At 47.4% G+C, this 60,948-nt stretch overlaps 3 protein-coding genes and 1 pseudogene across 4 annotated transcripts; 3 read left to right on the top strand and 1 right to left on the bottom strand.

Moving 5' to 3' along the window:
- Positions 1–503: 503 nt before the first annotated feature.
- Positions 504–1,583, top strand: LOC123051105 (uncharacterized acetyltransferase At3g50280-like; annotated as a pseudogene).
- A 2,538-nt stretch (positions 1,584–4,121) lies between these two features.
- LOC123051104 (glyoxylate/hydroxypyruvate reductase HPR3) lies at positions 4,122–7,615 on the top strand. Its single transcript, XM_044473885.1, has 3 exons — positions 4,122–4,646; positions 5,737–6,305; positions 6,912–7,615. Exons 1-2 carry the CDS (start codon positions 4,179–4,181, stop codon positions 6,271–6,273), a joined length of 1,005 nt encoding a protein of 334 aa, XP_044329820.1. The 5' UTR covers positions 4,122–4,178; the 3' UTR covers positions 6,274–6,305; positions 6,912–7,615.
- Positions 7,616–8,718: 1,103 nt separating this feature from the next.
- On the top strand, positions 8,719–12,174 carry LOC123051103 (glyoxylate/hydroxypyruvate reductase HPR3). Of its 2 annotated transcripts, XR_006423944.1 has the most exons (3): positions 8,720–9,291; positions 10,119–10,863; positions 11,089–12,174. XR_006423944.1 is itself a non-coding variant. In XM_044473884.1 (2 exons), the coding sequence occupies exons 1-2, from the start codon at positions 8,836–8,838 to the stop codon at positions 10,653–10,655; spliced, it is 993 nt and encodes a 330-aa protein (XP_044329819.1). In that variant the 5' UTR covers positions 8,719–8,835; the 3' UTR covers positions 10,656–10,986. The 2 variants fall into 2 exon arrangements, 1 of the variants encoding a protein (XP_044329819.1); XM_044473884.1 differs by lacking the exon at positions 11,089–12,174 and having other exon boundaries at positions 8,719–9,291; positions 10,119–10,986.
- A 304-nt stretch (positions 12,175–12,478) lies between these two features.
- Positions 12,479–14,050, bottom strand: LOC123048273 (chalcone synthase 2). Its single transcript, XM_044471409.1, has 2 exons — positions 13,754–14,050; positions 12,479–13,645 (listed from the first exon to the last, which is right to left on the bottom strand). Exons 1-2 carry the CDS (start codon positions 13,941–13,943, stop codon positions 12,648–12,650), a joined length of 1,188 nt encoding a protein of 395 aa, XP_044327344.1. The 5' UTR covers positions 13,944–14,050; the 3' UTR covers positions 12,479–12,647.
- Positions 14,051–60,948: the final 46,898 nt, after the last annotated feature.

The raw sequence follows: 60,948 nt of genomic DNA, 5'->3' as shown, positions 1-60,948 counted from the left end.
ACAGCGGGGTTCAGCTCGCTTCAGTGCTTGTAATCGTCATTGGGTCGTCTATGGATCTGAATATAATTTTTATTATTTCTGGTGTTCGTCATACCGCTATGATTGAAGATGAATAAATTGCAAGTTTTTCAAAAGATAAAACTATAAAATGATACTATCATGTGCTTTGCCCGACACTTGTCTGATATGCTATAGTGCATATTCCTCCTCAATCTAAGCAGAAACTTTGCGGAGGCATCTCTGATATGAACGGCCGGACATGCCGGAGACCATGGCGCTTGTGCTGATGTGCTCCAGATCTGTGCTAGTAATTGCTTATTTTCTTCATGTGCTCCAGATCTCTGCCGTTGTGCTGCTCGTGCTAATTTTCTTGTATGGTTTACTGAAGCACGCTCGTGCTCCATGTTAGGCAATGGGTGTGACAAGTATATCCCCACCCGGAGACATCTCCACGGCGCCCCCACCACCCAAGAGGTGGTTCATCGAGGGCTGCCCCGTGCCGATCCCTCTCCCCATTGCCAAGGCGGAGGACATACCCAGGCGGTTTGAGTACCCGCCGCCGGTGCATGAATGCTCGATCCATTTCTCCCCGGAGAGCGTGAAGAAGCTGAAGGCGAAAGCGAACGCTGAGATGGCCGTCGGCACGGCAACCATCTCCTCGTTGCAGGCCGTGCTCGCGCACCTGTGGCGAGCTACGTGTCGGGCCCGGGGACACTTGCCGGACCAGGACACGACGTGCTTGCTCGCCATCGGATGCCGGACGCGCCTGAAGGGCATGCCGCCGGTGTACGTGGACCAGGGCCGCGGTCGGCGAGATTCTGGGAGACGACCGGCTGGGCTGGGTGGCGTCGCTTCTGAACCGGGCCGTGGCCGCGGCCGACGAGGCGCGCGTGAGGGAGAAGCTCGCGGCGTGGAATGCAACCCCAGCTTCAAGTGTTTGGCCGGCCGTTTTCCTCCCGAGGCGGTGGTGGTCACCGGCTCGCAGCGGTTCAACGCGTACGGCAACGACTTTGGGTGAGGCAGGCCGGTGGCCGTCCGGAGCGGCGCCGGGAACAAGCTGGACGGGATGGTCACGGTTTACGAGGGCGGCGGAGGGACAGGGAGCATGGAGCTGGAGGTGTGCCTCTCCCCGGATGTGCTCGCCAGGCTCGTCGCCGATGAAGAGCTGATGAATCCGCCGGTCTAGGAGGGCAGAGATGACGGTGGCGGACTTGTGCCTCCGCCGGTTTACGAGGGCGGCGGAGGGACAGGGAGCATGGAGCTGCAGGTGTGCCTCGCCCCTGATGTGCTCGATCGCCAGGCTCGTCGCCGACGAAGAGCTGATGAAGCCGTCGGTCTAGGTCTCTAGGACTAGGAGGGCAGAGATGACGGCGGCGGGAGAGGGCCCAAGGGCATGGAGCTGCAGGTGTGCCTCGGACCTGACGTGCTCGCCAGCTCGTCGCCGACGAAGAGCTGATGGGCCCGTGGGTCTAGAGACGGTGGCGGCGGACTTGTGCCTCCCTCAGTCCCTCCTGATGGCCTCGCGCGCGCCGATGGAGGTGTGTCGGTGTGCCGTTGGCTTGCACTTTTCAGTGTGTCACGTCTCCGGCTCGCATGTATCCAGTCAGTCAGTCAGTCAATATTGTTATTTCCACATCCAATCTTGGCTGGAGCTCATACCATGTACTCCAAGACAGCTAGAGTGGTTGCCTTTCCTTTTAAACTGCTTTGGAGGTTGAGAATGCCTCTAAAAAGTAAAAGCGTTTATATGGTTAGTGATCAAAGGGAGGATCCTAACCAAGGATAACTTATCTAGACGAGGGTGGAAAGGATTAAATTTTTGCGAGTTTTGCAGTGTCTCTGAGAGCATTGATCATATGTTCTTTTCGTGCTCTTTTGCTAGATTTTTATGAAATGTGATTTGTGGTTCGTTGGGTAACCCAAAATTACCTTTATCTTTCTTCAATCTCTGTCAAAACTGGATACCAGCCTATTCAGCCTATTCTGGTAAGGATAGGGCTGTGGTTTCTATTGGTGCTGCTGCTTTGATCTGGACAATTTGGAAAACAAGGAACAAATCCTGTTTTCAACGCGTTTTCCTTTCAAACCCCGTCAATGTAATATTTACCCTGTGTTCTCTATTGGATTCATGGGTGATTCTGCAGAAAAAAGGAGTGCAAAAAATGCTTAGGGAGGTTTCCAAGAGGCTATCTCGGGTAGCAAATGAAGTCTACAGAAGAGCATATGGGTGGAATCCTTCTGCTCAAAGACTGTGCTTTGTCTCTACCTGAAATCGGGCGGCTCTGTAGTGCGTTCAGATTATAGACTTGCTTTACTATTCTGGCTGATGTACAAAAATGTAATACGTAGATGTTAAAAGTCTATTTCTCTCCCAGTAGTGGGTGGTTTGGCATCCTATAGATGTGGTTATATGTCTAGGATGTAGGTTGTTCTTCAGTTTAGTGAGGTGATGCATCAGGTTCGAGAAAAATGTGTGGGATGTTGAATTTGTTGTATCCAGACTCCTATTTTCATTATGAAAAGGGGCCATGTGGCCCCTTTTATCGGGAAAAAAAAAAGTTCTCTCCTGAACTTGTGCGCCTGCACTTTCTGCATACAGGCCATCACACTTTTTATCTCTAGCACACTGCCCAAAATGCTTCATCCTCCAAAAGAAGTTCATTCTTTCTAGATAAGTCTCAGAAGATGCTAATGATAAGCAATAAGATTACGAAGCAGAACATGAGCCTTTTTACTCTGCGTATACATTTGACTTCCACCAAATCTTCTACGTGGAGTAAAAAAGACAAGAGGGAGTAATATTCTACTGCATAAGAGTTATATAGGAATCAAAATAGTATTTTATTTTCTTTAAAAATTTGATTTTATTGAATTATTAAAACCCTTTCAATTCGAATAAGATTATAAGAGTAGAGGAAGAATTGCAATGAGAGAGAGAGAGAGAGCATATCTGGCCTGGATGGGGCGCAGGCGGGCTGCTTGTGAGGGTCGGGGCTGGTCGCTCCCTTTCTCGCTGGTGGTCATATCCGATCAGATTGGCGAACGTCTTGGTCGCTGCACTGTATGGACTGTGGCTTGGCGCACAGGGGTTGGTGGTGCAGCGGTGTGGTGGGATTTCTAGCCTAACACACTTGTAATTGTTAGGATCATGGAAAAGTGGTGGAGACAACACATGATTGATTTCAATCGCAACCGCAACCCCCCACATCTCTGCCGCAACCGTTCCACTCATCTCCTGGGCCTCCTCCTATTGGAGTGACGGCTAGATGCCGAGGGTTCATGGTGGGAATGAGCGGTGCGCCTCCTAGATCCGCCGGACAACAAAGGGTGCCCCGTGACGGCGGATGAGCCGCGCGTGCAGGGCACCGGCGCAATCACCCAAAGAGGGATGTGCAGTGGCGAGATGTAGTGAGGACGTGTGATGGGGAATGGAGACGACAGACGAGGAGAGATCGTCGGCCAGTGGGTGGATGAAGTAGGCTGCGTACGGTTCGCTCGACCGGCACCTCAGTCATTTGCCTTCGACGGTGCCATGCACTCTATGGACTGTGGCTTGGCGCACATGGGTTGGTGATGCAGCGGTGTGGTGGGATTTCTAGCCTAACACACCTGTAATTGCTAGGATCAGGGAAAAGTGATGGAGACAACACATGATTGATTTCAATCGCAACCGCAGCCCCCCACATCTCTGCCGCAACCGTTCCACTCATCTCCTGGGCCTCCTCCTATTGAAGTGACGGCTAGATGCCGAGGGTTCATGGTGGAATGAGCGGTGCGCCTCCTAGATCCGCGGGACAACAAAGGGTGCCCCGTGACGGCGGATGAGCCGCGCGTGCAGGGCACCGGTGCAATCACCCAAAGAGGGATGTGCAGTGGCGAGATGTAGTGAGGACGTGTGATGGGGAATGGAGACGACAGACAAGGAGAGAGTGCCGGCCAGTAGGTGGAGGAAGTAGGCTGTGTTGCGGTTGGTTCAACCGGCACCTCCCCTCAGCGAATGCGTGCGTGCTGCCGATGTGGCGGGTGAACGTGCGCCAAGATTCGTGTTTTCGATCCATCGGCCATAGGTTAGTTCGTTGGGAATGTCAAAAAAAAAAATGACGTTCTGCAGATAACATTTTCGTTTCTTTTTTGTTACCTGCGGAACAGACCGAAGAGGAAGCTTCCAACTCTCAGCTATGGCGTCGGCCGGCGGCAACCCGCTGGTCCTCCCGGCCGTCCTCCACCTCCGCCGGTCAGACGCCGACTTCACCGCGGCGCTGAGCGAGCGGTTCCGCGTCCTCGACTTCTTCTCCTCCGGCGAGCCCCTCCCGGCGTTCCTCGCCGCGGCCGCGGCCGCGCCGGAGCCCCCGCGCGCCGCGGTCGTCGTGGGCGGCGGCTCCGTGCGCGTGGACGCCTCGTTCCTGGACGCCGTGCCCTCCCTCCGCTGCGTCCTCACCACGGGCGCCGGGATTGACCACATCGACCTCGCCGAGTGCGCGCGCCGCGGCGTCGCCGTCGCCAACTCCGGGGAGGTCTTCTCCACCGACGTCGCCGACTACGCCGTCGGCTTGCTGCTCGACGTGCTCCGGCGCGTGTCGGCGGCGGAGCGGTACGTCCGGCGCGGGTCCTGGCCGGTGCAGGGCGACTACCCCCTCGGATCCAAGGTCCAGTTCTTGACTTCTTGGCCTGTTGAGCTTAGGCATGCCTTGACACTATTTTGTTTCTGATTCTTCCAATGTTCTTAGGCAAAACTATCTTGGTAGAAATTAACCTGTCTGAGAGGAATTCAGAGACAAATTCTTTTTTGAATAGTTTGGATTGAATTCAGAGACAATATGGTGTCAATATGGTCCTTGTTAATAAGATTCTCAAATGCGGCAAATTAACTTCCTTTGCCAGTTGCTGAAGGAGAAGGATGAATAAAGCTTTAACTTTGTGGAGTTTACATCTGGGTGACCAAATTAAAACAAGCATTATTTTGTGGCTGAGCAGACCGTCCACAAACTGAATTAGTTGTTACTCCTCTCAGATCCAGTTCCATTTTGTCACTTTCTTGAAGGTTAACATCAACATCACAAACCCAACAGTTAGCTATCCTGTTGACATCCTAATATTTCCAATACGAAATCAACCCAAACCCATTGCATAGGTCTGTAACACATCATCATCAGTCCAAACCGCTGCAGACTCTGAACTGAATATTTCAGAGGGTGTCGGCAGCAGCACCCTTGCTGCTTAACCGCTTCTAGGACTCTACACATTAGGAAACTCAGGGTGGAAATCAAGGGCGATTACAATGTAATGCACGAGAGAAAGAGGGAATGTCTCTCCAGTCTTAATTAGCAATATAATGCTACAAGCATCATATGAGTATTATATCGATTAGACATTAGAGTATGAATTACACAAACTCCTTGTCATATATCCAGGCGCTGAATTAGCCAGCACATTCACCCTGTTATGAATTGAAGGTTGCATTCTTCTGTATGTTCTCTGCTCGGTTGATCTCATTTCCTTATTTTTTGTAGCCTAAGACCTATTAGTGTGCCACACTGCTACTGCTTCCGCCAGCTCCATATTGACTTATGTTTTAGTGATTGCATCCACAGTTCGTGCACTTCTTTGTACTCTCCTCATTCAGTAATTGGCACCATGTATGTCTATGGCTCGAAGGCATGTTTTTCCCTTTTTTAATTCCTTTTGGCACTAATAAAAACTAAAATAATATTTTTTGTGTTATTTTGATGATCTCAGCTTGGTGGCAAGCGTGTTGGCATCATCGGCTTGGGGAACATCGGCTCACGGATTGCAAGGAGGCTTGAAGCTTTTGGCTGCATCATCCACTACAACTCGAGAAAACCAAAGGATTCAATTTCTTACAAGTACTTCGGAAATGTTCACGATCTTGCTGCTGAATCCGACGTGCTCATTGTCGCATGTGCACTAAACAAGGCGACGCGGCACATCGTGGACAAGGATGTGCTGGAGGCCCTAGGAAAGGGTGGTGTGGTCATCAACATCGGCCGAGGAGCAAACATCGACGAGGCGGAACTGGTCGTTGCACTCAGGGAGGGAAAGATTGCAGGCGCGGGCCTTGACGTCTTCGAGCACGAGCCCAAGGTGCCAGCAGAGCTGTTCTCCATGGAGAATGTGGTTCTGTCGCGTCACGTGGCGGTCTTTACAGAGGAGTCCAGGTCGGACCTGCGCGCGCACACCGTGGGCAACCTTGAAGCCTTCTTCTCCGGTCAGCCGTTGCTCACTCCAGTGGATGCTGATTCTCTAGTGCAGTGAACGCAGATCACTCATATCAGATATATTCAAAGGTGATGTAGTACAGATTGCCAAAAGTCCCTGTATAAACAAACCACGTAAATCAGGGAGAAGATATTCCATGGAAAAGTACAAATGATTCAGCACCAGGAAACTACGCAAAGATCAGTATCCTTGCCTTTTAGTCTTTGAATTTGCTAATACTCCCTCTAGTCACCAATATAGAACGTTTTAGATTGACCATACAAATCTCTAAAACGTCTTATATTTATGAACAGAGGAAGTAGTATATATAAAGATTAATACCCCCCCCCCCCCCTCCACACACACAGATGCTACTACTTGTATATCTCATTTTTCTCTCTAGATCTCTTTTCTTGAATAGTAATAAAAATTATATATTGGGTTGCTAGTGTTGATTGCGGTGTCCCATTTCCTAAATAAAGTTTGCCATATCCTGTGTTTTATAACCAAAATCATATGTTGCATTTGGCTCATATTGTACTGTATTTTATTACCTTTATTTGTTTTTGTTAGTTTCTGAGTTGTGACTAAAATATGCCTAGCATAAATATATGATACATCCATAAAACATTTTATTAAAAATTATTTTTTAAATGTTAAAATCCTTGTTTCTAACAAAAGTATAACACTTTCAGCATTGTGGGGTGCTGCTGCTAGCGGACCAATATATAATTTTGTTAAAAATTGGGGTCCCGGTGCCCCTTGGATAATAAATCCGGCTCATCTGGTGGTGCTGCTAGCAGCGAGCATGGGCATTGCCAGTGGCGGGGACTCCTTCGACCAGCATCGGTGGCGATCAAGGCAGCATCGTGGTGTGCCCTTATGGGATTTCCATGTTCCTGTAAACTGGTACAAAACTCAACTGACAAAAGAGAGTTGTGACTCTCCAAGGGCGAGGATTTCTCGCTCAGAAATATGTACATGCCAATTGGGATGAATGGTGGACTTATGATCAGGCAAGGGATGAAGGTTAGGTGGTTGCTGCCCAAGCAGCAGATTCTGAACCCTGCCTGGTTCTGCCCCTTCCCGGCGAAACTGTGCCATTTCAGAAATAATTGTAGGATAAGTTTTGCAAATTGCTTCTGGTTCGTTGCTCAAGGAGAACAACGGTAGATTGATATGTTCCTAAATCCATGAAGGTACATTGTGCCTTTGCGCGTGGTCATCATTCACTCACTTCTCCTAAGTCCTGCCAATTTTTCTCCCTAGTTCGTGATGGTATTGCCCAAGACACGCGCCGGACCTTGAATCAAAAGAAGTGTTGTAACCATGTATCGCTATATCGGTGACGTGATTTCACGATGTTAGTCAGAGTGTGGTATGTTCTTGCTGTTTATAAGCCATCCAGCCTTAGTATTTGAATATATTTATGGTTGTGTGCATGATATAGAAGCCAGAAGAATGATATTTCATTGTCGAGAATGTTGTATCTAGCAAGGTGCCTTGAATCTTTTATTGCTACCGAAATGGAACGCAACTTTTGATGGTGAAACTGGCATTTTTGGGAGAGGGGGAAAGCCGCCCCCTTTTGCGGCAGAGTGGACAGCATCGCTTTCCCTCGTGTAGCTACGATGCCATTCGAAAAAAGAAACAACACAAGAAAAATAAAAAGCAGTTTCACAAGGATTCTTACCTTTGCTAAAAGCTAACTGAGCTGTAGGGCTTCAATGTAAGGGGTGGACCAAGATTATATACCCAACGGCTGCGTGAGATCGAAAGGGCTTGGTTGGAAGGTAAGGATAGGATGATTGGTGGTTAGTTAGGTGTCTTTCCCGGATGACAGGCTTGACTCTTCCCATCTGATAGATAACCACTTCTTGCCTACCCTCATTCTACACTTAAGCTGATTTCTGTATCTTTTTTTTTTCCGGTAGCTGACTGCCTTTGCCATAAGGTTCATGCTTGAAGACAAGCAATTGACATCTCAAATTTTGACATTACGGAGAGCATGGATGCCCAGAGTTATAAGCTTTAAGAAAAAGACAAAAGGACAAGTAAGCTTAAATTCAATTCGGCTCTTGCCATAAAAAATATTTTGTGCAAATGTCAATTTTTTTGTTGAAAAAGTGTTTCCGTTGTCACACCCAAATGATGCACACAATTCTTTAGAAAAAGCTCAAGCATTTTGACCCGTGTTTAAAAAGAAAACAAGTCGAACGCCAAATGTTACATTTATTCTTGGTTTTTTCACCGACGAAGCACTACTACCCCGTTTCGCATTAATATTGCCAACCATGCTTGTTGCAGTAACAAGAACATCTACAAGAAAAATATTTTTTTCAAAAGTCAGTTAGTATTTGTTTTACATTTACTGTTTATCAGGGAGCATATGCACCGGTGGGCCGAAACGGTCATCCGGTAAGTAAGCCGCACCACACACAGTTGCTTAAAGGATGTAAACAAAGCTTAGCATTTGTGGAGTGTAGTTAAAGTTTTTAACTCTCTTTTTTTTGTGAGAGAGAAATGAAAGTTCTGAAGTTTAGTAGGTGTTGAAAAAGAAAGATAAACAGAAAAGGAGTGGCTTTGTTAGCAGTGGTTGCAACTCTCAAGCTCGCGACCATGGCGGCAGCCGGCGGCAAGCCTGCCGTCCTGCTGCTCCGCCCCGTGGACGCGCCCTTCGCCGCCGCGCTGCGCGACCGCTTCCGCGTCCTCGACCTGTACGCGCCGGGGCAGGCCCTCCCGGCCCTGGCCTTCGTCGCCGCGGCCGCCGCCGTACCGGAGCCCCCGCGCGCCACGGTCATCTGGGGCGGCGTGCGCGTGGACGCCTCGTTCCTCGACGCCGCCCCCTCCCTCCGCTGCGTCGTCAGCACGGCCGCGGGGCTCGACCACATCGACCTGGCCGAGTGCGCGCGCCGCGGCGTCGCCGTCGCCAACTCCGGGGAGGTATACTCAACCGACGTGGCCGATTACGCCGTCGGCCTGCTGCTCGACGTGCTCCGGCGCGTGTCGGCGTCCGAGCGCTACGTCCGGCGCGGGTCCTGGGCGGCGCAGGGGGACTATCCCCTCGGATCCAAGGTCCGGTCCCTGCCTCCTTTTTGGCTTCCTGTAAACTGACATTATTATGTTTCTGATTCTTGAAGTTTGAGAGAAATTCAGGGCAGTTGTTTGTAGGTCTCTCAGATCCAGTACAATTTTGTCAATTTCTGAAGTCACAAACCTAACATTTCCAATACCAAGCAACCCAAATCCATCTTGTCGTGCAATCACATAGAGGGAAGTTAATTTTGTACAAGTGAGCAGCTTCTATCCAAATTTATTTATGGCAAATGCACTTGTTACAGACGCTGAGGTGAATTATTTCAGAAGGTGTTGGCAGCAACGTCTTTGCTGTTTAACCGCTTCTATGATTCTACCAATTAAGAAACTCAGGATGGAAAATGACGGCGATTACCTGCAGATAGAGGAAGGGGGTCAGGGGAGAGGAAATGTCTGTCCTGCTTCAGTTAGCAATTTAATGCTCCAAGTTTCATACGAGTATATCGATTAGTGTATAGATTACACATAATCCTTGTGAGATATGAACCGAAGATATGGCTTACGCAAGCATGGAATTAACCAGCACATTCATCCTGGTATGAACCGAAGGTTGTATTCTTCTATATGTCCTCTGCTTCATCGTCGGAGGTTCAGTTGGTCTCTTTTTTTGTGTGTGTTGCCTAAGACCTATCGGCGTGCTACACTGCTACTGCTACTTCTTCAGAAAGCCATGTATCGCGCACTTTTTTGTGCTCATCATTCAGTGATTGGCACCATGTATGTCTATGGTGCAAAGACATGTTTTTCTCTTATTCCTTTCACTCAAAACTAATACAATGTTGTTGGTGTTATTTTGATGGTCTCAGCTTGGTGGTAAGCGTGTTGGCATCATCGGCTTGGGGAACATCGGCTCACGGATTGCAAAGAGGCTTGAAGCTTTCGGCTGCATCATCCACTACAACTCGAGAAAACCAAAGGATTCAGTCTCTTACAAATACTTCCCAAATGTCCATGAGCTTGCTGCTGAATCTGACGTGCTCGTTGTCGCATGCGCACTGAACAAGGCGACACGGCACATCGTGAACAAGGATGTGCTGGAGGCCCTAGGAAAGGACGGTGTGGTCGTCAACATCGGCCGAGGAGCAAACATCGACGAGGCAGAACTGGTCATTGCACTCAGGGAGGGAAAGATTGCAGGCGCGGGCCTTGACGTCTTTGAGCATGAGCCAAAGGTGCCGGCAGAGCTGTTCTCCATGGAGAATGTGGTTCTGTCGCGCCACGTGGCGGTGTTGACGGAGGAGTCCAGGTCGGACCTGCGAGCGCACACCATTGGCAACCTTGAAGCCTTCTTCTCCGGTCAGCCATTGCTCACCCCAGTGCATGCTGATTCTCTAGCGCAGTGAGCGCAAGTTAGCAAAACTGCACCACAATGTTTTTCGGGTGCCGAGTATGTGCAGATGTGACACGGTGCCTGCTGCTCCATTTACACGGACTCGCATTGCAGGAGCTGATACCAGTGAGGTCCTGCTCACCATGAAAAAAGAGAAGTTCAGAACATAGATGAACATGCAAGGCAAACCACTGCAGAAATCAGAAATAGTGCCAACAAAAGTAATTGAGTTGCTTCTTCTAGTACTACTCTCTGTTTGGCCTTCTGTTGCCGTTGTACACTTTTTTTCACATGAACATTCAGAACACAAGAAGCAAATTTGTGCAGCATTCCGAACACATGAACATTCTGTTGTTCGTGAGCACATTATTTCTGCAGACTGAAGTTCATTCAGGCCGATCGCAGACCAATTTTATCCAGATAAATAAATGGTGCTCTTGTTTCAGAGCTGCACAGGGCTGAGCAGTGGCTTCCCTGCGAAGAAGGCGTCGAGGTTGGCGGCGCGGCGATGAGCTCGATCGTGCCGCGGATGGACTCCGGCGTGGCCACGGCCCTGTGGCCCGACAGCACCACGTTGTCCATGGAGAAGAGCTCAGGCGGCACGGACCACGCCGCAGGTGCCTGGCTTCCATCCCCAACCGTAAGCCTCCCGTTTCTCTACCTCTCCCGCGGACTGCTCGCCGGAGGTGAGTGGTCGCGCCGGCCATGCCTGCGCCCATGACTATCGACCTCAACGCCACACCTGTGGCCGGCGGGTTGTCCACGGGGGGCCAAAGGAAAAATAGATGAACATGCAAGGCAAACCGCTGCAGAAATCAGAAGCAGTGCCACCAAAAAAGCAGTGGGGTTTCCTTCTAGTACTACTCTCTGCCTGGCCTTCTGTTGCACAAGAAGCAAATTTGGGCAGCATTCCGCTTGCTGGTTGCAGATTGCAGTTCATTCAGGCCGCTTAATCACAAGAGCACAACAGTGGATGACCGCAGACCAATTTTATCCAATCAATCAATGGTGCTCTTGTTTCAGAGCTGCGTGGGGCTGAGCAATGGCTCCCCTGCGAAGAAGGCGTCGAGGTTTGCGGTGACAAGCTCGATCGTGTCGCGGATGGACTCCGGCGTGGCCACACCTTGGACGTTGATAGGCTCTCTCTCAAGGTGCGATTGCATGACAAAAGTGGAGTATATCCTATTGTTTCTTTTCCATAAAATATCTCACTATTTAGCCTATTTATTACTCCCTCTATAAACAAATATAAGAGCGTTTAGATCACTAAAGTAGTGATCTAAACGCTTTACGGAGGGAGTACTGATTCTTCGTCAAATGTGACAAAGAAATGCCATCAGGTGTGTTTTCACAGAGGTCGCCATCACATGACAACGCCAACACACGCGTAGCGCCGCCGCCAACACTTCTAGTACAAACCACATACGGTAGAATACAATGCAAACTTAACAGTGGTAGATTTTTTTCATGACCAAGATAAATGGAGAACGAGTGATCATGCGCTGGCCTATGAGCATGATCATTCTTTTTAATCGAAGAGCATGAGCTACTTATGAGCTCACCGTGTTCTCGACTGGCGAAATTGCAGGGTTGTATGGTGCCTGATTCTTTTGGGCCTCACCGTGGACTGTGATAGGCTCTCAAATTTGATTGCTTGACAAACGTGGAGCATATCTTATTATTTCCATTTGGTGCCGTTACTCAACGGTTTCCTTCTGAGGTCTATCCCATAGGGGTAGTCAAATTGGATCAATGCTTGATTCCTAGGTTTCATCATAAACGTAACTGGTTACTTTCAATCATGTAAATCAATAGTTCATCTATACCACAACGATCTCAACAATAAACAGGGTATATTTAGGACAGTGGAAAGAAACGTGCCTACTCTTCTACAGTACTTACAAACCTCATACAGTAGAATACAGTGCAAACTTGGGTGTAGCAGCAACAGTTGTAGATTATTTCATGACGAAGATGAATGGAGAATGAATGATCATTCACTGGCCTAGGCTGTGATGGGGACGCTATGGAGGACGACCGTCTCCACGGTGAGGCCGGGGCCGAAGCCGAAGAGAACGCCCCAGTCCATTCCCTCGCCGGTTGTGGTGTGGCCATCCTCGGCGGAGCGTTTGCGCATTTCGTCCATGATGAAGAGCACGCATGCGCTCGACATGTTGCCATATTCGGAGAGGACATGCCTGGTGGCGCGCATCCGTTCCTTGTTTAGGTTTACCTTGGCCTCGACCATGTCAAGGATTGCCGGCCCGCCGGGGTGCGCCATCCAGAAGACTGAGTTCCAGTCATCGATGCCCAATGGCTTGAAGGCGTCCTCCAGGGCGCGCTCGATGTTCTTGGAGATGAGCCCGGGCACATCCTTGAGGAGGTGGAAGGTGAGGCCGACCTCCCGAAGGTGGCCGTCGATGGCGCCCTCTGAGTCCGGCAGAATCGTCTGGCTCGCAGACACCAGCTGGAACAGGGGGCGCTCGACGGACTCGTCGGGGTCTGCGCCGACGATCACCGCGGCCGCACCGTCGCCGAAGAGCGCCTGACCCACCAGCGAGTCGAGGTGGGACTCGTGCGGGCCGCGGAAGGTGACCGCGGTGATCTCCGAGCAGACCACCAGCACACGCGCGCCGCGGTTGTTCTCGGCGAGGTCCTTGGCGAGGCGCAACACGGTGCCGCCGGCGAAGCAGCCCTGCTGGTACATCATGAGGCGCTTCACGGAGGGGCGCAGGCCGAGCATCTTGGTGAGCTGGTAGTCGGCGCCCGGCATGTCGACGCCGGAGGTGGTGCAGAAGACAAGGTGGGTGATCTTGGACCGCGGCTGGCCCCACTCCTTGATGGCCTTCTGCGCGGCCGCCTTCCCGAGCTTGGGGACCTCGACGACGACGATGTCCTGGCGCGCGTCCAGGGACGGCGCCATGTAGGCGCACATGTTGGGGTTGTCCTGCAGGATCTCCTCCGTCAGGTGCATGTACCTCTTCCTGATCTGCGACTTCTCGCCTGAGATGAAGCATTGCTTGTCTGTTAGGTCGCGTGTCCATCGTCCGAGAAAAGGCATAAAAGAGACGGCAAAGAATGATGGAATGGAATGGAATTGATTGAACTTACACATCCTCTTGAACTTGTCCTTGAGGTCGGCCATGTGGTCGCTCTTGGTGATCTTGAAGTAGTAGTCCGGGTAGTCGGCCTGGTACACGCAGTTTGCCGGCGTCGCCGTGCCGATGGCCAGCACCGTGGCCGGCCCCTCCGCCCGCTGCGCCTTCCTCACCTCCTCCACCGTCATCGTCGCCGCCGCCATCGATCTCTACCTCTAGGTACGAGTACGTACCAGCGGCCGATCGAGTAGCTAGCTAGCTCAACAGTGGCCGGCTGGAGGCGGAGATGAGTGTGACAGATCGATGCTGGCCGTACTGGTTTGGTGTGGTGGTACGAGTGTGGGGAAAGGGATATATACTAGGCGGGAAGGGTTGGTAGGGGAAATGGGGACAAGTGATGAGATTTGGTCAGTTGGACGGGAAGATGGAGGGACACGAATGCGGGGGAGGGAGAAGGGTGGTGCGTGCGACACGTCTACCGTCCGCCCAAGTGGGGGTTGTTGGGTCGCTTGGCTTTGCGCCTCCCTAGTTGCACGCACTCGTGTGCTTTCATCTGTCCAGACAGTTGCGCCGGCTCGTGCTTGACCGGCTCACCTACTATACCACAGCTATAGTAGTACTCGTGTGGCCGTCCGCATTGTTCCGCAACTCCGCCGGCGAGTCCGGTCTGAGGTTGCGGAGCGAGAGCGAGCGTCGTAGACGAAGTAGTTGAAGTATGCGAAAGTAAAATGACACAGAGAGATGGAGGAGACCAGCTTTATTAATCAATGATCAGGGATTACAATGATGGCTCGTTGCTTTATATAGGGGGTAGGGGTCAAGGGATAAGTACCCACTTAACGTAAAGTGGGGGAAACGGGAGGGGCTAGCCCGTGCGATACGCACGAGGCTGCCGCCACCCTCGGTGGCCCCGGTTTCCCAACACTCCCCCTTGGGTAATTATCCGTATATCCATGCCTCAAAACTCCGAAAAACCCAGTGGGAAAAATGTGGAGAAAGAGCACACAATATACGTTGTTGTATTGCACGAATTGCCTCGTCAAAAACCTCGTGTGAGAAACATCAGGAAAACTCACTCAAGAGAAAAAGAGTACAATCCACCCAACCATCAAGTTGAGTACTCGATCATCAGGATTGAGATTTTAGCGACGAGTTTGTGAAGTTTCTCCCCCTGAACCTTGCATCTCTCTAAGTCTCATCATACCGATTCCACGCACACACCTCTCTAAGGTTGATGCCGGTAATGATTTAGTGAACATATCAGCAAGATTGTCACAGGACTTAGTATGCAAAACTCTCACCTCGTTCAACTGTTGCAGCTCATGTGCATAGAAGAACTTGGGACTAATATGCTTTGTGAGGTTACTCTTCACATAACCCATCTGGACTTGTGCAACACAAGCAGCATTATCTTCATAGATAATGGTAGGGGTTTGTACGGTGTTCAGCCCACATGTCTGCTGAATGTGGCCGATCATCCGCCGAAGCGATACACACTCTTTTGACGCTTCGAATAGTGCCATGATTTCCGAGTGGTTCGTGGAAGTCGACACAAGTGTTTGCTTGGACGATTTCCAGGAAAACGCAGTTCCACCACAAAGGAAAACATATCCAGTCTGCGATTTGCAATCATGCGGGTCCGACAGGTACCCAGCATCGGCATAGCCTATAATAGATAGGTCTTGATTCCTCTTATAAAATAGACCAAGATCTTTGGTCCCTTGCAGGTAACGGAAGACGTCCTTGACACCTTTCCAATGTCTTTTGGTAGGTTCAGAACTGTACCGAGCAAGCAAACTGACGGCGAAAGCAATGTCTGGCCGTGTACAATTTGCGAGGTACATGAGTGCTCCAACTGCACTCAGGTAAGGAACCTCTGGTCCCAGAGTTTCCTCCCCTCTTCCTTTGGCCTGAACGGGTCCTTGTCTGGCTGTAAAGATCTTCCGACCATCGGGGTCTTAGAAGGATATGCCTTATCAAATCCAAATCTTTCCAACACCTTCTGGGTGTAGGCCGACTGGTGCACTAGAATCCCATCAGGGGAATGTTCAAGTTGCAGACCTAGACAGAACTTGGTTTTACCCAAATCCTTCATCTCGAATTCCGACATCAGGTAGGAACTCGCTTCCTCAATATCCTCAGGTGTACCGATTATGTTTAAATCGTCCACGTACACCGAGATTATACAGAATCCATCTTGGGATCGCCGTATAAAAACACATGGGCAATCTTTATTGCTCGTGTAGCCCTTCTCATGAAGGAAATCACTTAAGCGATTGTACCACATTCTACCGGACTGTCTGAGTCCGTACAGTGCCTTTTGAAGTTGAACACTGTATAGACCCCTATTTGCTCTATCATGGTTCGGAACAGGGATACCTTCTGGAACCTTCATGTATATGTTCGAATCCAAGTTACCATATAGGTAAGCAGTGACAACATCCATTAGTTTCATTTTCAAGCCCATGTTTACTGCCATCGAGATCAAGTATCTAAAGGTAACTCCATCCATGACTGGGGAATAAGTCTTCTCAAAATCGACACCTGGTCGTTGAGTGAACCCTTGAGCAACGAGCCTTGCTTTGTACCGTACTACATTATTATTTTCATCTCTCTTTCAAACAAAAACCCACCTATGGCCAACAGGGAGAATGTGGGGAGGAGTTCGACAAACTGGTCCGAACACCTTCCTTTTGTTGAGAGATAATAATTCGGCAGTAATTGCCTGCTGCCAATCTTTCCAATCCGACCTTTTCTTGCAATCAGCGAGCGTGTTAGGCTCAGGGTCAAGATCTATGATTGAGGCAATTTTCGTAGCAAAGTTGATGTCGACAATCACAGTTGCTCGGTTCAGGGACTCCCCCGTATAAATATAATTTATGGCCATTTCGTCATGGAGCGCATCAGGCGCAAACACTTGCTCTACCAAATTTCCCATTATGGGAGCAAGGTCCTTTAGATTTCCCGCGCCGATGTGTGCGCTCACATCTCCGCTGGGTGTTTCCCCTATGGGAAAGTTTAAGTCCGGAATTTCGTGCACTGAATTTTCCGTACTTGTGCCAGGTCTCGACTGGCTCCCTGTTTCAATTTGGGGTACTTTGGCGACAGGCTGTGATAAATCTCTCTTATCCTTTTTCGTCGGGCGTCCCCGAGTACTTGGGATTTGAGAAGCCGGATTTCTCGTCCTTTTAGGCCTTTGGACGGGAGCGGGCATACCATCATTTTTCTTCGGTATTTCAACCCTTTCCGGTGCATTGCGCGCGTGCACATGCGATTTTGTCACAGTCTTTAAGTCACTAAAGTGGTCGGGCAGTTGATTTGCTAAAGACTGCAAATCTATTATCTTTTGGACTTCTCTCTCAGTCTCAGCAGTGCGCGGGTCATGAGCGTGGATCCCCGTGGCTTGCCACGTGATTTCTCGACTTTTAGCATCAAGGGGTTGATTCTCTCCCCCTAAAGTCGGGAAAAGATCCTCGTCAAAAATGCAATCAGCAAAACGAGCCGTGTGACAGTCTCCTGTCATGGGGTCCAGATACCTGATTATGGACACAGTCTCATAACCAACGTATATCCCCGACTTACGGAGCGGGCCCATCGCCGATCGCTGAGGGGGTGGTATTGGTACATATACCTGGCAACCGAACCTACGAAGGTGGGAAATTTTCGGTGCCGACCCTTGCGCAAGTTGAACAGGAGAGTGGATGTTGTAGGCCGACGGTCGAAAGTTGATGAGATTAGCCGCGTGTAACACCGCGTGGCCCCAACATGTAGTTGGTAAATTACAACCCTGAAGGAGCGGTCGGGCAATGAATTTAATTCTTTTAATCAATGCCTCGGCAAGTCCATTTTGTGTATGAACATGTGGTACCGAGTGCTCAACTTTGATTCCCATTGCCATGCAATAATCATCGAACGCCTTTGAAGTAAATTCTCCGGCGTTGTCCATTCGAATAGACTTTATACGATAATCCGGGAAATTATTCCGCATTTGTATGATCTGTGAGATCAATTTTGCAAAGGCATGGTTCCTTGTTGACAGCAGGCAAACATTGGACCATTTAGAGGAAGCATCAATGAGCACCATGAAGTACCGAAACGGCCCCGTGAGGGGCTGAATTGGACCGCATATGTCCCCTTGGATACGTTCCAAGAACGCGGGGATTTCATCCCTCACCTTGAGGGGTGATGGCCTAATGACTAACTTCCCCTTAGCGCATGCGGAGCACACGAAATCATCAGGATTCGGGAAGTTCTTCACGTTAACATTATGGCCATGCGAGTTGTTAATTATATTTCTCATCATCCTAAGTCCGGGGTGGCCTAACCTATCGTGCCAGAGGCAGAAGAGTTCAGAGCTTCTAAAGACGGTCTTGAGGGTAGTGTACACGGGCGGTGCTACTATCTTAGTGTAGTATAGCCCTGTGTCAAACGAAGGAAGCCTTTCGATAACATGTTTACCACCTGCATCCCGCTTTGTGATGAGTAGGCACTCCTTGCCGTTTTCATCATCGGTCTCAACATGGAAACCATTAGCGCGGATGTCTCTAAAGCTCAATAGAGTACGAGTCGACTCCGGGTACAACAACGCATCATTAATGATCAAAGTTGTTCCCATGGGGAGTATAATAGTGGCTCGTCCGGAGCCAACTATGTGAGAACCGCAGCCGGCGATTGTCATAATACTTCCCGGAGATTTTTTAATGGACTCAAAATACTTAGTTTCTCGTAAAATGGTATGAGTGGTGGCGCTATCGGCAAGGCACGTTTCCTCCATTCGGGCGCCACACGCGTTCTAAAATATGACATCTAATTAATGTAATGAGGAAGAAAATACATTAAAAATAAATGCACACATCTCAGAACATAACATGCTATCATGTATAAATAATGGAATAAATGTCATCCAATCGCCAAAGTAAAGGATAAGTTTATGCTCTCATAGAGCTTACAACCAAATCGAATTTATTCAATTTTATTGTATCAAAGCACGGAATCGTGATAACCAAAGAGGTATGCTAAGTGGACTCGGTGAAGAAGCCATTCACTTCCGCCGCAATCTCCATACTAGTGAGCTGATCCTCCTCAGAAATTATCTTGGAGGCAGCATCAATGTCTAGTGGCGGCGCCGCCGAGGCGGCCATGTGGTCAACCTCCATGGCGACGTGGGCGTCGGTAGAGACCGCCAAAGCTGCCGCGATGGGCACCATGGGGGTCGCCTCTATAGGCGCAGCAGGGGGAGTAGCAATCATCACGGGTGCCGCCATGGGCGCCGGTGGAGCTCCCTCCTGAATCAAGGCGAGGTGCGTCTCACGTGCCTTCCGAGCCTTATATGCATCAACGACCTCCTGTGGTGCGCGGCACTGGCGGGAGAAATGCTCCACCGAGCCACAACGGAAGCAGTCCTGAGGCCTTTGCCCTCCCTTGCCCGGCTTGTTCTGCTTAGCCGGGGCGGGGGGGTGAGGGCCCTTCTTCTTGCCCTTCCGGCCCCTCTTCTTCTGTTGAGGCTTGCGGACTTTGAGAGCGTTCACCTCCTGGCGAGAACTCCCCCCAAGTGGTTGCGCGACAAAGTTCTTTTTGAGAACCTCGTCTTGCGCCTCCGCCACCTGGAGGACGTCAATCAACTCTGAATACCTCGTGTAGTTCCCCTGGCGGTAGTTCCGTGAGGACTGGACCGCGTCGGGGTGGAAAGTGGATAGGGTTTTCTCAATCTTCTGGGAGTCGGTAATCTCAGTACCACACAACCGAAGAGTCGTACAAATCCGGTGCAGAGCCGAATTGTACTCCCCAACCGTCTTGAAGTCCGCAAACCTCAGACGGATCCACTCTGCCTCTGCACGTGGCTTCACAGTGTACTTCAGCCGCTCAAACCGCTGCTTAAGAGCGGTCCAAAGGCCAGAAGCACTGCGCTCAGCCATATACTCATCTTTCAGAGTAGGTGACAGGTGATGACGGAGAAAGTACAGAGCCTGCGCATTCTCAGTCTCGAACTTGGGATCAGTGACGGCCAGCTGGGCCCCCTTACCGATCGCCCTCAGGAGGGTTTTGCCCTGGAGAAAGATCTCGCAGTCCGAGGACCATGACAGGTAGTTCAGCCCTGTCTGGACCAACTCAGGAAACTCCTTGTGGACAATTCCGGCCATCTGCGATTTATGCAAAAATCATGAGATTCCAGCAGGTAATCTTTTGCACAAAGCGATGTTGATAAACTTATTCAATAAAATGGCGTTCCAATATTTAAAACATGCTATCATATGACTTACTAAATGATTAAGAGTGCTAAACAATTAATCTACAACAGTAAAATCATACAATAATATCATGTTACAAAAGATAGCATGTTAAGCGCATCTAGTATGTGAAAACTAGCCCAAAAATTGAATTCCCGAGGCATTTATAAGCCTAAATACGCATTTTCAGCGAAAACAGACAGTTCCAGGGGTTTCTACGCGAAATATTACAGCAGGAATAAACTACGCGTAAAAACAGGAAACTCCAGGGGCTAAAACGCAATTCGCCGCGCTGCAGCCGGCGCCACCTTTTTTTTTGTTTGGATCCCCACGGCGCGCGGCCCATCTGGGCCCAGCAGTCAGCGCCTTCCCCTTTTTTTTAGGAAAAACCCACCAGGGGGCCGGTCCTGCCAGGCCCAGCAGGCCAGCCCAGGGCGTTGCACTGCCCACCAGGGGGGCGACGCTAGGGTTACCCTAGCGCCCGAGCAACGCCGTGGCGGCGGCAGCCGAGCCGGCCAGCGGGGCGCGACGACCGGGGGAAAGGGGCCAGCGGTCAACGGCGCGGCGGCGGGCCGCGACGCGAGGATACGGCGCGCGGCGACCGCGACCAGGCCAGCGCGCGCGAGGCGGCGGCAGGCCACGGTGCGCGGCGGCGGCGGCTGCGGCCCCCGGCACGCGGCGACGGCGGCCGGCACGGCACGCGGCTGCGGCGGCTGCGGCCACAGCACGCGGCGACGGCGGCCATCGGGGCGCGCGGCCTCGGCGCGGCCAACGGGGCGCGCGGCCATGGCGCGACGGCGCGGCTCGGCCCCGGCGCGGTGCGGCCAGAGGCAGGGCACGACGCGGCCAGCTCGAGCCCCGGTGACGGCAGCCGGCCGTGCACGGGCTCGGCCGGGGCGACGACCGGCGCGACTGCGGCGGCCACGCCACGCGACGGCGACGACCGCGACTACGGCGGCCACGCGACGCGACGGCGACGACCGCGACTACGGCGCGGCGTCGAGCCGGCCATCGAGACGGCGGCGGCGGCGTCAGCAGGACGCGGCGCGGCGTGCTTGGTATGGCGTCATCTGGACGCCGGCCTCGGGATGCGGATCTTCGTCGTGTTCGTCCGAAACTCCGACGGCGCATGGCACATCTGCTGCTTTGGCGGCGGTACCGCGACCATCTGGGTCGCGATCTGTACCGACTCCCTATAGTGCAGTCAACAAGTCCCTCGTAGTCCAAGAACATCGACATTGGTCGGCGACGTGTTCGTCCGCTCGGTTTTTGGGAGGAAAATCCGCACCATAGGTAGATCAAATCCGAATAATAATCTAATCGCAAAAACGGAATCGTAGTAACGAGAGGAATCCATTTTTGCAAAAAAAGTGGGGATAGGATCTTATACCTCCGCGGGATCGACGAAAGCCTGCGTGATGCAGGCTTGACGGAGAGTTGATGGAGCGAAGCGTGCTAATAACGTGTTCCGCAACTCCGCCGGCGAGTCCGGTCCGAGGTTGCGGAGCGAGAGCGAGCGTCGTAGACGAAGTAGTCGAAGTATGCGAAAGTAAAATGACACAGAGAGATGGAGGAGACCAGCTTTATTAATCAATGATCAGGGATTACAATGATGGCTCCTCGTTGCTTTATATAAGGGGTAAGGGTCAAGGGATAAGTACCCACTTAACGTAAAGTGGGGGAAACGGGAGGGGCTAGCCCGTGCGATACGCACGAGGCTGCCGCCACCCTCGATGGCCCCGGTTTCCCAACACGCATCACCAACAGAAACGACAATTGTATCTCTTGATGTGGCTCGACAGGATTCCAAGGTTCCTATGGGTGAGGCGATGAGCAAGCCAAGCGCGCGGCCCATCTTCTAGGTAAACATGGTGCTAGTCATGAGTTATGTATACTCCCTCCTTTTCATAATGCAGTGCATATAGATTTTTTTTTGAAAACTCAAACCTGCAATTTTTGACCAAGTTTGTGGAGAAAAGCATTTACATGTAGAATGCCAAACATATATCATTAGATCCATCATAAGATGTGGTTTGTATTTGTTATTTTTGTATTGAAGATATAAATAATTTTCTCGATAAACTTGGTCAACGTTTGCAAAGTTTGAATTTTAAAAAATCTATATACGCACTACATAGTGAAACGGAGGGAGTATAAGGTATATATGGTTCCATGTCCCTCCAGATTTTATTCTTGAGAGAATTCCTTATTTGGCCCTTTCTTAAAATTTGCTTCCCTATTTGGCCCAAAATAAATTTTTCTTCCCTATTTGACACCTAAAATAATTTTCATTCCTTATATGACACTTTTGTCCATTTTAGGCACTAATCGGGTTAAGTGTGACGTTGAAAGACCATTTTACCCCTAGTGCATTGTGTAAAATCTTGGATGTAGTTAAAAAGCAATCGGTTTACCCGTGTTTTAGGGATGTTCAACAGATGCTGCGCATGCATATGTATGCTCCAATATTTTGTTTCTTACTAGCCATACCCGCGCCGTGCCCCGTCGACACGGCACTTTTGTCTGTGCTATTTTTTGGCTCGGTTTTTGTATGTTTCTACTGTAGAATGTGCACACGTCTTTTGAAATATTCGGTGTTTATTTTTTCAAATGGGCCGAAAATAGGTTCAAGCCTAAAATATTACGTAGACTATAAATTTTAAGTAAAGATGTTGGCTAGAAAGGTTGAAATGTTTTAATAGTAATGGTATTGTGTAATTTGGGAAAAAATACAACCAAGTTTCCTGTTTTTTAGTGTGTCATAAGAACATAATGGAAGTAACAATTTTTTTAGGGAGTACCGAAAATGACTGTATTTTTTTAGAGAGTTAAACTTGCGAGCGGATTTTTTCTAGTATAGAAGATTGGTGTGATGTAAATACAAAAGTACTGTTCTTTGGAAGACAACAACGATGGAATGCATGATATGGAGATGTAAAAACTGCACTGATGAATAAATCATGTCTAGTGAAACAGAACATAGATTTATTCGGTGAACCGCGGCTGATTACTTTCCGGCCATCGGGAGACTCGCGTACTAGTACGTACAGCTGGATCGATTTGCACCAGATGCACTTGGACCGTTGCACGTACTAAGTACAAATCGCACACTCGATTTGGATGTTCTACACATTAACCAGGCCGAAAGGGAAGTAGGAAATTGGTACCAGACCGACTGTGAGCTTGTTGGCTTTGACTGGGGCCGTACGCACATCCTGCTGCATTTTAAGATCGAGCAAGCCAGCCAGTGAATTAAACGGAATGTTTGTTTCGTGATTTTTCTCCGATCGGGGCCCCTTTGCACAGCTCGCACACCCTCCTCGACGGGCCTGGCCACAGAATCATGTCGCTCTCATTAATCTCTTCATTGTCTTTTTCTCACGGTATACAAGTTATCATATCTATATACTAGCAGAATATAACTGCCCCCTAGTTATATAGGGGCTGGGTGTGTTTGGAACGTGTAACCAAATTCAGGACGAACGCACATACCAGATTACCTAAGACAAAATATTGGAGCATACATATACGTGTGCAGCATCCTTTGAACATCCCTAAAACATGGGTGAATTGATTGCTCTTTTACTTCATCCTGGACAGTTAAAAATGCATTAGGGGCAAAATGGTCTTTTCACCACACAGTTAACACTATTAGTGTCTAAAATGAACGAAAGTGTCATATAAGGAACAAAAATTAATTTAGGTGTCAAATAGGGAAGAAAATTTATTTTGGGCCAAATAGGGAAGCAAATTTTAAGAAAGGGCCAAATAAGGAATTCTCTCTTTATTCTTAGCATTGTATCCTCTCAGATTCCAAACTTGGTCCAATAAATGAAGTAGACGTTGATCCTCAAAAGAAAAATGACAATTGTTCGATATTTGCTCTAGCGCTTTCTAGACCCCGCTATGATTCTGAGTTAGGGCAACTTCAATGCGACTCACCAAATCGACCTCAAATGTTCGGACTGGGCGGTTTGAACACTTTCAGCAATCCAGCACAGCTTGCCTAAATTGTTCGGATCTTGGACATCCAAACTCGCGCAACTGACATCAAATTTAGGGGAGGTTTGGGAGAGTCTGAAAGTTCGTCACGTCGAACTCTGACAAAACAGTTTGCAGAACAAACCCTAAAGATGTGATTAGTGTGACTAGCTCGTAGAATGGAATTTAGATCCGTAAACTAGAAAAGAAAGTAGACATGTAGGGCTAGATTATGAAAAAACGGTTTTAGGTTTGTCATACCGAGTCGATCGCTGGGCTGCTCGCTATAGCAAATCTTAACAGATTCCCCTACTCTGAAATAGCAGCCCGGAGATGACCTCGGTGATGGAGATTGGCTGCATGGATTTGATAGAACTTTTAGGGAGAAGTTGATGGCATCCTATGAGTCAGATTAGAAAGGTTTCATGGTGCTAAAAAAATGTGAAATCAAGGGGTAGCAGTAGATTACAAACTAAAGGTTTGAAATCACAGGGAATCTTGCCGGAATAGGGTCTCCGTAGATTGGACGGCACGGGAGTTTGCACTGTTGGATCGCCCTCAAATTTACAGAAGCAATTTGATCGTTGGATCTTCAAGAAGATGTTCGAGTCGACGGGAATAGATGGACTACGGACAGTTTCCTGCCGTCTTGCAGATTCCGCACGAACAACTTTGTCGCGACTTTAGGTGGCTCGTGAGCTATAGTTTCGTTGGTGTTGAGACTTGGTGTGTAGGAGTAGTATTTATAAGGGTCCTAGGTCGGTTGGGGCTGCCATAGGTCGACTAGAATTGTACAGAGATCGAGTTTCTCTCTTGTATTCGAAACAATGCTGGAATCCGAGTTTGACACAAGTTGGTTTGTATTTGGTCACCCAAAGGAACCTCCCGGAGCCAAGAAAGCGTGTTGGAGCAGAGGTAAAAATATTTGGCTAGCCTTGGGTCATTGGGCTTGAGCCTGGATGAAACTTAAAGTGAGTTTGGATCGTCGGTTTAGAGAAAAAGATTGATAAGCGAGCTTGCTTTTGAGTAGAAGGTGGATAGGAGTCCAAGTAACCCCTAACTCAAATACTAGTGCACTTTAAATGAACTTGACCCAAGAGAAGGAAATGCAAAAGATAAAATAAATTGTTCAATCATTTTTTTAATCCACGTGAAAAAAATCCTAGCTAACAAGGCTAGGGTTTGAAAAAGTGGTATGTTACAGATTCTTTCCTTTGCCTTTGCTAACTCTTGCCCTTTCCTATCCATTTTCTGCCGGCAACCGTGACTACGGACCATTCACACCCCCCCCCCCCCTGCATGATGTCGGATACAGTTGAGGTCAGGCATAGTGAGAAGAGGGGGTAGACTATGGTTGGTCTGCTCATGATAGCCGGCGACGATGATGGGCATATGGCAAGAGACCTCATGTTTGACGCCATTACCGTCAACTAGATGACACCTCCAGAGGTTATGTGTACTTGGTCGCCAACCCACTCCGGCAAAGCATGGCATGCTCTGTTGATCAATTATCCTTTTCTTTTTATCTCCTCGGTCTTTTCAGTTGGTTTTCTTCCAATAAATTGGTTGTTTCAACTTTTTTCTAGGACTATAAGAACCTGCCAAAAAAACAAGTTTAAAAAATTAACATTTATTTAAAAACATGTTCGGAACATGTTTAAAAAGTGTTAAGTCTGTATTTCAAAATTTTCTTTCTGCATTAGAATTCTTTATAGTATATTAAGGAAACGTTCAATGTATATTACAAAAATAATCAATGTGTATTAAAATGTTCAACGTGTATTACAAAAATGTTCACCATATAATATTAAAAATCAATTTATATTTTAAAACTTATAAATTAGTATAGAAAATAATAAAAAGTAAGATGTGGAAAAAGAAAATACCGAAATAAAAACTATACTAAAAGGCTTAAAATAGAAAAATGAAAACTCCTAGAAAAAATCTAAACAAAAACCCATATCTATATCTATATCTATACCTAATAATAAATGGGCTATTGCTTCTGGCGGTACGTCATGGAAATTGCCTCCAAAGTTGCAAAATATTACCCCACGATGCCATGTATTAGTGATAAATAACGTTTCACACAGGAGAATCCCCACCTGGGCGGGCCCATGCAGCAGGAACCTTCTACACTGCGCTCCGCACATTGGGAGAAAACACAGCGTGCATGTTTGTGCCGGCATATGTCCAAGCCGCCTGTTATTTATTTTTTGTTTCCAATTTCCATCTTCCTTTTTTTCTACTTTAAATAATTTGGGACTTGAAAAAAGTTCCAAAACATAAGCAAATGCGAATTTTAAAAAATATGTTATATAATTCATAAATCTTAGTGGATTAAGAAAATGTTCGTGATTTTAAAAACTGTTCGCATATTCAAAAAAAGTTCGCAATGTTGAAAACAAATGTTCAGGAAATTAAAAACATTTCATGATTTTTTACAAAGTTTTTGTCTTTTTATGCGAAAAAATGTTTTTGTCTTATAAAATGGTAATGAAATTGCCCAAAATTTTGCCAATTCAAAAAATGTTCATGAATTAAAAAATATCCTAAAAATTCAAAAACTGTTCGTGACTTACAAAATAGTTTATTGATTCATAAAATGCTCGCTGATTCAAAAAATGTTAGTTAAATAAAAAAATTGTGAATTTCAGAAATTATTCCACCAATTTCCAAAAAAATGTCCGTCGATTCTAGAAATGTTTTCCTATTCAAGAAAAATGTGTTAGAAAATGTTCACAAATTTTAATTTTCTTTTGCATATAGAATAAAATGATCATGAATTTAAAAAATGTTCATGATTTTAGAAAATGTTGTAATCTCTAAAAATATTCGATATTTCAGATATGTTCATGAGTTTAAAAAATGTGCATGATTTCAAAAATTGTTAATGGTTTCACTAAAATGAGAGCGATAATGTATCTCAGTGATGCAGTAAACTGTCGCATGGCCATCGGAGATAATGATTTTTTGCTCCCGTTACCACGCAAGGTCCGTTTGCCATAATAAAAAAGGCTATTGCTTCTTACGGTACGTCATGGAGATTGTCCTCAAAGTTTTTTTTCTTGAGACAAGCCCCAAAAGTTACAAATATTACCCACCAATGTCACGTGTGGAAGAAAACATTTCACATTGAGGAATCCCCGCCTGGGCCCGTCAATGCAGTAGGGACCTTCTATACTGCGCTCTGCGTGCCTAGAAAGACGCAGCCCATGTCCAGGCGCCGATGTCCGGGCGGCCTGTTTTTTTAGATTCTTTTTATTGTTTTTTCTGTTTTACTTTTCTATTTTAAATAATTTGGGACATTACAAAAGTTCTTAAAATGAAAATAATGATAATTTTGAAATAAAATATTTAGTACTACATAATAAAATGTTTGTGGATTCCAAAAGTGTTCGTGTTCCATAAAAAAGTTTGCTTAATAAAAAATGTTTGACATTTTAAAAATAAATTTTCGGGAAATCAGAAAATATTTTCTAAAAAGTCTATGTATTAAAAATGTTAATGAAATTAAGAAATTGCCAATTCAAAAATGTTCATGAATGCAAAAAAATCCTAAAAAATAAAAAATTGTTCCTGACTTACAAAATAGTTTATTCATTCATAAAATGTCCGCTGATTCAAGAAATGATCAACCGTTTTAAAAATGTTCGTTAAATCTAATAAATATTCGTGAATTTCAAAAATTATTCCTCCAATTTTCAAAAAATGTTCGACTATTCTAGAAATGTTCGCCGATTCAAGAAAATTGTTAAAAAAGTTCACAATTTTTTAATAAAATGTTTGCAAATAGTATAAAATGTTCATGAATTCAAAAATAAATCTTGATTTTCGAAAATGTTCGAAAATCTAGAAAGTGTTCATGAATTTTAAAATATTCACGATTTCAAACGTTTTCACGAGTTTAAAAAAATGTTCATGATTTCACAAAATTGAAAGTGATAGTGTATCTCGGCAACGCAGCAAAATGTGATCATGGCGACTGGAGATTATGAATTTTTTTCTCCCGCTGCAACTCACGGGCTGTTTTGCTAGTGAGAAAAAGAAAACACAAAAACCAATGTGCGACCTGCAGAGAAAACCAAGAACTGGACGGGCCGACTCATCCCACCCGCGAACGTAGCCTCAAGTTGTTGACGAGAGGTCATCCGCAAAAAAAAAGGTTGGCGAGAGGTCCTAAATGGCGTGGTCAGCGCCAGTTTGTGCTACTCGTGCTTGAAGAAGATGCCTAGGCGGCTAGGCCACCAATTCTTTGATCGGGAAGACGCTCAAATGGTCAACCGATCGATCCAACTATCTAGAAAAACTGATCGATTGAACGGAACTTTTCAAAGCAGTCGTTCACTTGCTCGCTTCTGGTTACTTGGTTGACCAGTTGACTATCTCAATGTTGACCTTAACTTTTGAAAAAATTCATCGATGTTAAAAAATAACAAAACTGAAAGTTTTAATGAGTTATGAAAATAATTCATCGATTTAAAGAAATCACAAATTTTAGAAAGTTCATCAATTTTTGAAAAGTAAGCTTGGAAGAAAAGTGTCCTTCAGTTTTTCACCCCTTTGCCCTAGGATTCGTTAATCCTCTTTCTTTATGGAAATAAAATTCAGTGATTTTGAAAAAAGAAGTCACGATTTTTTAAAAAAAATTCACAAATTAGAAAATGTTCGCGGATTTTGGAAAGAGTTCATAAAAATTGTAAATAGTTGTGGATTTGGAAAAAGTTTAACTATTTCGAAGAAAAAGTGACAATTTTAAAATATTCATGGGTTTTAAAACGAAACTAAAAGATTGTTCAACCGCTCCGAAGAAGTGAAAAATAAAGACTGGCTGGAAACTTCCGGAAGCTTCCCAAGACCGAAGACCGAACTCTAATAGATACCTTTAATATGGGCTGGCCCGCAGAGAAAAAAGATGGGGCAGGGGGGCAGGGGTGTGCGCCCGTTTGCGCCAGCATCTTTAACCGGCGGAACAGGCGCCAAATAGGATCAGAGCTAGTTGACCGACACTCTTATATACCTCTTTAAGCGATCTGGAGCGTAGCATCGCCTCAAGCGTGCGTACGGTGGGCCGGTGAATGTAGTTTTAGGTTCATTTAATTTTCTCTTTTTTGGCTTTTGTATACATTTCAAAAATTATTATGAAAATATAATGAATATTTCGTAAATTAATTTACTTCAAAATTTCATTATGCATTAAAAATGTTATATAGTGTATAAAATTTGTTCGCACAACTTTTCATAAAATGTTGATAGCACTAAAAAAATATACCGGAAATCTTATGAAATGTTCATGTGTTAAAACGTTTATACAATGTAAAAAGAAATCTCCTCGTAGTTTAAAAAATATATTTAGTACAATGAAAAAAAATTATACGGCACTGTAAAAAAGGTTCATGCCTTTTAAAATATATTCGTTATATGATGTAAAAAACTGTTTGCATAGTTAAAAAAATCATGCCATTTAAAAAATGTTCAACATATCTACCCCCTCCACCCGTCTAAACAGGGAAAAACTATCCACCGTACATGTTATTTAGCTAATTAGCTGCCCCGTGACAGAGGAATTAATATCTTTTCTCCCACATGGTGTGTATGGCCTCACCAATCAATTTTTGGCATGCATTAGCCAATCGCTGGCATGCGAGATTATAATGGCGGCTCGCAGTCTGTTTGTTGAGATCCAGTTGGCCAAAATGTCTCCATGAAACTGCTCTAATTTCCATGCTATTTGTCTTGTTATGTCAGATGAAAAAATAGGCCCTCTAAAAATGGATGGAGGGAGTATTTGAAAAAATGTACATCATTTATTTGAACAATGTTCAACTTGTATCAAAAAAAGTTGCACAAGTATGTGAGAAACGGACAATGTGTACTCAAAAGTTGGAGATGTGTTGAAGAAAGGAAAGAAAAATAACTGGAAGGAAAACTGAAGAAAACCAGCGCTACGAAAAACGAATAATTGGGCCGGGGCAATGTGGAGCGCTGCAGGCTACGTGCAGCTGACTCATGGCCCCCGAGCGCGCACGCGAGAAGCAGCGAGTGCTAGTACGGCACCGGCGGCATGCAACCGGCAGGCAGGCGTACCAATTACCAGACGTATAGTAGTAGGAGTACTATGTACTCCCTCCGTTTCGTTTGGCACTTTGCGTCCGATTCCTCGCGCTCGCGCGAGAATATTACTATAGCTACGCACAGGCTCCTTCAGTTCCGGTCTCCCTAGTGACTAGTGACTGAATGCGTTCGCGAATCTCATCACAGTACTGCTTACTCTAGTGCTACTGCTACGTACGTATTCCCGAGCTTAGCCAGACCTGCAAGGCTGCAACATAGCACAGGAGTACGTACGGTGTACTTACTGTCTCCATGGTCGACCAGGCATGCATGCATGCAAGAGCGACGGACCACTTGCACGTACCTAGTACGTGCGCATGCACGGTCGAGACTCACTACATCGGGGTCGGTCCTGTGACGGTCGATGTGGATATTTGAATTCGTATTCGGGACTGTGCGTGTAGCTTCGTCGATCGGTCCGGTCCGTACGCGGGTTTCTCCTGCGTCGTTCTCGCTCGCCTGTCGCCGCCGGCCAGCTAGCCGCCCTCCCCGATAAGGGAGCAGCCGAGCCACGTCGTGCTTGTCGGAGAGACGTACGTACGCGTACCTGCCGAGCCACGTCCAGCACTGCGCGCGAATGCATGCCGCATTTCACTGCGCCGAATACGCCATGCATCTTCCTGCCGACTGACTGGCCCGTCCCATTATTTCCATTCATTCACCTTGCTGTACACGCATCTTCGCCAACAGATCATCTGTGACATCCACCATCGCTTATTGCCTATTGGTGTAGGATGCGTGCGCCCAGCGCGCCGGTGCTTGCTTTCTCATCGCACAAATTAATAACTCCACCTCTGTCTGATCGATGCCGCGGTCGTAGCTTCGTTCAAGCTTGGAGGAGCACCAGGCCAGTTGACTCGCGCCCGGCCGGCTGCAGGATGCATGCGAGCATTGCCTGCAGGTGCATAGGTACAGAGGGGCGCTGGAAGCGTATCAATGATTACTCACTCGTGCATGGGAGGCCTGGAACGAAGCTACTCCCTCCGTCCCATCATATAAAAACGTTTTTCACACTAATGTAATGAGAAAAACGTTCTTATATTATGGGACGGAGGGAGTAGCTAGGAAGAGCGGAAGTTAGCTAGGAACGGAATGGAAGGCATGGCCTTGCTCAAAAAGTCACATGCAGGAATTCATGTCGAAACCTGGGAATAGTCTGGTCTGAACCATAGTTTCAATTTGGTTTTCCTGTTGGGCTGCTTTGGTTTGGTTGAAATGGGTTGAGCCTCTATTGCAATTTGGTTTGGTGTGGGCTTCTATAATTAATAGATTGGATTGGTTTGGTCTAGACAGAAACAAATTGGTCTCAGACCATTTTAGTCCATGGATAAAAACCAGTCTAGCTACCAGTTTGACCTCACGTCACACGATACTGGCCCTATGTTTAGGTGCAGCCGCCGCTGCAGATAAGCGTTATGAGCGTGCGTATCACCCCGCCAGCACCGAGACCTATGGTGACAAAACTCAACTCCTTCATACAGAACATGAGGAGCACAAGGCCGAGGCCATGGACGATGCTGTTGACAATGGAGATGGCGTAAGCTCGACCTTGCCGATGTGGCCGACGAAGGCGACGGTGGCAAAGCCGATGAGGAACTGGAAGACCCCGGTCAAGATCATCGGCCCAGCGATCTGCCAAAGGGTCTTGCACACGACCGGCAAGGTCTTGCAGCCGGGGACGAGCCACCGTCTACGTGGCCGGCCGGCGCCAACATCTGTTCTTCCGGTGCATGCACGGACAACGTACAGTCATACACTGAAGCTCTTCAGACCGAGCACACACCAAGCTAGCCATTGTTCGTACGTGCTTCATACCTTTCGTAGTTTTGTACGTACATGTTAAGTTTGGGGGCCAACGTTCTAGTTGCTGCTGACTAACCCATAGTTTGAAACTTTGGGTTCAAACTGCATGTAGAAAATGGTCTGGATGGATTTAGCTTGAAAATAAATATAGTTTGGATTGTACCATTTGCAATTTGGTCTGGTTTGGCTTGAGCGCTGGACTTATACATGTATGGGTTGGCCTGGGTTTAGTTTGGATTACAAACTATTCCCAGGTTTACGTGTCGGGTCTCCTAGCCTACTCCATCCGTCCTTCCGTTTTGTCCGTGGTTCATTTCACGAGTCGCACCGCACTCCCCGTCGATCGTGTACGTACTGCTGGCATTGTCATACTAGTGTGCTACGTATTCCTCTCTCTCTCTCTCTCTCTACATATACCGTTGCTGCCAGCCGCGCCCATACGTTCCATGAAATGGGATGAAGGCCAACACGGTACCAAAAGGAAGACACGCCAGTCAGCTCAGAACGGAAGGCCTAGCTAGCCAACAATTATAGCGTACCACCGCAGTGAGGTAGCAATCCAGCAGGCACCCACGTCGCCCTCCGCCGCGTCAACCGTCCCGTCGGCGTCCATCACGAGTCGCGGACAGCGCACAACTGCCTGCCGGGCTCTCTCATTCTCTTCCTTTTCCCTCGCATGGAGGCCGACTTTGTTGCCTAGCCAGTTCCTATCTAGTCTAGTAGCTACAAAGTTCAAAAGAAAACAAAAAACAAAGCGAGAATCGGAATATGTACGAATGCGCGACACACTTGACATGCACGCACGTGAATGCACACCGTGCACGTACGTACGAGTGCACGACACACTGACTGGATGGGGTCTTGTACGTACATTACTGTCTGCGCGCGTGCATCCATATCCACGCTGCCACGGACTCCTACGCTACCTACGTACAAAGCGTGGATGTGTGCATGCATGCATGCATAGGCGGGACACGAATTGACGCCGGTTTACGAGGACACGCACGGTACTGTACGTACTACCAGTAGCACATACAGTACATGCATACGGCTGCGACGAAACATATATAAATATACGTACGTACGGTACGTACATAGTACTATAACATGTACGCCACGCTTTGAAGTTTGAATTGTTCGCGCCTGGTTCGCTGGCCCTCTGATGATTAATGAGTGGATTGCTGGTGGGCCGGCGGCGCACGTATAGCCCGTGAGTGCGATGTCTCCCGGAGTTATGATCATGTGCACTCTAGGTACTCACACGCCGGCCGCAGAACTACGGAGTTGCAGTTTGCTATAGTACCCGCATTGCATGTCCATCTCTAGTAAGTCTGGTTCTTCATATGCAGCCTCATATGCAGCAGATGCAACTTGTTTGGTTGCCTGCATTGTATGAAGGGGCATTTACCCTCCTGCTGTTCGGTTGCCGTTTTTGTGCTTAGGGTGTGAGCAGATGCAAACTTCAGCTGTTTGGTTGCAAACAACGTTCGTGTTCTGCTCACCCCATTCAAATGTGGTGGTAAGAGCCTTACCACCATATGATCAGCACAACAGCAAGCACAACTGACAGCAGATCAAAGAGGCAAGCACTGACAGCAAACAAAACAAGCAACCAAATGAGATCAAACAAAGCAAGCAACACAAATAACAACAAACTACTTAGATTAACAGCAGGGGAATCCTCCTTCCCTGCTCCACGCCAGGTGCTGCTCCTGCCAAAATTTAACAAGTTCACAGCACAAGTACCAAAGTTCTAGCCACAGACCATAACAAGTTCAACACTAGTAACACCCAAGTTAACTACATTGCATGCTCAATGTCACGAACGCAGTGTTGGGAAACGTAGCATGCAATTTAAAAAAATTCCTACGCCCACGCAAGTTCTATCTAGGAGATGCATAGCAACGAGGGGGAGAGTGTGTCTACATACTCTCGTAGACCGTAAGCGGAAGCGTTTCATAACGCGGTTGATGTAGTCAAACTTTCTTCGCGATCCACCGATCGAGTACCGAACATACGGCACCTCCGAGTTCTGCACACGTTCAGCTCGGTGACGGCCCTCGCCTTCTTGATCCAGCTGAAGGAAATATGCCCTAGAGGCAATAATAAAGTTATTATTTATTTCCTTATTCCATGATAAATGTTTATTATTCATGCTAGAATTGTATTAACCGGAAACATAATACATGTGTGAATACATAGACAAACAGAGTGTCACTAGTATGCCTCTACTTGACTAGCTCGTTGATCAAAGATGGTTATGTTTCCTAACCATAGACATGCATTGTCATTTGATAAACGGGATCACATCATTAGAAAAATGATGTGATTGACTTGACCCATTCCGTTAGCTTAGCACTTGATCGTTTAGTTTACTGCTATTGCTTTCTCCATGACTTATACATGTTCCTGTGACTATGAGATTATGCAACTCCCGATTACCGGAGGAACACTTTGTGTGCTACCAAACGTCACAACGTAACTGTGTGATTATAAAGGTGCTCTACAGGTGTCTCCGATGGTACTTGTTGAGTTGGCACAGATCAAGATTAGGATTTGTCACTCCGATTGTCGGAGAGGTATCTCTGGGCCCTCTCGGTAATGCACATCACTATAAGCCTTGCAAGCAATGTGACTAATGAGCTAGTTACGAGATGATGCACTACGGAACGAGTAAAGAGACTTGCCGGTAACGAGATTAAGCTAGGTATTGAGATACCGACGATCCAATCTCGGGCAAGTAACATACCGATGACAAAGGGAACAACGTATGTTGTTATGCGGTTTGACCGATAAAGATCTTCGTAGAATATGTAGGAACCAATATGAGCATCCAGGTTCCGTTATTGGTTATTGACCGGAAACGTGTCTCGGTCATGTCTACATAGTTCTCGAACCCGTAGGGTCCGCACGCTTAAAGTTCTGTGACGATCGGTATTATGAGTTTATATGTTTTGATGTACCGAAGGTAGTTCGGAGTCCCGGATATGATCATGGACATGACGAGGAGTCTCGAAATGGTCGAGACGTAAAGATCGATATATTGGACGACTATGTTCGAACACCGGAAGTGTTTCAGGAGGTTTCGGACATTTACCGGAGTACCGGGGGGTTACCGGAACCCCCCGGGGAGTATATTGGGCCTAATGGGCCTTAGTGGGAGAAGAGGAGGGGCGGCCAGGGCAGCCGCGCGCCCCCTCCCCCTCTAGTCCGAATTGGACAAGGAGGGGGCGCGGCGCCCCCCTTTCCTTCTATCCCTCTCTCCCTTCCTTCCCCTTCTCCTACTCCTACTAGGAAAGGAGGAGTCCTACTCCCGGTGGGAGTAGGACTTCCCCCTTGGCGCGCCCTCCTCCTCGCCGGCCGCCTCCCCCCTAGCTCCTTTATATACGGGGAGGGGGGCACCCCTTGGAGACACAACAATTGATCATTGATCTCTTAGCCGTGTGCGGTGCCCCCCTCCACCATAATCCACCTCGGTCATATCGTAGCGGTGCTTAGGCGAAGCCCTGCGTCGGGAACTTCATCAACATCGTCATCACGCCGTCCTGCTGACGAAACTCTCCCTCGAGCTCTACTAGATCGTGAGTTCGCGGGACGTCACCGAGCTGAACGTGTGCTGAACACGGAGGTGCCGTACGTTCGGTACTGAGGATCGGTCGATCGTAAAGACGTAAGACTACATCAACCGCGTTGTCATAACGCTTCCGCTTTCGGTCTACGAGGGTACGTGGACACACTCTCCCCTCTCGTTGCTATGCATCACCATGATCTTGTGTGTGCGTAGGATTTTTTTTGAAATGACTACATTCTCCAACAGTGGCATCCGAGCCAGGTTTATGCGTAGATGTTATATGAACGAGTAGAACACAAGTGAGTTGTGGGCGATACAAGTCATACTGCTTACCAGCATGTCATACTTTGGTTCGGCGGTATTGTTGGATGAAGCGGCCTGGACCGACATTACGCGTACGCTTATGCGAGACTGGTTCTACCGACGTGCTTTGCACACAGGTGGCTGGCGGGTGCCAGTTTCTCCAACTTTAGTTGAACCGAGTGTGGCTACGCCCGGTCCTTGTGAAGGTTAAAACATCACTAACTTGACGAAATATCGTTGTGGTTTTGATGCGTAGGTAAGAACGGTTCTTGCTCAGCCCGTAGCAGCCACGTAAATCTTGCAACAACAAAGTAGAGGACGTCTAACTTGTTTTTGCAGGGCATGTTGTGATGTGATATAGTCAAGGCATGATGCTATATTTATTGTATGAGATGATCATGTTTTGTAATGGAGTTATCGTCAACTGGCAGGAGCCATATGGTTGTCACTTTATTGTATGCAATGCAATCGCCCTGTAATTGCTTTACTCTATCACTAAGCGGTAGCGATAGTCGTAGAAGCAATAGTTGGCGAGATGACAACGATGCTACGATGGAGATCAAGGTGTCGCGCCGATGACGATGGTGATCATGACGGTCCTTTGGAGATGGAGATCAAAAGCACAAGATGATGATGGCCATATCATATCACTTATATTGATTGCATGTGATGTTTATCCTTTATGCATCTTATTCTGCTTTGTTTGATGGTAGCATTATAAGATGCTCTCTCACTAAATTTCAAGGTAAAAGTGTTCTCCCCGAGTATGCACCGTTGCCAAAGTTCATCGTGCCGAGACACCACATGATGATCGGGTGTGATAAGCTCAAAGTTCATCTACAATGGGTGTAAGACAGTTTTGCACACGCAGAATACTCGGGTTAAACTTGACGAGCCTAGCATATGCAAATATGGCCTCGGAGCACTGAGACCGAAAGGTCGAGCGTGAATCATATAGTAGATATGATCAACATAGTGATGTTCACCATTGAAAACTACTCCATCTCACGTGATGATCGGTTATGGTTTAGTTGATATGGATCACGTGATCACTTAGATGATTAGAGGGATGTCTATCTAAGTGGGAGTTCTTAAGTAATATGATTAATTGAACTTAAATTTATCATGAACTGAGTACCTGATAGTATTTTGCTTGTCTATGTTGTTGTAGATGGATGGCTCGTGCTGTTGTTCCGTTGAATTTTAATGCGTTCCTTGAGAAAGCAAAGTTGAAAGATGATGGTAGCAATTACATGGACTGGGTGCGTTACTTGAGGATTATCCTCATTACTGCATAGAAGAATTACGTCCTGGAAGCACCGCTGGGTGCCTGGCCTTCTCCTGCCTTCTTTGATTATCAGGAAAAAGGAAGATATGTTATTACCAGATAGGAGGCAGATGAGTACGAGAGAAGGGCGGAGGCAGCTCGCCGCCACGCTGCAGCTCAGGAGGCAATAGCCGCTGCATCTCAGTACGACCCCAACTACAAGTTTGGATATCCGCCAGGCCATCCGTGGCAATAGACCAACTTAGGCCAAAAGCCTAAGCTTGGGGGAGTACGTATTTCCCACCGACATTACATTTATGTTTACACACGCATGCTAGTTGTCGGTGCTCATACTCTTTCACTGTAATATTGTGACGCCCTCGATTCAATCGTACACTAATCATACACGCAAATATGTACGATCAAGATCAAGGACTCACGGAAGATATCACAACACAACTCTAGACACAAATAAAAATAATACAAGCTTTATATTACAAGCCATGGGCCTCGAGGGATCGAATACATAAGCTCGAATACACAAGAGTCAGCGGAAGCAACAATATCTGAGTACAGACATGAGTTAGACAAGTTTGCCTTAAGAAGGCTAGCACAAAAGTAGCAACGATCGAAAAGGCAAGGCCTCCTGCCTGGGAGCCTCCTAACTACTCCCGGTCGTTGGCGATCTCCACGTAGTAGTAAGCATCGGCGGTGGCATCTGGCTCCTGGGCTCCGACATCTGGTTGCATCAACCGGAAAGAAGAAGAAAGGGGGAAAAGGGGGAGCAAAGCAACCGTGAGTACTCATCCAAAGTACTCGCAAGCAAGGATCTACACTACATATGCATCGGTATCAATGAAATGGGCTGTATCTGTGGACTGGACTGCAGAATGCCAGAAGAGAAGGGGAAAGCCTAGTCCTATCGAAGACTAGCATCTTCTGGAAACCACCATCTTGCAGCAACAGGAGGGAGTAGAGTAGCATAAAGTAAAGTAGTAGTAGTGTTATCAACCTCGGCCAGAGATCCTTTCTCGACACCCCGCGAGAAAGCAATCCCAGAGCCATACTATCTAGTCATCATCACAATCCATTACTCATCACAAGTATCCAGTTCTAGTTGTATCGATCGAGATACAACTCCAAGTGTCCGTTACCGTAGGACAGGCTATCGATAGATGTTTTCTTCCCAGCAGGGGTGCACCAACTTACCCACCACGCTCGATTAACTCCGGCCGGACACACTTTCCTGGGTCATGCCCGGCCTCGGCCAAACAATACGCCGCAACCCGACCTAGGATTAATAGAGAGGTCAGCACGCCGGACTAAACCTATGCCCCCAGGGGTCATGGGCATCGCCTCGGGAACTCCTGCACGTTGCGTGGGCGGCCGGTGAGCAGACCTAGCTACCTCCTTAAAAAGGTAGGAGCTTACCAGTCCAACCCGGCGCGCGCCGCTCAGTCGCTGACGACTATTAAGCTTTGGCTGATGCATACGACGCAGAACGCCCATACTATGCCCACGTGATGGTTAGTGCTATCAGGTCAGTGTTGGGGAACGTAGTAATTTCAAAAAAATTCCTACGCACACGCAAGATCATGGTGATGCATAGCAACGAGAGGGGAGAGTGTTGTCCACGTACCCTCGTAGACCGACAGCGGAAGCGTTATCACAACGCGGTTGATGTAGTCGTACGTCTTCACGATCCGACCGATCAAGTACCGAACGCACGGCACCTCCGAGTTCTACACACGTTCAGCTCGATGACGTCCCTCGAACTCCGATCCAGCCGAGTGTTGAGGGAGAGTTTCGTCAGCACGACGGCGTGGCGACGATGATTATGTTCTACCGACGCAGGGCTTCGCCTAAGCTCCGCAATGATATTATCGAGGTGTAATTTGGTGGAGGGGGGCACCGCACACGGCTAAAAGATCTCAAGGATCAATTGTTGTGTCTCTGGGGTGCCCCCTGCCCCCGTATATAAAGGAGCAAGGGAGGAGGAGGCCGGCCCTAGGAGGGGGCGCACCAAGTGTGGAGTCCTACTAGGACTCCCTAGTCCTAGTAGGATTCCACCTCCCATATGGAATAGGAAAAGAGGAAGGGAAAAAGAGAAGGAAGGAAGGGGGCGCCCCCCTTCCCTAGTCCAATTCGGACCAGACCAAGGGGAGGGGTGCGGCCACCCTTGAGGCCCTTTTTCTTCTTTCCCGTATGGCCCAATAAGGCCCAATACGTATTCCCGTAACTCTCCGGTACTCCGAAAAATACCCGAATCACTCGGAACCTTTCCGAAGTCCGAATATAGTCGTCCAATATATCGATCTTTACGTCTCGACCATTTCGAGACTCCTCGTCATGTCCCCGATCTCATCCGGGACTCCGAACTCCTTCGGTACATCAACATACATAAACTCATAATAAAACTGTCATCGTAACTTTAAGCGTGCGGACCCTACGGGTTCGAGAACTATGTAGACATGACCGAGACACGTCTCCGGTCAATAACCAATAGCGGGACCTGGATGCCCATATTGGCTCCCACATATTCTACGAAGATCTTTATCGGTCAGACCGCATAACAACATACGTTGTTCCCTTTGTCATCAGTATGTTACTTGCCCGAGATTCGATCGTCGGTATCTCGATACCTAGTTCAATCTCGTTACCGGCAAGTCTCTTTACTCGTTCCGTAACACATCATCCCGCAACTAACTTATTAGTCACAATGCTTGCAAGGCTTATAGTGATGTGCATTACCGAGTGGGCCCAGAGATACCTCTCCGACAATCGGAGTGACAAATCCTAATCTCGAAATACGCCAACCCAACAAGTACCTTTGGAGACACCTGTAGAGCACCTTTATAATCACCCATTTACGTTGTGACGTTTGGTAGCACACAAAGTGTTCCTCCGGTAAACGGGAGTTGCATAATCTCATAGTCAGAGGAACATGTATAAGTCATGAAGAAAGCAATAGCAACATACTAAACGATCGGGTGCTAAGCTAACGGAATGGGTCAAGTCAATCACGTCATTCTCCTAATGAGGTGATCTCGTTAATCAAATGACAACTTATGTCTATGGCTAGGAAACATAACCATCTTTGATTAACGAGCTAGTCAAGTAGAGGCATACTAGTGACACTCTGTTTGTCTATGTATTCACACATGTATTATGTTTCCGGTTAATACAATTCTAGCATGAATAATAAACATTTATCATGATATAAGGAAATAAATAATAACTTTATTATTGCCTCTAGGGCATATTTCCTTCAGTCTCCCACTTGCACTAGAGTCAATAATCTAGTTCACATCGCCATGTGATTTAACATCAATAATTCACATCACCATGTGATTAACACCCATAGTTCACATCTCTATGTGACTAACACTCAAAGGGTTTACGAGAGTCAATAATCTAGTTCACATCGCTATGTGATTAACACCCAAAGAGTACTAAGCTGTGATCATGTTTTGATTGTGAGATAATTTTAGCCAACGGGTCTGTCACATTCAGATCCGTAAGTATTTTGCAAATCTCTATGTCTACAATGCTCTGCACGGAGCTACTCTAGCTAATTGCTCCCACTTTCAATATGTATCTAGACCGAGACTTTAGAGTCATCTAGATTAGTGTCAAAACTTGCATCGACGTAACCCTTTACGACGAACCTTTTGTCACTTCCATAATCGAGAAACATTTCCTTATTCCAGTGATCTACTCCTAGATCACTATTGTACTCCCTTGCCAAAATCAGTGTAGGGTATACAATAGATTTGGTACACAACATGGCATACTTTATAGAACCTATGGCCAAGGCATAGGGAATGACTTTCATTCTCTTTCTATCTTCTGCCGTGGTCGGGCTTTGAGTCTTACTCAATTTCATACCTTGTAACACAGGCAAGAACTCTTTCTTTGACTGTTGTATTTTGAACTACTTCAAAATCTTGTTAAGGTATGTACTCATTGAAAAAACTTATCAAGCGTCTTGATCTATCTCTATAGATCTTGATGCTCAATATGTAAGCAGCTTCACCGAGGTCTTTCTTTGAAAAACTCCTTTCAAACACTCCTTTATGCTTTGCAGAATAATTCTACATTATTTCCGATCAACAATATGTCATTCACATATACTTATCAGAAATGCTGTAGTGCTCCCACTCACTTTCTTGTAAATACAGGCTTCACCGCAAGTCTGTATAAAACTATATCCTTTGATCAACTTATCAAAGTGTATATTCCAACTCCGAGATGCTTGCACCAGTCCATAGATGGATCGCTGGAGCTTGCATATTTTGTGAGCACCTTTAGGATTGACAAAACCTTCTGGTTGCATCATATACAACTCTTCTTTAATAAATCCATTAAGGAATGCAGTTTTGTTTATCCATTTGCCAGATTTCATAAAATGCGGCAATTGCTAACATGATTCGGACAGACTTAAGCATAGATACGAGTGAGAAACTCTCATCGTAGTCAACACCTTGAACTTGTCGAAAACCTTTTTGCGACAATTCTAGCTTTGTAGACAGTAACACTACTATCACTGTCTGTCTTCCTCTTGAAGATCCATTTAATCTCAATGGCTCGCCGATCATTGGGCAAGTCAACCAAAGTCCATACTTTGTTCTTCATACATGGATCTCATCTCAGATTTCATGGCCTCAAGCCATTTCCCGGAATCTGGGCTCATCATCGCTTCCTCATAGTTCGTAGGTTCGTCATGGTCAAATAACATGACCTCCAGAACAGGATTACCGTACCACTCTGGTGTGGATCTCACTCTGGTTTACCTACGAGGTTTGGTAGTAACTTGATCTGAAGTTACATGATCATCATCATTAACTTCCTCACTAATTGGTGTAGGAGTCACAGGAACAGATTTCTGTGATGAACTACTTTCCAATAAGGGAGCAGGTACAGTTACCTCATCAAGTTCTACTTTCCTCCCACTCACTTCTTTCGAGAGAAACTCCTTCTCTAGAAAGGATCCATACTAAGCAACGACTGTCTTGCCTTCGGATCTGTGATAGAAGGTGTACCCAACTGTCTCCTTTGGGTATCCTATGAAGACACATTTCTCCGATTTGGGTTTGAGCTTATCAGGATGAAACTTTTTCACATAAGCATCACAACCCCAAACTTTAAGAAACGACAACTTTGGTTTCTTGCCAAACCACAGTTCATAAGGCGTCGTCTCAACGGATTTTGATGGTGCCCTATTTAACGTGAATGTAGCTGTCTCTAATGCATAACCCCAAAACGATAGTGGTAAATTGGTAAGAGACATCATAGATTGCACTATATCCAATAAAGTACGGTTATGACGTTCGGACACACCATTACACTGTGGTGTTCCAGGTGGCGTGAGTAGTGAAACTATTTCACATTGTTTTAACTGAAGGCCAAACTCGTAACTCAAATATTCTCCTCCACGATCAGATCGTAGGAATTTTATTTTCTTGTTACGATGATTTTCAACTTCACTCTGAAATTCTTTGAACTTTTCAAATGTTTCAGACTTATGTTTCATTAAGTAGATATACCCATATCTGCTCAAATCATCTGTGAAGGTGAGAAAATAACGATATCCGCCACGAGCCTCAATATTCATCGGACCACACACATCTGTATGTATGATTTCCAACAAATCTGTTGCTCTCTCCATAGTTCCGGAGAACGGCGTTTTAGTCATCTTGCCCATGAGGCACGGTTCGCAAGCATCAAGTGATTCATAATCAAGTGATTCCAAAATCCCATCAGTATGGAGTTTCTTCATGCGCTTTACACCAATATGACCTAAACGGCAGTGCCACAAATAAGTTGCACTATCATTATTAACTTTGCATCTTTTGGCTTCATTATTATGAATATGTGTATCACTACGATCGAGATCCAACAAACCATTTTCGTTGGTGTGTATGACCATAGAAGGTTTTTTATTCATGTAAACAGAACAACAATTGTTCTCTAACTTAAATGAATAACCGTATTGCAATAAACATGATCAAATCATATTCATGCTCAACGCAAACACCAAATAACACTTATTTAGTTTCAACACTAATCCCGAAAGTATAGGGAGTGTGCGATGATGATCATATCAATCTTGGAACTACTTCCAACACACATCGTCACCTCGCCTTTTACTAGTCTCTGTTTATTCTGCAACTCCCGTTTTCGAGTTACTACTCTTTAGCAACTGAACCAGTATCAAATACTGAGGGGTTGCTATAAACACTAGTAAGTACACATCAATAACATGTATATCCAATATACTTTTGTTCACTTTGCCATCCTTCTTATCCACCAAATACTTGGGGCAGTTTCGCCTCCAGTGACCAGTCCCTTTGCAGTAGAAGCACTTAGTCTCAGGCTTAGGTACAGACTTGGGCTTCTTCACTTGAGTAGCAACTTGCTTGCCGTTCTTTTTGAAGTTCCCCTTCTTCCCTTTGCCCTTTTCTTGAAACTAGTGGTCTCGTCAACCATCAACACTTGATGTTTTTTTTGATTTCTACCTTCGTCGATTTCAGCATCACGAAGAGCTCGGGAATTACTTTCGTCATCCCTTGCATACTATAGTTCATCACGAAGTTCTACTAACTTGGTGATGGTGACTAGAGAATTCTGTCAATCACTATTTTATCTGGAAGATTAACTCCCACTTGATTCAAGCGATTGTAGTACCCAGACAATCTGAGCACATGCTCACTAGTTGAGCGATTCTCCTCCATCCTTTTGCTATAGAACTTGTTGGAGATTTCATATCTCTCAACTCGGGTATTTGCTTGAAATATTAACTTCAACTCCTGGAACATCTCATATGGTCCATGACGTTCAAAACGTCTTTGAAGTCCCGATTCTAAGCCGTTAAGCATGGTGCACTAAACTATCAAGTAGTCATCATATTGAGCTAGCCAAACGTTCATAACGTCTGCATCTGCTCCTGCAATAGGTCTGTCACCTAGCGGTGCATCAAGGACATAATTTTTCTGTGCAGCAATGAGGATAATCCTCAGATCACGGATCCAATCCGCATCTTTGCTACTAACATCTTTCAACATAATTTTTCTCTAGGAACAAAAAATAAACACAGGGAAGCAACAACGCGAGCTATTGATCTACAACATAATTTGCAAAATACTATCAGGACTAAGTTCATGATAAATTTAAGTTCAATTAATCATATTACTTAAGAACTCCCACTTAGATAGACATCTCTCTAATCATCTAAGTGATTACGTGATCCAAAGCAACTAAACCATGTCCGATTAACACGTGAGATGGAGTAGTTTCAATGGTGAACATCACTATGTTGATCATATCTACTATATGATTCACGCTCGACCTTTCGGTCTCTGTGTTCCGAGGCCATATCTGTATATGCTAGGCTCGTCAAGTTTAACCTGAGTATTCCGCGTGTGCAACTGTTTTGCACCCGTTGTATTTGAACGTAGAGCCTATCACACCCGATTAACACGTGGTGTCTCAGCACGAAGAACTTTTGCAACGGTGCATACTCAGGGAGAACACTTTTATCTTGAAATTTTAGTGAGAGATCATCTTATAATGCTACCGTCAATCAAAGCAAGATAAGATGCATAAAGGATTAACATCACATGCAATCAATATAAGTGATATGATATGGCCATCATCATCTTGTGCTTGTGATCTCCATCTCCGAAGCACCGTGCTTGTGATCTCCATCTCCGAAGCACCGTCATGATCACCATCGTCACCGGCGCGACACCTTGATCTCCATCGTAGCATCGTTGTCGTCTCGCCAACTTATTGCTTTTACGACTATCGCTACCGCTTAGTGATAAAGTAAAACTATTACATGGCGATTGCATCTCATACAATAAAGCGACAACCATATGGCTCCTGCCAGTTGCCGATAACTCGGTTACAAAACATGATCATCTCATACAACACATTATATCACATCATGTCTTGACCATATCACATCACAACATGCCCTGCAAAAACAAGTTAGACGTCCTCTACTTTGTTGTTGCAAGTTTTACGTGGCTGCTACGGGCTTAGCAAGAACCGTTCTTACCTACGCATCAAAACCACAACGATAGTTTGTCAAGTTGGTGCTGTTTTAACCTTCGCAAGGACCGGGCGTAGCCACACTCGGTTCAACTAAAGTGAGAGAGACAGACACCCGCCAGTCACCTTTAAGCAACGAGTGCTCCGAACGGTGAAACCAGTCTCGCGTAAGCGTACGCGTAATGTCGGTCCGGGCCGCTTCATCTCACAATACCGCTGAACCAAAGTATGACATGCTGGTAAGCAGTATGACTTATATCGCCCACAACTCACTTGTGTTCTACTCGTGCATAGCATCAACGCATAAAACCAGGCTCGGATGCCACTGTTGGGGAACGTAGTAATTTCAAAAAATTCCTACGCACACGCAAGATCATGGTGATGCATAGCAACGAGAGGGGAGAGTGTTGTCCACGTACCCTCGTAGACCGACAGCGGAAGCGTTATCACAACGCGGTTGATGTAGTCGTACGTCTTCACGATCCGACCGATCAAGTACCGAACGCACGGCACCTCCGAGTTCTACACACGTTCAGCTCGATGACGTCCCTCGAACTCCGATCCAGCCGAGTGTTGAGGGAGAGTTTCGTCAGCACGACGGCGTGGTGACGATGATGATGTTCTACCGACGCAGGGCTTCGCCTAAGCTCCGCAACGGTATTATCGAGGTGTAATATGGTGGAGGGGGCACCGCACACGGCTAAGAGATCTCAAGGATCAATTGTTGTGTCTCTGGGGTGCCCCCTGCCCCCGTATATAAAGGAGCAAGGGAGGAGGAGGCCGGCCCTAGGAGGGGGCGCACCAAGTGTGGAGTCCTACTAGGACTCCCTAGTCCTAGTAGGATTCCACCTCCCATATGGAATAGGAAAAGAGGAAGGGAAAAAGAGAAGGAAGGAAGGGGGCGCCCCCCTTCCCTAGTCCAATTCGGACCAGACCAAGGGGAGGGGTGCGGCCACCCTTGAGGCCCTTTTCCTTCTTTCCCGTATGGCCCAATAAGGCCCAATACGTATTCCCGTAACTCTCCGGTACTCCGAAAAATACCCGAATCACTCGGAACCTTTCCGAAGTCCGAATATAGTCGTCCAATATATCGATCTTTACGTCTCGACCATTTCGAGACTCCTCGTCATGTCCCCGATCTCATCCGGGACTCCGAACTCCTTCGGTACATCAACATACATAAACTCATAATAAAACTGTCATCGTAACTTTAAGCGTGCGGACCCTACGGGTTCGAGAACTATGTAGACATGACCGAGACACGTCTCCGGTCAATAACCAATAGCGGGACCTGGATGCCCATATTGGCTCCCACATATTCTACGAAGATCTTTATCGGTCAGACCGCATAACAACATACGTTGTTCCCTTTGTCATCGGTATGTTACTTGCCCGAGATTTGATCGTCGGTATCTCGATACCTAGTTCAATCTCGTTACCGGCAAGTCTCTTTACTCGTTCCGTAACACATCATCCCGCAACTAACTCATTAGTCACAATGCTTGCAAGGCTTATAGTGATGTGCATTACCGAGTGGGCCCAGAGATACCTCTCCGACAATCGGAGTGACAAATCCTAATCTCGAAATACGCCAACCCAACAAGTACCTTTGGAGACACCTGTAGAGCACCTTTATAATCACCCATTTACGTTGTGACGTTTGGTAGCACACAAAGTGTTCCTCCGGTAAACGGGAGTTGCATAATCTCATAGTCAGAGGAACATGTATAAGTCATGAAGAAAGCAATAGCAACATACTAAACGATCAGGTGCTAAGCTAACGGAATGGGTCAAGTCAATCACGTCATTCTCCTAATGAGGTGATCTCGTTAATCAAATGACAACTTATGTCTATGGCTAGGAAACATAACCATCTTTGATTAACGAGCTAGTCAAGTAGAGGCATACTAGTGACACTCTGTTTGTCTATGTATTCACACATGTATTATGTTTCCGGTTAATACAATTCTAGCATGAATAATAAACATTTATCATGATATAAGGAAATAAATAATAACTTTATTATTGCCTCTAGGGCATATTTCCTTCAGTCAGAGGCCCCTCGGATCAAATATCCAAATCGTAGTGGATTAGGAACGCGCAGTAACAAGCAGAGACTCACGAAAGATGTGACCCCGCTGCCCCGTCTCGAGGACTTGCGGCAAGGGCTAGGAATGCCCGGCCACACCTCGTAATTATCTCGTGGGCACCCTCCTGGTCAACCCGTCTCCACATCACTCGCAATTAAGCTCGCGCGGGTACCCCTCAGGGCCGACCCGTCTTTAGTAACATGGTTCAGTGTAAAGTCATAGTAACCATAGTAACCGTGTGTCTAACACCAAGGGGAAAACCTGAGGAATCACCCTTGACGGATTCCACTCGATGTAATCATCAAGGTGAACGTAAGAGGAACCACCCCCGAGGTTCACACTTGAGGGGTTGCACGACAGAGCCGTATCGGAAGTGGTTAAGGAGGAAATCACCCTCGATGACCATGACCGAATAGCTACACTACAGGTTAACATCAGAAGTGCTGAAGAGGTCTCACCCTCGGCACTCGATAGTAACCCAGTAGTGTCGAGCAACTAAGGGGAAAGTGATGTGCGGTGCCGGGGCCTGGTCTTCGATCCCGTTGATCGGGTCTTCGATGATGAAGCAGGGGCAACAAGGACAATGTGGGGTCACTTATGGATCACTAACCAACCTATACTAAGCAGTTTAGGATAAGCAGGTAAGGTACAATGAGCAGGTTACAAAAGCAGGCTATGCATCAGAATAGGAGCAAACAATAACAGTAGATAAATCTAATGCAAGCATGAGAGAATGGAATGGGTGATATCGGGATGATCAAAGGGGGGGGCTTGCCTAGTTGCTTTGGCAAGGAGGGGTCGTCGTCGAGGTAGTCGATCACCGGGGCATCATCGGCCTCGGGGTCTACCGAGAGAAGAGGGGGAAGAAACAGTAATTATAAAGCAAAGATAGCATCACAAAGCATAACGTGGCAATATGTTGTGCCGGGTGTGACCTAACGTATGGCTACACGATACAGGTGAAGGGGGAATTCAACCGGGAATGTATTCCCGGTTTCGGACCTGTGTCAGACAGATGACCGGAGGGGGAATGTTCCATGTTCAGCATGCTAGAGGCATGTGACAGATGAATGGACCGCGTATTCGGATTCGTCTCGTCGTTCTGAGCAACTTTCATGTAGAAAACATTTTCATCCGAGCTACGGTTTATTTTTTATGATTTTTCAAAGATTTGAACATTATTCTGAAATTATTATTAATTATTTAAATCGACAGAAGAGGACAATATGACATCATCCTGGCATCATTACTGCATCAGCGGTCAACATACTAGCTGACTAGTCAACGGGGCCCACGGGGGACCCACTGGCAGTGACTGGGCGATACCAAGTCAGCCATTGACTGGGTCAAAAAGGCCAGCCGGGCCACTGGGCAGTGACCTAAGGGGGTGGCCCCCGGTCGGCAACGTCGGCACCGGCGCCGGTGGAGCCCCGGCGAGCGCTCCCGCGGCGGAGATGCGCTGGATCTCGCCGGAATCCGGCTCCGGGCGGCCGTTCGGGGCGCGGCCGGTTGTTTTCGAACGACCACTTCGCCGCGGGTCCGATGGTGGCGACAGAACGAGCGGAGGGGGCCGGCAAGGATGCCGGCGACGAGCCGTGGCGGCATCCGCGTACGGACCAGGCAGAGGCGCGGCTACGGGGTGTTTGCGAGCGCGTTTAGTAGGTGGGCGGGACCTGCAGCGCACCCCGAGCACGCTAGGGCGGTCGGGAGGGGCAGCAGCGGCTTGGTAGCGCGGGGCGGGCAGGAACGGCGGTAACCAGAGCGTGGCAAAGGCGGCAGGGGTTCGTCCTTCAGACAAAAAACGAGGCGGGAGCGGGTCAGGGGCGACCTAGGGTGGCGCTCGGTGCTAGGGGCGCTCTGGAGCGCGCCCACCGCACGTGCTGGAGCGGGAGAGCTCGAGCGGCTCGTGCAGCGCGGTCATAGCGATGGCCGAAGCACGAGGGCGGGGCCGGTTAGCTAGATAGCACGCGAGGACACGGGGAGAGAGGGGAGTCTGTAGGGTGCTCACCGGACCCTGCAGGTGTGCACACGCGTGCTCGGGGAGGGCTCGGTGGAGAGAAACGAGGGCGGCGACGATGGAGGTCCGAGGTTGAAGAAGGGGTCGTCCACGTCGATGCAGGTGCTCCGGACGGGGACGAGGCAGTCGGCGATGATGGAGCTGCTGGACAGGTCGGCAAGGCGAGGCGAGGCCGGTGGCTACGCGGGCAAGCAAGCGGAGGAGACGGCAGTGGCGGCCATGGTGGAGAGGAGAAGCAGCAACGCGTGGGGAAGGGGGAAAAGATCTCGGCGGAAGCCAGGGCGTCGACGCTGGCGTCCTTATCCTCCCCGCGGCGCCTATAGTGGCGTGGTCGGCGAGGTGGGTTCGGCGGCGACCAGCCCCTGTAGCGACCAGGTCGGTCGAACAGGGAAGATGACCCGGGGGGAGTGGGATGGTTGGGCCGGCCTGTTAGTCCAAGGCCCAGTGGGGGGATACAGGGGAGGTTTTCTCTTTTATTTAAACAACTTTGCTTTTCTGTTTTTTTTAATAATCAGAGATGGGTAAGAAAATATTGGGCATGCCATTTTCTTTGGAAAAATATGGGAAATGCCCCTTTTATTCCCTGGTGATATTAGACAGTGCCACAAATATTTTGGAGACAAGAAGAATTCATTTGGTATTTTTCATAAATAGCATAGCATTTAAAAATGCGGAATTGGTGCTGTTATAATTGCTAATGCTCATCCTTGCACAAAAGTGATGTTGTGTTCCTTAACAAAGGAGTGTTATGGAATTTTTGAAAAATGATGAACATTTTTCCAGCAACTTTTGAGCAACTTCAAACTTCACTTGAATTTGAATTGACTGGAATTTCAAATGGGATATTGAACAAGATGATTAAGCACTGTTTGAAAAAAAATGATTAGCTTAATCACAGGGAGTTACTGTAGCATGACACTGGGGTGTTACAAATCGCCTCCACTACAAGAAATCTTGTCCCGAGATTTAAGTGGAGAAGTAAAGAGTAACTTCGGGAGAACTGACCCTTATAGGGTTAATTATCTGCTGAACAATTCGGGGAATGAGGCGAAAGTATCTCTCAAGTTGAAACTTAGTAAAACATCGAGAGCAAAGTATGAAGGTACCATAAGAAGTTTCGAGCGGGCAGGCAATCGTCTGTTGCCTAATCAGAAGGCCAAAGGGGTTCGGAGCAACGAAAGGAAATATTGCGTCTGATACCAGACTAGATCATATCTAGGATGGTGGCTCATGAAATACATACGAAGGCAAGTGCAAAGGATACTTCGGAATCAAGGATGTATAGGAGAGTCAGGTTTCGATCCTGTGGAAAAACTGTGGGTTATGGACCCACCATGTGGTTCAAAAGTAGGAAGGGCGCTGACATATTGCACGGTCATGGTAGCAAGGCATGTCAGGGGATAGCCTGTCGATTATGTTGGCAACAACGTCGGTACCAAGGGCGAGGGACGAAGAGAACCGTTTTCCTGCTCGCAAGGCGAGGCGGACCAATAGGCAAAGTTCTCGTCCATCGGTGGTTACCGAAATGTCATCAATAACAGTAACAGGGTCTTACTGACTGTGTTGTACACCGAGGTGTTTACATAAGCAGGGAAATATTATTGCATATATCAAATAGATCACAAGAAGGTTAAACAAACCAATGGAAAGGAAACTGAAATTATCGGATTAATCAGACCAATGGAAAGGAAAATGTGTTTACACACCAGAATTGGGAGTATACCCTTCCCAAGGGGAAGCGGAGCAGGATAAACATGATATGACAGCAAGTTCAAAAGCATTTAGATAAAGGGGGCGAGGGAAGAATCATGATATTACCCATACAACGGTGTTTGGACAATAGATCAAGAAACATTCGACAATGTGCTTCCAATGTTCTTGTTGATATTCGGAATATCTCAGTCATGCTTCAAGGTAGCATTAACATGGTGTTCCAAGTAGGGGTTGGAGTTGAAGATCACAAGAAATACTCAAACAACAATTGCAGGAATAGCAAGGAGTCCAAGGTATAACCAAGACATGATCAATCATGTGTTGGAAAGAAGACAAGGGGGTAGTCGATGATAACTCAAATCATCGTAGGTCAAGGATGGTATTTCTCACCATGAATTCAATTGTTATTTCAAAAGAAGTCAAAATGTTGATGCTGATCACGACGCCTTTGTCGAGAGGCTCTATGAAGATGCCATCGAGGAGCGATGCCATCAAGCAACAGGAAGGATGAAGCGAAAGGCTATTGGAACCACGGATACGACACAAGCTCAAAATCAAGCTTGTTGTTCGAGGTGAATTGATAAAATGAGGAAGATCGACGTAAGCTTCGCTCATCGTCGAAAAGTTGTGCTCCGGGAATAAGGACCAGGTAGCACCGTTAAATTAGCACGATAATGATATAGCCGATCAGGCTTGGAATGATGTGACGGAGTATCACTCCAATTAAGAATTTACAAGAGGTAGTGCAATGACACAATATCATCGAGATAACATGAGGCAATACTTGAAGGTAGATCAAATTAGAGGTTGGACAGGTGAAATGACTTGCAGGGGACAAGTATTTTAACTTGTCCGGGAAATGGAATTAAGGAGAAACTATGGTCGGAACCACGATTATGAATGACCAAACCACCGATACAAGATGAACTTATAACAAGGGGTAAATATTTTTACGAGCAGCTTCCATGATAAGTTCTACATCGGGTCCATGGGCATGAACACAAAGGTTCAAGGTCGACTCCCACTTCTTCAATGCATAACCTTTCATTCACTCCTCGTTTTCGAAGAATTTGTAGTGCGAAAGATTTATCAGGTGAAGCACCAGAAGAGCATGAATCACATCTCTTTCGAGTTCACACGGATTAGGGAAGGCATAGGTTCAACCCATAGGAGCATCTTAGGAACCTATTCCACAAACTTCAGAAGTAAATAACACAAGCTCGAAAGCATAGCATGGTTGGCAAAAGGAGAGGATACAATTACCAAAGGCATTTATGTATCTGGGAAAGAACTTCACGAGGTTCTTTGAATATGAAGGACACTGTCGGATGATAATCCAATAATGGATCCGGTGATCCACAACGGAGCTGATGTGTGTATTGATACTCAATCAAAAGAAGAAATAATGCAGAAGCATCGGATTTTGGAAATATCTGATAATTCCAAAGCTTAAATGCAAAGGAATTATGATTTCCAATTCGGGGGATCAGAAGCAAATGCTCTAATCAAAAGATAAGCAAGTAGAAAAGACATATATCAACAATCATTCAAGGTTTGATTTGCCGAGAACCAGCTCATGTCCGGAGTATAGTCTGAGCCAGAAGGATAAATAATTACCAGGGAATAACTAATGAATGTGTGCATTCACGCACGTGTCTAATCAATAGGATAAGAATGACAATCTCAAAGAAGTTTAATGAATATTGTTAGACATATGGAATTAACCATAATGCAAGACGATAAGGAAGAACAGGAGCAATAGGCTACTGAGGATTATCGGAAGATCGAATATTATTCTAAAGAATTTGTGAAACACAAGAACAACTGGGGATGAACGGATCCCCGGTAAGTGTGAGGAATTATTCATACATGTATTGATGCGGAAAAGGAGCTGCAAGGCAACAGGCACAAAGGATTCTCGGAATACCTGAAAGTATTACAAGGCATCTTGTAATAACAAGAACAACTAGAAATGAAGGTATGGACGACAAGTGTATGCAGATACTATCCTTAGGGATTTATCGGTGATATGGAATTGCAAAGCCGAAGGCACAAGGGTTTCGGGGAAACATCAGAGAGTATCTTCGAAATCTTCTGGTGCGGCAAGCGATCATCTGGACTGAAGGGGCTCTCCGGGAGAAGTATTTTCGAGAACCTAAAGTTAGATTTTAGCAAAATCATTTAACCTGAATAGAATAGAGATCAGAATTCCAGAGTATAGATGAGGAATAAAAGATCATAATACCACCCATTTGTGATGTGGGCCCGTAATCCACACAACAATGTTAGTAAAAGTTTTCCAAGGACTAGACTCAACTTCGGCCAAGGAGTTGGAAGGGGGGCTACCTACAGGCAGTCGGCTCTGATACCAACTTGTGACACCCTCGATTCAATCGTACACTAATCATACACGCAAATGTGTATGATCAAGATCAAGGACTCACGGGAAGATATCACAACACAACTCTAGACACAAATAAAAATAATACAGGCTTTATATTACAAGCCATGGGCCTCGAGGGGGCTCGAATACATAAGCTCGAATACACAAGAGTCAGCGGAAGCAACAATATCTGAGTACAGACATGAGTTAGACAAGTTTGCCTTAAGAAGGCTAGCACAAAAGTAGCAACGATCGAAAAGGCAAGGCCTCCTGCCTGGGAGCCTCCTAAGTACTCCTGGTCGTTGGCTGTCTCCACGTAGTAGTAAGCATCGGCGGTGGCATCTGGCTCCTGGGCTCCGACATCTGGTTGCATCAACCGGAAAGAAGAAGAAAGGGGGAAAAGCGGGGAGCAAAGCAACCGTGAGTACTCATCCAAAGTACTCGCAAGCAAGGATCTACACTACATATGCATCGGTATCAATGAAATGGGCTGTATTTGTGGACTGGACTGCAGAATGCCAGAAGAGAAGGGGAAAGCCTAGTCCTATCGAAGACTAGCATCTTCTGGAAACCACCATCTTGCAGCAACAGGAGGGAGTAGAGTAGCATAAAGTAAAGTAGTAGTAGTGTTATCAACCTCGGCCAGAGATCCTTTCTCGACACCCCGCGAGAAAGCAATCCCAGAGCCATACTATCTAGTTATCATCACAATCCATTACTCACCACAAGTATCCAGTTCTACTTGTATCGATCGGGATACAACTCCAAGTGTCCGTTACCGTAGGAGAGGCTATCGATAGATGTTTTCTTCCCTGCAGGGGTGCACCAACTTACCCACCACGCTCGATTAACTCCGGCCGGACACACTTTCCTGGGTCATGCCCGGCCTCGGCCAAACAATACGCCGCAACCCGACCTAGGCTTAATAGAGAGGTCAGCACGCCGGACTAAACCTATGCCCCCAGGAGTCATGGGCCATCGCCCCGGGAACTCCTGCACGTTGCGTGGGCGGCCGTTGAGCAGACCTAGCTACCTCCTTAAAAAGGTAGGAGCTTACCAGTCCAACCCGGCGCGCGCCGCTCAGTCGCTGACGTCTGTTAAGCTTCGGTTGATGAATACGACGCAGAACGCCCATACTATGCCCACATGATGGTTAGTGCTATCAGGCCAGAGGCCCCTCGGATCAAATATCCAAATCGTAGTGGATTAGGAACGCGCGGTAACAAGCAGAGACTCACGAAATATGTGACCCCGTTGCCCCGTCTCGAGGACTTGCGGCAAAGGCTAGGAATGCCCGGCCACGCCTCGTAATTATATCGTGGGCACCCTCCAGGTCAACCCGTCTCCACATCACTCGCAATTAAGCTCGCACGGGTACCCCTCAGGGCCGACCCATCTTTAGTAACATGGTTCAGTGTAAAGTCATAGTAACCATAGTAACCGTGTGTCTAACACCAAGGGGAAACCATGAGGATGTTGGAAATATGCCCTAGAGGCAATAATAAAAGGTTATTATTATATTTCTTTGTTCATGATAATCGTCTATTGTTCATGCTATAATTGTATTGTCCGGAAATCGTAATACATGTGTGTATACATAGACCACAACGTGTCCCTAGTAAGCCTCTAGTTGACTAGCTCGTTGATCAACAGATAGTCATGGTTTCCTGACTATGGACATTGGATGTCATTGATAACGGGATCACATCATTAGGAGAATGATGTGATGGACAAGACCCAATCCTAAGCATAGCATAAAAGATCGTGTAGTTTCGTTTGCTAGAGCTTTTCCAATGTCAAGTATCTTTTCCTTAGACCATGAGATCGTGCAACTCCCGGATACCGTAGGAGTGCTTAGGGTGTGCCAAACGTCACAACGTAACTGGGTGACTATAAAGGTGCACTACGGGTATCTCCGAAAGTGTCTGTTGGGTTGGCACGGATCGAGACTGGGATTTGTCACTCCGTGTGACGGAGAGGTATCTCTGGGCCCACTCGGTAATGCATCATCATAATTAGCTCTATGTGACTAAGGCGTTAGTCACGGGATCATGCATTGCGGTACGAGTAAAGAGACTTGCCGGTAACGAGATTGAACAAGGTATTGGGATACCGACGATCGAATCTCGGGCAAGTAACATACCGATTGACAAAGGGAATTGCATACCGGATTGATTGAATCCTCGACACCATGGTTCATCCGATGAGATCATCGTGGAACATGTGGGAGCCAACATGGGTATCCAGATCCCGCTGTTGGTTATTGACCGGAGAGGCGTCTCGGTCAGGTCTGCATGTCTCCCGAACCCGTAGGGTCTACACACTTAAGGTTCGGTGACGCTAGGGTTGTAGAGATATGTGTATGCGGAAACCCGAAAGTTGTTCGGAGTCCCGGATGACATCCCGGATGTCACGAGAGGCTCCGGAATGGTCCGGAGGTGAAGAATTATATATAGGAAGTCAAGTTTCGGCCACCGGGAAAGTTTCGGGGGTTACCGGTATTGTACTGGGACCACCGGAAGGGTCCCGGGGGTCCACCGGGTGGAGCCACCTATCCCGGAGGGCCCCATGGGCTGAAAGTGGAAGGGAACCAGCCCTTAATGGGTTGGGGCGCCCCCCTTGGGCCTCCCCCCATGCGCCTAGGGTTGGGAACCCTAGGGTGGGGGGATTCCCCCTTGCCTTGGGGGGCAAGGCAACCCCTTCCCCCCCTTTGGCCGCCGCCCCCCCCCCCCCCACCCTAGATGGGATCTGGCCGGCGCCCCCCTCCCAGCGGGCCTATATAAAGGGGGGAGGGAGGGCAGCAACCTACAGCCTTGGGCGCCTCCCTCCTCCCCTGCAACACCTCTCTCTCTCTCGTAGAAGCTCGGCGAAGCCCTGCCGGAGACCCGCTACATCCACCACCACGCCGTCGTGCTGCTGGATCTCCATCAACCTCTCCTTCCCCCTTGCTGGATCAAGAAGGAGGAGACGTCACTGCACCGTACGTGTGTTGAACGCGGAGGTGCCGTCCGTTCGGCACTCGGTCATCGGTGATTTGGATCACGGCGAGTACGACTCCGTCATCCACGTTCATTGGAACACTTCCGCTCGCGATCTACAAGGGTATGTAGATGCACTCCCTTCCCCTCGTTGCTAGTATACTCCATAGATGCATCTTGGTGAGCGTAGGAAAATTTTAAATTATGCTACGATTCCCAACAGAGGAATCACCCTTGACGGATTCCACTTGATGTAATCATCAAGGTGAACGAGAGGAACCACCCCCGAGGTTCACACTTGAGGGGTTGCACGACGGAGCCGTATCGGAAGTGGTTAAGGAGGAAATCACCCTCGATGACCATGACCGAATAGCTACACTACAGGTTAACATCAGAAGTGCTGAAGAGGTCTCACCCTCGGCACTCGATAGTAACCCAGTAGTGTCGAGCAACTAAGGGGAAAGTGATGTGCGGTGCCGGGGCCTAGTCTTCGATCCCGTTGATCGGGTCTTCGATGATGAAGCAGGGGCAACAAGGACAATGTGGGGTCACTTATGGATCACTAACCAACCTATACTAAGCAGTTTAGGATAAGCAGGTAAGGTACAATGAGCAGGTTACAAAAGCAGGCTATGCATCAGAATAGGAGCAAACAATAACAGTAGATAAATCTAATGCAAGCATGAGAGAATGGAATGGGTGATATGGGGATGATCAAAGGGGGGGCTTGCCTGGTTGCTCTGGCAAGGAGGGGTTGTCGTCGACGTAGTCGATCACCGGGGCATCATCGGCCTCGGGGTCTACCGGAGAGAAGAGGGGGAAGAAACAGTAATTATAAAGCAAAGATAGCATCACAAAGCATAACGTGGCAATATGTTGTGCCGGGTGTGACCTAACGTATGGCTACACGATACAGGTGAAGGGGGAATTCAACCGGGAATGTATTCCCGGTTTCGGACCTGTGTCAGACAGATGACCGGAGGGGGAATGTTCCATGTTCAGCATGCTAGAGGCATCTGACAGATGAATGGACCGCGTACTCGGATTCGTCTCGTCGTTTTGAGCAACTTTCATGTAGAAAATATTTTCATCCGAGCTACGGTTTATTTTTTATGATTTTTCAAAGATTTGAACATTATTCTGAAATTATTATTAATTATTTAAATCGACAGAAGAGGACAATATGACATCATCCTGGCGTCATTACTGCATCAGCGGTCAACATACTAGCTGACCAGTCAACGGGGTCCACGGGGGACCCACTGGCAGTGACTGGGCGATACCCAGTCAGCCGTTGACTGGGTCAACAAGGCCAGCCGGGCCACTGGGCAGTGACCTAAGGGGGTGGCCCCGGTCGGCCACGTCGGCACCGGCGCCGGTGGAGCCCCGGCGAGCGCTCCCGTGGCGGAGATGCACTGGATCTCGCCGGAATCCGGCTCCGGGCGGCCGTTCAGGGTCGCGACCGGTTGTTTTCGAACGACCACTTCGCCGCGGGTCCGATGGTGGCGACAGAATGAGCGGAAGGGGCCGGCAAGGATGCCAGCGACGAGCCGTGGCGGCATCCGCGTACGGACCAGGAGAGGGCGCGGCTACGGGGTGTTTGCGAGCGCGTTTAGTAGGTGAGCGGGACCTGCAGCGCACCCCGAGCACGCTAGGGCGGTCGGGAGGGGCAGCAGCGGCTTGGGAGCGCGGGGCGGGCAGCAACATCGGCAACCAAAGCATGGCAAAGGCGGCAGGGGTTCGTCCTTCAGACAAAACGAGGCGGGAGCGGGTCAGGGGCGAGCTAGGGTGGCGCTCGGCGCTAGGGGTGCTCTGGAGCGCGCCCACCGCACGCGCTGGAGCTGGAGAGCTCGAGCGGCTCGCGCAGCACGGTCATAGCGATGGCCGAAGCACGAGGGCGGGGCCGGCTAGCTAGATAGCACGCAAGGACACGGGGAGAGAGGGGAGTCTGTAGGGTGCTCACCGGGCCCTGCAGGTGTGCACACGCGTGCTCGGGGAGGGCTCGGTGGAGAGAATCGACGGCGGCGGCGATGGAGGTCCAAGGTTGAAGAAGGGGTCGTCCGCGTCGATGCAGGCGCTCCGGACGGGGACGAGGCAGTCGGCGACGATGGAGCTGCTGGACAGGTCGGCAAGGCGAGGCGAGGCCGGTGGCTACGCGGGCAAGCAAGCGGAGGAGACGGCAGTGGCTGCCATGGTGGAGAGGAGAAGCAGCAGCGCGTGGGGAAGGGGGAAAAGATCTCGGCGGAAGCCAGGGCGTCGACGCTGGCGTCCTTATCCTTCCCGCGGCGCCTATAGCGGCGTGGTCGGCGAGGTGGGTTCGGCGGGGACCAGCCCCTGTAGCGACCAGGTCGGTCGAACAGGGAAGACGACCCCGGGGGAGTGGGATGGTTGGGCCGGCCTGTTAGTCCAAGGCCCAGTGGGGGGATACAGGGGAGGTTTTCTCTTTTATTTAAACAGCTTTGCTTTTCTGTTTTTTTAATAATCAGAGATGGGTAAGAAAATATTGGGCATGCCATTTTCTTTGAAAAATATGGGAGGTGCCCCTTTTATTCCCTGGTGATATTAGACAGTGCCACAAATATTTTGGAGACCAGAAGAATTCATTTGGTATTTTTCATAAATAGGATAGCATTTAAAAATGCTGAATTGGTGTTGTTATAATTGCTAATGCTCATCCTTGCACAAAAGTGATGTTGTGTTCCTTAACAAAAGAGTGTTATGGAATTTTTGACAAATGATGAACATTTTTCCAGCAACTTTTGAGCAACTTCAAACTTCACTTGAATTTGAATTGACTGGAATTTCAAATGGGATATTGAACAAGATGATTAAGCACTGTTTGAAAAAAATGATTAGCTTAATCACAGGGAGTTACTGTAGCATGACACTGGGGTGTTACAAATCTCCTCCACTACAAGAAATCTCGTCCCGAGATTTAAGTGGAGAAGTAAAGAGTAACTTCGGGAGAACTGACCCTTATAGGGTTAATTATCTGCTGAACAATTCAGGGAATGAGGCGAAAGTATCTCTCGAGTTGAAACTTAATAAAACATCGAGAGCAAAGTATGAAGGTACCATAAGAAGTTTCGATCGGGCAGGCAATCGTCTGTTGCCTAATCAGAAGGCCAAAGGGGTTCGGAGCAACGAAAGGAAATATTGCGTCTGATACCAGACTAGATCATCTCTAGGACGGTGGCTCAATAAATACATACGAAGGCAAGTGCAAAGGATACTTCGGAATCAAGGATGTATAGGAGAGTCAGGTTTCGATCCTGTGGAACTGTGGGTTATGGACCCACCATGTGGTTCAAAAGTAGGAAGGGCGCTGACATATTGCACGGTCATGGTAGCAAGGCATGTCAGGGGATAGCCTATCGATTATGTTGGCAACAACGTCGGTACCAAGGGCGAGGGACGAAGAGAACCGTTTTCCTGCTCGCAAGGCGAGGCAGACCAATAGGCAAAGTTCTCGTCCATCGGTGGTTACCGAAATGTTATCAATAACAGTAACAGGGTCTTACTGACTGTGTTGTACACCGAGGTGTTTACATAAGCAGGGAAATATTATTGCATATATCAAATAGATCACAAGAAGGTTAAACAAACCAATGGAAAGGAAACTGAAATTATCGGATTAATCAGACCAATGGAAAGGAAAATGTGTTTACACACCAGAATTGGGAGTATACCCTTCCCAAGGGGAAGCGGAGCAGGATAAACATGATATGACAGCAAGTTCAAAAGCATTTAGATAAAGGGGGCGAGGGAAGAATCATGATATTACCCATACAACGGTGTTTGGACAATAGATCAAGAAACATTCGACAATGTGCTTCCAATGTTCTTGTTGATATTCGGAATATCTCAGTCATGCTTTGAGGTAGCATTAACATGGTGTTCCAAGTAGGGGTTGGAGTTGAAGATCACAAGAAATACTCAAACAACAATTGCAGGAATAGCAAGGAGTCCAAGGTATAACCAAGACATGATCAATCATGTGTTGGAAAGAAGACAAGGGGGTAGTCGATGATAACTCAAATCATCGTAGGTCAAGCATGGTATTTCTCACCATGAATTCAATTGCTATTTCAAAAGAAGTCAAAATGTTGATGCTGATCACGACGCCTTTGTCGAGAGGCTCTATGAAGATGCCATCGAGGAGCGATGCCATCAAGCAACAGGAAGGATGAAGCGAAAGGCTATTGGAACCACGGATACGACACAAGCTCAAAATCAAGCTTGTTGTTCGAGGTGAATTGATAAAATGAGGAAGATCGACGTAAGCTTCGCTCATCGTCGAAAAGTTGTGCTCCGGGAATAAGGACCAGGTAGCACAGTTAAATTAGAACGACAATGATATAGCCGATCAGGCTAGGAATGATGTTACGGAGTATCACTCCAATTAAGGAAATATGCCCTTCATGATATTTATGTTCATGGTGGATTATATCCTACTCATGATTGCACCCAATGTTTATTAATTTTAATGCATGTTCATGACTGTTGTCGCTCTCTAGTTGGTCGCTTCCCAGTCTTTTGCTAGCCTTCACTTGTACTAAGCGGGAATACTGCTTGTGCATCCAATCCCTTAAACCCCAAAGTTATTCCATATGAGTCCACCAGACCTTCCTATATGCGGTATCTACCTGCCGTTCCAAGTAAATTTGTATGTGCCAAACTCTAAACCTTCAAATGAAATTCTGTTT

Source organism: Triticum aestivum, chromosome 2D (assembly GCF_018294505.1).
Source record: "Triticum aestivum cultivar Chinese Spring chromosome 2D, IWGSC CS RefSeq v2.1, whole genome shotgun sequence".
NCBI classification, from domain to species: Eukaryota; Viridiplantae; Streptophyta; class Magnoliopsida; order Poales; family Poaceae; genus Triticum; species Triticum aestivum.
The sequence above is the reverse complement of the archived record's forward strand: the minus strand, read 5'-3'. Positions and strand labels throughout refer to the sequence as shown.

Coding starts and splice junctions, on each gene's coding strand:
- LOC123051103 (XM_044473884.1), top strand. CDS start 8,836: ATGGCGGCAGCCGGCGGCAAGCCTGCCGTCCTGCTGCTCCGCCCCGTG. Junction 9,292..10,118: donor ACTATCCCCTCGGATCCAAG/GTCCGGTCCCTG, acceptor TGATGGTCTCAG/CTTGGTGGTAAGCGTGTTGG.
- LOC123051104 (XM_044473885.1), top strand. CDS start 4,179: ATGGCGTCGGCCGGCGGCAACCCGCTGGTCCTCCCGGCCGTCCTCCAC. Junction 4,647..5,736: donor ACTACCCCCTCGGATCCAAG/GTCCAGTTCTTG, acceptor TGATGATCTCAG/CTTGGTGGCAAGCGTGTTGG.
- LOC123048273 (XM_044471409.1), bottom strand. CDS start 13,943: ATGGCGGCGGCGACGATGACGGTGGAGGAGGTGAGGAAGGCGCAGCGG. Junction 13,646..13,753: donor GGACAAGTTCAAGAGGATGT/GTAAGTTCAATC, acceptor GCTTCATCTCAG/GCGAGAAGTCGCAGATCAGG.